General features: G+C 37.3%; 2 protein-coding genes and 1 pseudogene across 2 annotated transcripts; 2 read left to right on the plus strand and 1 right to left on the minus strand.

Moving 5' to 3' along the window:
* The first annotated feature begins 13,156 nt into the window (after positions 1-13,156).
* On the plus strand, positions 13,157-26,153 carry LOC133832442 (uncharacterized; annotated as a pseudogene).
* A 990-nt stretch (positions 26,154-27,143) lies between these two features.
* On the plus strand, positions 27,144-27,571 carry LOC133829093 (probable diphthine methyl ester synthase). Its single transcript, XM_062259022.1, has 2 exons — positions 27,144-27,205; positions 27,330-27,571. The coding sequence occupies exons 1-2, from the start codon at positions 27,145-27,147 to the stop codon at positions 27,545-27,547; spliced, it is 279 nt and encodes a 92-aa protein (XP_062115006.1). The 5' UTR covers position 27,144; the 3' UTR covers positions 27,548-27,571.
* A 3,227-nt stretch (positions 27,572-30,798) lies between these two features.
* On the minus strand, positions 30,799-38,113 carry LOC133832443 (uncharacterized). The gene is made up of 8 exons (XM_062262787.1): positions 37,935-38,113; positions 37,607-37,802; positions 36,724-37,465; positions 36,493-36,597; positions 35,866-36,219; positions 35,716-35,772; positions 35,413-35,591; positions 30,799-30,921 (listed from the first exon to the last, which is right to left on the minus strand). Exons 1-8 carry the CDS (start codon positions 38,111-38,113, stop codon positions 30,799-30,801), a joined length of 1,935 nt encoding a protein of 644 aa, XP_062118771.1.
* Between the last annotated feature and the right edge of the window lie 33,976 nt (positions 38,114-72,089).

Here is a 72,089-nt window from a genome sequence, read left to right on the forward strand (position 1 = left end):
CTCCTAAGCCAGACACCCAGCCATTCCTTGCCATTTTTCACTTCTATTGCCACATCATTGTTTTCAAATTTTGGGGATAACACACACATACATTATATATATACACACACATAAATATTTATATCAAAGAAAAACACAACCCTAGAAAAAAAATTAAATCAATTATAGATAAAAAAAATATACATATTTTAACAATAAGAGACTAAAAATATACCTCAAACATAAATGTGGTGGCCGGAAATTACTCATTCAACAGAGAGAGAGAAAGAAATCATGGAGGGAGCGATTTAGGGCTTTCATAGAGATAAAGAAAAGATAAAAAAAAAAACAAATTAAAGCGTAGGGAGGCTAAGGGAAGGGTCGAGGACACTTAGGGACGTCGAGCCTCTGTTGGGGGAGTTCTGAGGAGGTGGGGAAGGGACTTCGATTTTGCTGGAGGTGAAAATTGTAGAGGATGAAATGAAGTAGATGACTCTGCGATCTGGTATATATGCCATTATTAGGGGCGACACTTATCGCCCCTAATATAACCACAAGTCGCCTCTAATAATGAGAACGATGTCGTTTCCATTTCAAAAATTAAAAACCCTAAAAACATTAGGGGCGACTAGTATTCTAAAAAAAATCAGTGGGAAAATTTCCCATATTTTTTTCACTCGAAATTTCAGAAACATTAAGTGCGACATATCGCCCCCGATATAATATTTTGTTGCCCCTAATAATATTTTTCAAATTAGAAAATGATCTCACTTAATATTAGGGGCGACTTTTTATGTCACCCCTAATAATGCAAGTATTAGCGGCGACATGATGTCGCCCCTAAAAAGTATTTTTCTTGTAGTGTTTTATTTTAGTTTATGAACATGTAGTGTGGATATTTTATGATGGATATCATGAACTAAATTAGTTTTCTAAGATGTTGATGAAACAATCTTGATATTATGAATTGAAGTTCTTATTTTATTCCCATGAGATTTTCTATCATTTGTTTATGCTTTCTTGTTGTTAATGCTTTTCATTGCTTGATCACCACTAAAATGATTTAAAATTTAGGATTCACACTTGAGAGTGGTAATCCTAGATTAGACATAGAATTGGATGAGATAAGGAGAGTGTGATATTGAGAGACTCCATAATTCTTATAAAGTTGTAAAAAAAACCATGGATATTAATAAATTCTTGTTTATTTGATATTGAATAGAGATACTGTATCATTAGATTAAGAATAAATTCGTTGACACTTGAGAAAGGGCGTAGAATTAAATTAGGGTTATTCACTCAAAAATTAAAGAAAATTGATTGGAAATTAGGGATCTTGTTTAGCTGTAGAATTTTCTTTAATTTAATTAATTGTTTTCATCACTTTACATATTTGATTTTTCCAAATAAAATTATAGACTTAGAATTATAATAATTGGTAAAGTTAAAATTCAATCTCTCTAGGTTCAACATCCTTGATTTATCATATCTATACTAAAACTTGACACCATTAACTGGCGGTAATTTTCTTGCGTCATATATAAATGGTATAATTGTGATAGTAAATAATTATGTTATTTTCTATTTTATTTTCAAATTATATGCTATTTTATTTATGGAGTTATTTGCAAAATATCCATACTTTTTTCTTATTGCTTAATATAGTCATCGCCTTATATTATCTTATTTTTAAAGCTCAAGTGGATATGTATTTTATTTCTACTCTCCTTTTTACATATTTGTCCATCTTTTTTTTCTTTCTTGTTCTCAGCCAATTGCTCATTATATATATGCAGCGATCTTATTCATATCTGAGTATTTATAACATAACAATTTATCTTCAATTGGTTTTTCTTGTGATATCGCTCACCCATGATCATGTAGGTGATCAATTACATTTATTAATTCTAACAATAAGTTAATTCAATACGTTTTCATTCTATTTGTATTCTTTGTTTAATTCTTCTTATGAGATCTCTTATCGACAATCAATTTAGTGATTGCTCATATTTGAGAATTCTAACTTAATAAGAAAATCTAACACTTTTAATTAAATCTTCCTTTGAGTTTATCATTCTCACTTTATTATTGTCATAAAATCTCTCTTCCATCACTATATTAAAAAAAACTAGTCTATCTCAATACTCTATCTTGGTGAGCCTGTGTTCAGCCATTAAGACAGATGTGAGAGGCTTATCTTGGCGGGTCTACAAAGTCTGTCAAGATAAGAGTAAAAGAAAAACTACCCTATCTAGCAGGCTTATGTAGTTCATCAAAATTGGCTAGTTAAATACAAGTAAGCTAGCATGGAATACAAATCCCACCAATAGTCAACCTTTTTTCCTCAATATCTATCACCATTTCGTCCATTTTTGCAACCAATTTTTGTTTTTTTGGCTCTACTTCATCATCATCATCATAAAAATAGGTTTACAAGGGTGATCCCTCATAATGGTAGGTATATTTCAAGTTTTGTGCCCTAATTTTTAAGTTTCTTTAGCTTGGTCATAACTTGATATTGTATGTTTTAGGTTGAAAATTTATTGGGCAATGTTCATACAAAACTAATATGAGCTTGGAAGATTGACATTTTTAGGTAATTTTCCATTTTTGTTTGAGGAATTTTTACAATGTAGGTTCTTTTTTTTTGTATGTTGTTCAAAATACAATGAGTAATACTCATAAACACTAATTTGATATTTTAAGATTGATTTAGAACATTATCGTTTAATTTTTCTTTTTTTTTTGTATATTTCTTTTAAAAAAATTGGCAGAAATTAGTGTTATAATGTAGTTTTTTAATTTTTTCTATTATATATTATGTTAATTAAACTTTGTTGTTGAAATTTATGTATACATATAAATTGGTTCTTTTGCCCTAATTTTCTTTTTAAAAGTTTGTATTTTGTTAATAATGATTTTGGAAATGATATTTAATCAATTGTTTAGTTAAAATTTCTAGAAAAATTAATATTTATTTGGGATGTGTCATCACTTGTTGAGGTTGAATTTGTGCATCTTCTAAAATTTCAAAATGTATTGTATAATATCTAAAATTCTGTATTTTATAATTACCAACTTATTATTTAATTAAATGCAGAATAATTAAGTTGGTACTGAAACAGATATTTTGTAGCTACAGAACAGGGTGTTGTAACTACATACTAGAAAACTAGAAAAGAACTAAATTGTAGAAAATAAAAACACACAAGGTTTTATCCTTGCAGATTGCTACTAGTCCACGGTGTAATGACCCACTACTCTAGACTTTGGACTATTAACGAAACTATACATACAAATCCTTAATAAAACTTACAATTGCAAAAATACCATAACTTTATTAGGTAACTTGTAAAAATAAGAGTTACTTTCTTAAAATAAGTAGGATATGGGATCCCATTGTCTTAAAAACAAAACATAATTAAAAAAAAAAAGAGTTACATAGAAAGTGCGGAAAAATACATGTAAAACCATAAAAAAGGTAAAACAAGACTACATCCTCGAAAATCGAACTCTCGACTCCTTGACTCCATTCACCACCAATACACATTCTCCCAAGCATCCATGAATCTTACCGCCACTATAGCTATTTTCCTGCACATATAAACAAAAAGGAATGAGCCTAATGCCCAGCAAGGAAAATCTAACACATAGTTCATATACATAATTTCATAAGAAACATAAAAAAACTTAACATAACACTTTATCATACACATACTATAATGGCCATTATTACTTGGGGTCCCATAGACTAAACAAGTCATATGCCCATGAGATTAGTGGGGTCCTACTAGCTAAGTAGGTCATATGCCCATAATCTATTTGGGGTCTTGTTAGTCATATGGGTCATATGCGCAAGCCTACAAACATACATATCATAATATTTATCATAACATAAGAAACATAAGATAACATATAAAACATATAACATATGAATTTCTATCCTATTTTCCTTACCAAAGTTACCGGGATAAGAGGACAGCGTTGGGACTTTTGGAACACTCCTAAAACCATGTATAACAGGGTGAGTAGATTGAAGAAAAAGTAATGAAAAGAATGGAAGGAATGGAATGACTAAACCTTTGAGAAACATACTTACCAAAAACTTATGAGCAAGTTCTTAGATTTCCTAACCAAAATAAGAATGAGGTTAGAAGACTGAGTAGAAGACTATGAGAAAGAAAATAACATAAAACCAATGAACTAGAGTGTGGAAATACCTTGAAGACTTGTAGACCAATCTAAACCTCGAACCGAAATAATATAGAACCTTACTTCCCAAAGTGTTTGATAAGCTTATGATGATCAAGCTTATGATTCCCCAACCCAGGTGTTTACACTCTCACACTCACTAAGCACTTGCAGCCTCTGAACTTAGAGCAAAAGGTGAATAATGGCTGGGTACTAGGTCCTATTTATAGAGTTTAGGACTGAAAGGATCTAAATTTTACTTGAATAAAAATAATAGCTTTTTAGGTGAAAATAATTTGAAACATCGTTCAGCAGAGGCTGAAGACTCGTTCAAAAAGGTGCTGGACTTATCAAGAGGTTGAATGGCTGAAAGGAAAAAGAATTAAAAAACTTTTGAAATATACTGAAGGAGGTGATATATCGCCCCCTGTAGGCAATATATCGCCTGGGCCAGTATGCCCGAGGCTTTCGTGCATTGTCTCGTGTTTTCCGTATCTACGTGCTGCGATATATCGGCACACGCTGATTAATTAAACACGAAATTACACATTTTTAGCTAAGTTTGAATGGAGTAAACAGCCTTGACTAAGCCCTCAACGTATTCAAAGCTGCTGACTGACCTTATAGTATTCAAACTTTTACCCTTATTAAATTTAATCCTCAAAATACTTAATCCTTAATCATCCATACATAACATGTGCTTAAAATCCTATTGGTCCGTATCTAAACCTTATAGTATAATAAATATTATCCTTAATATCAGTCATATAATCAAACCTTAGGTTAACATTAATATTCTTAAACTATAGGTTAAACTTAGAAAATCTACAAGTACTACTATGAGTGTCCAAATAATTCCCGGTCTGAACCAAAAATCCACAGTTACAAAGATAATACTATAAATACTATAATACTACTATCTAACTAGCTAAGTAAAGTTCTTGGACTCTACACACGGGGCCACGCCTAGAGATAAGATTCATTAGTAAGATCTCAAAAATACAAAGTTTTTTACTTATGCATAAATAGACTCCCTCTTATTATATGTCGCAAGCTTGATGTATTCCACCTTGACAAATGGACCTTCCTAACCCTTCAAGAATACAAACTCCCTCGATCTGCTTGAAGTCTGCTTGCTTCCTCCCAAAGCAAGACTTGAACCACCTTCTCCCAAAGGCTTGAAGAACCTTCTCTCGAAGGTTTGCACTTTTTTCTCCTCCTTTGCAGAACTGTTTGAAGACTCAAAACAATTACAAGGACACTGATCAACAGAGGTAGATTCAAACTCACTCAACTCTACATAACAAAGACTCTCAATTACAAATAAGAATGAAATACAAAAAGAGGTAACTAAAACCTAGCAGCCAATATGAGTATTTATTGTCACTCTACTCATATTGGGAAACTAATACACAGTCTAAACCGACATAAGCCCACAAGGAGACTTTCCTAAAGGAATTCTTCAATTAGACAGGATTTCCTGATTCTGTAGCTACATAATTGTGAGCTATATTTGGTAACAATCCATCCTTTGATGTAGGAATCAAGACTTCCCTTTTATAACCTGATCATTCAACAAAACTCAATTATATGGTCAGATATAATGAGGTAATCGGCTGGAAAAAGATAGCTCAAAAAGATTTATTTTTATAATAATAAAGTCACACTATTTCTGGCAAACTTTCCTAATATAGAAAAGATTGTCATTAATTATACCTTTATTATTTAAAACAAATAAAACATATATCAATGATATATATATAGATACAGCTAAATATAATAAGAAAATACAAAATATTTTTGTCAAATTAAATATGCTAACAATCTCCCCCTTTGGCACTTTGATTGACAAAATATTTTGAAGAAAACCAACAAGGATGAATCTGCAAAACAAAGTGTTAGAACAAAAAATGAGAGTATAAAAATACTCCCCCTGCATGAAAGCTTACTAACACATATAACAAAAAACATGATAACTTTTTAAATGGAAAAAGTTCAACGAAACCACAAACAAACAACTCCCCCTGAAAATAGGGTCTAGAGTTGTAATCCAAAAAATAATACTACTCCCCCTTTTTGTCTATCAAAGGAGCCAAAAACCACAAAAGACAATAAAAAATGACATGAAAGTTCAACATAAACATTCATTCAACCAACCATCCTAGCCACTTTGAAAGTACTTCACGATGTTGTCCATCTTCCTTAGAAGTTGTCCTTGACTATTCTCCATCCTAGACAAATGAGTATTGATTTCCGCCAGTTCTGTAGGTGCAAAAGTTGAAGCTGGGATAGCAGGTGAAGCATCTGGTACTCCAGGACAAGCAGAACGACTCGATTTCTTGGAAGACTTTCGTTGAGAGGGTTTTTCTGAGATTTTGAATGTCTGACCAACAGTGGGAGGCTCAATTGATTCATTGTCAAGAATCAATTCCCTTTGAGCAGATAAGATCTTATAGATCAAATTGGGAAACACAAGGTTAAGTTTGGGCTTTTTACCCTTTCTAAAAGACATAATTTGTTCCCAAATAAGATCATCCAAATGAACTTGAGCACCAGTAGTGATTTTGTATAATAGAAAGGCAAGGTCATAGAAACATTTACCAAATTGGAGCAAGGAAACCAATTAGACAAAGCAAACCTTATAAGCAATGCATGTTGATAAGTGAGTTGAGAGATGTGCATAACATCGGTGAGCTCGACATCCTTGTCTCCAGTGAGTTTAGAAAATACTTCATAACGCTCAAACATGACATCAGATGGCTTCACCCCGATTGGTAATTGAAGAGCTTCAGCCACATCATTCATTGTAAAGGGATACCAGTAACCACGCACATACACTTTGCCAAACATGAAGGAGTTTTCATCTAGGCACTCATCGGTGATGTTGGCATAGAATTCCTTCACAACTCGATCCACATAGCCAGTAAAACCAATCAAAGTGTCCATCCACTGCCTTTCTTTTAACAAACTAACAACTCCACATTATAATTCTTTTCAACAATAAAGTTTCTTGCCTCATAAAATTTCATATCTCTCTCATGATCATTATAACAAAAATAATGTGAATGAGGTTTGAAGTTTTCAAGAGAGATACCAAATGGTCTTTTCTTTTTCTGAGGAGGAGCAGACTTTGGAGGAGCCAAGGGACGTTTTCCTTTGCTTTTGTCTTGAGCAGCAGGTTTCGTAACACCAGCAACAGGTTCTATAACAGCAAGTTCCTCTTCTGATGCAGCACTTTCAAAACCAGAATCTCCCAAAGATTTTTCTTTTTCTTGAAATTCTGCACTAGGATCAGATTCAGCCTCTGATTCTTGTTCCAAATTCTCAGTTTCTTCTTCTGAATCTAAAGAAGATGCAAAAGGGGGGTGATTTTTGAAAATTTTCACCCGAGAGGAAGAACCAACTTCCTTGACTTTGGGAACACCATGGGGACGAATCACCTCAGTTTGCTTCTTAGTGGGGGTCCAAGAACGTGTTCAAGAACTCACCATTGGCACAAGAACAATGGCCCTTTCAGAGATTGTTCTTGAGGAACCTCCCTTTTGAGAAGAAGAGGACTTGGAAAAAGATTTTCCAGATGAAAGAATTTCATCCTGACCACTGAGACCAGGGGTGGTTGAGGCGATTGGAGAAGTTATCACAGGTGGGGAATTTGGAGTGAATGTCTTCTTTCTCGCCTGGGTTTTTGATTTCCCAGAATGTTTTGTAGGAGGAGAAGCCTGCGTTGGAGTTTCGGTTGCTGGAGCAGGAGGAGAAGCTGGGACAGATGGGGAACCACGAACATGCCTCTTTGAAACACCTCAGGCATTCTTGGTTTTTACCATTGAAAAGCTTGAAACTTTGAAAACCCCCGATTTTTAATGATCTTTTAAACTTATGCATGTTTTTTTTTGTTTTTTAATTAAGAAAAAAACGAAACAGGAAAAAAATAAAGACAAAACACTAAGAAACACAAGACAAACAACCAACACTTTTAGAGAAATTTTTTTTGTCTAATAATATAATTAAAACAAGACAAACAGACAAATATTTTTAGTGAAGCTCAACATGAAAATCAGTCACAAATTATTATTTTATTTTTTTAACAAAATAAATCAAACCTTGATATTTTTGCCAACAATATGAAACACCATGTTTGCTTTGCTTTTGTTCCTGATGAAAAAATCAAACTCGAAAGAATGTACAGATATTATTTTACCAAGCTAATTTCGTATTGCAATAAGACCATACAAGTTACGCAGGAAAGGAATTTTCTCAGTCACCAAAAATATTTTAAGAAATTCATTTAGTATGTAACAACTTTTTAAGACCATTTTTTATTTTAATTCAAATTTTTTTCTCAAAAAAAATGTGTCAAGCATTTGTGTGTGAAAGTGTAAGCAGGGAACATTGCCCAATTTGTCAAATAGACTTTTTTTTGAGTATTTGTAACCAAAGGAGACGCTGTCACACTACCTCAATGGTAGCCATTTTCAATGGTAGCGTATCCTCTACATAACTCCTAATTACATAGTACCAACTTACTCAGTGACGGCTTTCGCACATTTAGATAAGTAGCTCTATTCTTCCAATGGAGCTTGAACACACATTTTTTATCTCTATTTTTTTTTTAAATGGTAGCACACACATAACACTGATTGAATGACCCAAATATTTCTAGGAGTGAAAATCTTTTCCTGAACTAAACCTGTATGAAAGCATTGCACCAAAAAATTAGCAATAAAAATAATAATCAGCAATTCTCTTGAGTTTGAAACTTTCTTCCGGAACTTTCTCTTAAGATTGTTTCCAAGATAGAAACATCCACCACTAGTACTTTTTCTATCATTTGCATTTCTTGCCCAATCAACATCACTAAAACACACCAAATTAGAGTTAGTGCCTTTTGAAAACCAAATCCCAAAATCAACAGTGTTATTGACATAGCGAATGATTATTTTCACAGCAGAAATATGAGATTCCCTGGGATTTCCCTGATAACGAGCACAAACACCAAAACTATAACATATATCAGGTCGACTAGCAGCAAGATAAAGTAAACTACCAATCATGCTTCGATACAAAGTAGGATCTACCTTCACTCCTTGTTCATCTTTGGATAATTTCAAAGTTGTGCTCATAGGAGTATTAGTATGTTTGGCGTTTTCAAGCCCAAACTTCTTCACCAAGTTTTTTGCATACTTACTTTGTGAAACAAATGTACCATCATCAGATTGTTTCACCTAAAGACCCAAAAAATAGGTGAGTTCACCTACCATGCTCATTTCAAATTCTTGATGCATTTGTTGGACAAATACCTGCACTTTAGAGATAGAAGTAGATCCAAACACAATATCATCAAAATATATTTGAGCAACAATAACATCAGATTTAATGTTTTTGATAAACAGTGTTTTATGTACATTTCCTCTTCTATAACCATGAGAGATTAAAAATTCAGTTAGACGTTCATACCAAGCACGAGGGGCTTCTTTCAAACCATATAACGCCTTGTCTAACCTATAAACATGATCAGGAAAATGTGGATCCTCAAATCCTTTGGGTTTCTCAACAAAAGATTCTTCTTTCAAAAAACCATTCAAAAAAGCAGATTTAACATCCATTTGGTACAATTTAAAACCAATAATACAAGCAATAGAAAGAAGTAACCTGATTGACTCAAGTCTTGCTACTGGAGCAAAAGTTTCATCAAAATCAATACCCTCAACTTGAGTATAACCTTGAGCAACCAATCTTGCCTTGTTTCGAATGATGGTACCAAATTCATCACTTTTGTTTTTGAAAATCCACTTTGTTCCTATGACATTGGCACAAGTCAATCTTGGAACAAGTGTCCATACTTTATTGTGAATGAATTGATCCAGTTCTTCTTGCATTGCTCGAATCCATGCTTCATCCATCAAGGCTTCCTTCACAATTTTAGGCTCTAAAGAAGAGACAAAACACACAAATTGAATCAAATTAGCATACATTTTTCTAGTAACCATGCTCTCATCCATGTTCCCAAGTATGAGATCGGTAGGATGATTCTTCTTGACTCTGGAGGATGGTTCTCTTTGAATTGGATCAGTGATTATGTTTAGTGGTTGCTCACTTTCTTTCTCCGTTGAAGTTTCTGGAAAATCATCAGTTGTAGCTACAGAATTTTGAAGTGTAGCCTCAGATGAAGATTCTGCGATCACAGCCAAATCTTGTGCCAGTTCAGGAGACTTTTCCAACAAACCTTCAATTTGTTCTTCTGTGGAAGACTCAGAGAAATCTCTCAGATCATCAAAAACAACATTAGCAGATTCCAACACCGTTTGGGTCTCATATAATAAACACGATAAGCCCTACTATTAATAATGTTTACCGAGTTTTTCGGAAACGAATAACTAACGGAATAATAAAAAGATAAGAACTGTAGAAATGCTGAAATGTAACTAAACAAACAGCGTTTTTACGTGGTTCAGGCGTTAACAAGCCCTAGTCCACGAGTCGATGTTATTATACTTGGAAAAGGTTACAGTAAGATGGCTGGTGCACAAGAACTTCACACACTCACAGTGTTTCTCTCGGGTTCTCTTGAAGAAGATGAAGCTAGAGAGATTTTAGTAGAGTTTTTGCTATATGATTTGTTCGTCCCCCTTCTTGTAAAATGAAGGGGTCTTTATAGCTAGGGTTTTGGATTAGGGTTTTTCTCTACGTACATGAGTCTTAATTACACCAGCCATAAATAGGGATACAATTACTGTAGTAGCATGGCTACAAGACTCTATGTGGGTATATTTACGTGAAAGTATGGGGAACACACAAAGTCAGCCGTCTTTTCCAAGTTGTCAGCGGAACAGTAGGCGAAAAGGTACCCTTAGGCGTGCTGGGATGTGTGCTGCTTTGACCTGACGGGCGTGTCAGGCGGGATCCTGTGTCAGGCGGATATCATTCCAAATATGCCTCTTCCAGGACTCGACCGTTTGGCTTTGTTCCGTGCGAGGCACGGAACTGCTTCCGCGGAGACCACTCGAAGAGCTTCTCCTGGAAGGAGCTTCCCCAAAGGATACCCCTTCGGGAGTCCGGGAGAGTTGACGAGTTTCCGTATTGTGCTTGCTTGAAAGAGTAATCCGGACACCAAGCGGGAGAGGTGAAGCCTTTTTGTTCATCCGCGAGCTCTGGTCACCTACCGTGAAAGACATCGATAATTCTGCTTCCCCGAGGCCATCAATCTAAACGCTATCCGGAAATCTGGATAACAAATAAAATATCCTATAAATACACCAACATCACTTTTTGCATCAAATTTACGAGTATGATCACGATCCCTTAAAATATAACAAGCACTGCCAAAAACATGAAAATGACTCACATTTGGTTTCTTACTGTAACGCCTTGGATAGCCAAGACCATACACTGTATGTTTATAAAAGTGCAAGACTTGCTAATCAAGTCATTTATTTGAAAACGTGTTACTGAAACTATAATTGGGCTAGGGTTAAAAGATTTTGGTCACAAAAGTTGCTTTCCATATATTTTAACATTTTAGTACATGGGATCCCAAAAGTAATAATGTTTAAAAGACAGCTTACAAAAATTCAGAACAAAAGTACAGCTACTAGCCACTCTAACGGCAAAATAGACATTTAGGCTTTTCCTGTCCTGTATCACTCCTCGACCGTGGCGGCCAATCAGCTGACTATGTACATTCAACCTTAAAGTTCTCCAACTCAGGACTGGTCCACCTTGCCCTTGCCTTTACCTGCACCACGTAGCACCCGTGAGCCAAGGCCCAGCAAGAAACCAGATAACAAAGCACAACCATTAAGTAGTCAATTTAGAAATAAACAAACAAACAACTCATAAGCATAACCACACACTCAACAAACCACAACAGTTATATAATTAGGCATTCAACATACCAAGTTCATCATTTAACATCAGTAATCAATTCACATATTAATTAGGGTCGACACCCTTAGGTCGCACCCCCTATTTATCCCACTGACTCTGGCTTGCTTCAACCGAGCTCAGTGAATATTAAGCTGTCCTCAGCTACCAGTGGCCGAGCCGCACCCTATGCGCAAATATTGATTCTGGCACTCTTAGGCCGTTTATCACATGTCCCATGGCATAATACCATCTATGACATTATACAGATATAAGGAGCTCTTACTCCCGTCATTACAACATAACCGGGTGCAGTTTCTTACCTTTGATTTCGCTAGCTTTGTTCAATGAAGTCAACTCTCAAGCACGATCCTGTCCGAGCCCTGTCATACACCTAGTCACAGCCACAAATTAGAACCATCACTAAACTTCAATATCAAAACCTAACCTCGAAAACCCTAAGAAATAACCCAAAAACCCACTTCTGGAAACAGGGTAGCGCTACAGCACCACAAAGTAGGCGCTCTAGCACTACAAGCAGAACCAAAAGTGCCAGGAAACACAAGCCTAGCACTGTAGCACCCAAAGGCTAGCATTACAGCGCTAGTCACAGACCAGCAACACCTTGTTTTTCTTCCTTCGATTTTCCTTGAATCGAAACCCCTTGGAACCCTTCCAAACCTCAACTACACACCAAATTGAGTCTACCATCACCTATATCTCACCCCACACAACCCAATAACACAAGACTTAACCACATGCGTCATCAAACTAAGAAAACAAACATTGAACTCAAGAACTCAAGAATTCAACCAGAAACTCAGAAACTTAGAACTTCAAAGCCAGAATTTCTTACCTTCTATGGAGAATTTCGACCTTGGGTTATCTCTATTATCCTTCTAGCCTCAAGCCCTTCAACTCCTCAAGATTATTTCCTTTAATTCCATCCAAAACTCAAGCTTAGAAATTACCTCAATAAAACTCAGAAAAAAACTCATCAGAAATCTTGAAACTTACCTCAATTGAGTAGCTAATCTCTGCTAACTCTTTTAGCTTCACCAAGGTCTTTAGCCCGAAGTTCCAGCCTGAGCTTACTGTGAGATTCTAGCCCCAAAACTCACAGAGAATGGTGAAGAGTAGAGCAAGCCGAATGGAGAAGAAAGAGTCCATGTTTTTCTTCTTTCTTTCCTTCTCTTTTCTTTCCTTTAACTTCTGAAACTTTCTATAGCCTCCACTAAAACTAAAAAGGCAATATAACACTTATCTCTTTTCAGTCAAATGACCATTTTTCCCTACCATTAAATCCTAAGCCTTAAAGCATACCAAGGGTATTTTAGTCATTTGCTTCCAATTCCTGCTAATTCCTCGAGTGTCCCTAATAATTACTGCTTACATCCCGACACCTAACTAATCACCAATTATTTTCCTCAGTATCAAATAATCCCCAATATACTTCTCAAATTCCCTGAAATACCCCCAGACTCCCACGAGCCGGCTATAAATCCCCGTCGTGACTTTTCTGCTAAACCGCTCGCTAGGATCGCCTTGAGTCACAAGCTACAAATATATCCACATAATAATGTGGTCTCAACCACTACACCAAATACCCATTTCCATAACACATGAATATAATACTAATAAAAAAGTATTATGAAAAAGTATTATATTGGGAACTTAATGAAAAAAAGGGCGGTAATTTATTTAGCCATCCCGCCACTTAGCTTTTTTTTTCATTTCCTTCAACAAAGAACAGAGACCCATTTCCTTCAACATTTTGACACAAAGAAGAGACCCATTTCTTCGGCTTGGTACGGTATTCGAACTCCTCACTCTCTCAAATGTCCTCTCTCTCTCTCTCGTCTTTCTCTTTCTCTCTGTCAACCTGTTTCCAGTCGTTGGGCTTCTCGGATTCGTTCTTCTCTTCGATCTTGGCAAGCCAGGTAAGTATTTAGTTGTAGATGTTAGATTTATCAACTTGAATGATAGATTTGTTTGCACATCTGACATCCCAGGTATGGAAACAAGATCCTTGTCACCGATGAATTGCCAGATGGCCAGATGGTGGACCAATGGGAACCGGTGTCTCATGATTTTGTGAAGACACCACTAGAGGTATTTCTACTTGATTTTATTCATACGAAGGGGTCAAGAAAAAAAATTAGTTTGTTTTGATAACTCAACTTATTTTCTTTCCTTTAGGTGTACAAGGAATTACAAGTAGAAAGATACCTTGTTAACTATGAGTGTGTTCCTATAACTGATGAAAAATCACCCAAGGAGTTGGATTTTGATATTTTGGTGAGTTAAAATGGGAAGAATTCTCTTGTTAGCTTGCCTAAGTGTTCTGTAGTAGACAATGGTTACCTACAGGTCATGTAAAAAATGTTCAATACTCTTAGTTTGTACTCAAATAAGAAGAAATAGATAATATGAATGGGTTTCTACGAGCAGACTGCATTTTGTCATGTCAAACACTTCTTTCAAGTCATTCTGTGATAATATATTTACTGCTATCTCTAATTTTCACTCTTTATTCTTAGGTTCATAAAATTTCTCAAGCTGATATAAATACAAATATTATATTTAACTGTCAAATGGGACGTGGGCGGACCACAACTGGGATGGTGATTGCAACTTTAGTTTATCTCAACAGAATAGGATCATCTGGTAGCATTCCTGCTTTCTGTACTCTTTTTTACTTTCATTGTTTGGAATAATCATTATTCATCGATATAATGAACACTATGACTTTAATTATTGTATTTACATTATTTGACATCATGTTACAAATATCTTGTCTTGTTAACCTGGTTATTCTCTTTGTCACTTTCAATAATCTGTTAATTTTCACCCTTTGCTATTCTAATAATATTAATTCGACAACATGTAACATTAGAGCTGAAGAAAAGGTATTGCTGGTAGAGGTCTATGCATTGCAGAATATTGATACTAAGAGTCTAAGAAAATGAAGGGCAGGGAAATTGCTTGTTCCATTTAGTTTATTTGTTAATTGTTCAATCATTATTACGAAATAGATCTTAGTGATTAGTGGGTTAAGGGTCCTTTATTTGAAGTATCGATATAACAACAGGAGGGAGAATAGTGTAATATATATATCAATGAAAGAGTGGTTATCCAAATAGAAAAAGTAGAGAGTGATGTACATCTTGAGGAAAGTTTGAGAAATGCTGAGATGACATTAGGAGTCAAATTAGATTAGAGCAAGGCCAAATAGTTCCTAGGTCACATCACAAGTAGTTTAGTATTGGATCAATATCTAAGCTACATAATCGTGAAGAATAAAATCCTTTTTGAAAGGTTTTTAACATGCCATAATTAGCATTTTATGTGGCATATTGAAATTTCGTATCTATATGTTTCTTAGATCAGTGTTGTGGAGGAAGAAATATCTAAAATACCAGACCATTCTACCATTGTTTTGCCTAATAATCTCTTCCATCACGTATGTAATTAGGAATGAAGGAGTTGATTGGTAGTCTTCCCAGACTTTGAGTGTAATTGTATCCCAAATAAGCCTTTTGCTTTAATTTTCTTCCAAAAGAATTCCTGTTTAATATTTCTGAAAAAGCTAGGACAAAGCTGAGGGTTGATTTTCAAGCTCTAAACGAGAGTTTCCTTTTTGATCAATAATAGTAGTAATGTGACGGCTTGGAGAGAAAAATTTCAAACATGTTTACATTCAGTAAAAGTTACTAGATCTTCTTTGAAAAGATAATAGGCCAACAACAAATGTCTTACTGATATTATTGCTAATTTTTGCTGGATCACTTGTACTATTTTTTAATTTTAAAATATTGTATCCTTTTTTCTGCCTCTTTCCCCTGTTGTTATCTGCACAACACACTAGTCAGTCTTTGACGATGTTGGCTTCTCATTCTTAGTCTTTTTGCATAAATAGGTATTCCAAGATCCAATTCAATCGGAAGAGTTTCAGACGCTGCTACTATTGCCACTGACAACTTTCCAAACACAGAAGAAGCACTTCATAGAGGAGAATATGGCGTCATAAGAAGCCTAGTTTGGGTATTAGAGGTACATTAAATCATCTCTTTTTTTTCAAAAGAAAAACTGAAAAACTAGTTCTTTTTAAAATTTTCATTATTAAATTTATGTTTTAGGGTGGCCTTGAAGGCAAAAGGCACGTAGATAAAGTCATCGAAAAGTGTGCCTCCATGTAGGTATAACTTTTCAATCTTATGTTGCACCTTTTGACTTCAGTTTTCTTTCTAAACATCTATTTAATAAGAGATCATCTAAAATTATCTGTTTTTTCCAGAAAATCTCTTTCAACCATTTCTTGCTTTTTCTTGGCATTTTAAAAAAAATCTTTTTAAAATGAAAAGTTTGTTGAACTCATGAAACCATTTGTTGAAATTTTACAGAACTTACGTGAGGCAATTGCCACTTCTCGCAGTAGCATTTTACGTCAACCAGATGAAATGAAAAGGGAGGCGTTGCTTTCATTTTTTGTGGAGTATCTTGAGAGATACTACTTTCTTATATGCTTTGTTGTCTACATTCATTCAAAGAAATCAGCCCTTCAATCTAAATCTGTTGGTAATAGCAGTTTTGCTGACTGGATGAGAGCGAGCAGAACTCTACAACATTCTTCGCAGGAATTAACAAGTGTTTATCATATCTAGTTAAATAAATTTGAAAAAATTGATAATATGGCAAACATTGAATGTGATCCCAACTTGTTTGGTTGATTATTGTTTTTTCTTTTACTTCTATGATTGATCCCAACTGACTGTTTTGAGTCATCAGACTCATCACCATAGAGAAATTATGAGCAATGTGTATTATTTGTTAAAAAAAACTCCAATAATGTTAAGGTATATGACTAATGTTGAGGTTAGATAAGCCAAGGGTTCTTAGGATTTATGGTTATTCTTTTCTACAGGCATTTGATGCTAAGTTGAGACTCAAAATAATGTTATAAATTTGCATTTCTAGAACAACTTTTACACATTGCAATCTTTCGACTTAAAAAGTGGATTGTATCTAATTTTGAGAAAGGGGAATAGGAAGGACAAAATGTATATGGGGATTATTTAGTGGATTTCCATATGTGATGTTGCCTTTTTTTTTCCTCTCCCAATTCATGATGAACTAGGTCATATCTTAGGCATTCTTATTGTTGGAATTTTTTGGTCACTAATAATATTTCTGCAATATCGTGCTCTTTTAGACTACTTAGGAGAGATCCAATGGGTGCACTTGGCTATGCAAGTTTGAAGCCATCCCTCATGAAGATTGTTGAATCTACTGATGGTCGTCCTTCTGAGATGGGTATAGTTGCTGCATCAAGAAATGGTGAGGTTTTAGGCAGCCAAACTGTTCTGAATAGTGATCACTGCCCAGGTTGTCAAAACCAAAACTTACCTGAAAGAGTGGGGGGTGCCCTTAATTTTCGGGAAGTTCCTGGTTTTCCAGTTTATGGAGTGGAAAATCCAACTATTGATGGAATACGATCTATGATACAAAGAATTAGTGGCTCAAAAAGCGGTCGTCCAGTTCTTTGGCACAATATGAGAGAGGAACCTGTTATTTACATAAATGGAAAACCATTTGTGCTCCGCGAGGTTGAAAGACCGTACAAAAACATGCTTGAATACTCGGTAAATTTTCATTTATGTCATACATTAAAATGAAATAAATAATCCAAACTTGTAATGTAGATTATTGTTGTTAGTCTAGAATGTGCATGTGTTCGAGTTCCTTGTTAAAATAGTCAAAATATGGTCCAACTATTTCACTGCAGTCATGGGAACAATAGCTAACCGCAGTATTTATCAATTCTTAATACATGAACTTTAGTCTTTGGCACAAAGAGCAATCGAGATATATCATCATGAAGGATTTTAGTACTGATGTTTCTCACTTTTTTTTAATATTTAGCTTCAATGGACAGAGAGATGTTGTTCTTTCCTTTCATGTTTCCCCTGCCTATTTAAAACCATGGAGTTGGAAAATTACATAGGATCTGTTTTTTGTTAGGACCATGTACACTACAACAACACTTCATTGAAGCACTACTATTTCTTTTATCTTGCAGCTTTTGGGGATACTTCTTCCCTAACTGTCTCTGTCCATTTTTGGGGAAAGTATAATTAGGATGTCTTCTTTCAGGGCATTGATCGTGAAAGAGTGGAAAGAATGGAAGCTCGACTGAAAGAAGATATCCTGAGAGAAGCTGAATGTTATGGAGGTGCCATAATGGTTATTCATGAAACAAATGATGGGCAAATATTTGATGCTTGGAAACATGTAAATTTTGATGTTATTCAGACTCCGCTTGAGGTTTTTAAATGCTTAGAGGCTGATGGTTTTCCTATTAAATATGCACGTGTACCTATAACTGATGGTAAAGCTCCAAAAAGTTCAGACTTTGACATGTTGGCAATGAAAATTACTTTTGCAGCATACTTGGGCAATGAAGCATTTGATGGATTTTCTGGACAAGGGGAATCCATGATGACATTTAAGGAGTGGTTGCATCAAAGATCAGAGGTTCAAGCAATGAAATGGAGCATAAGATTAAGGCCTGGAATATTTTTCACATTTCCTGTAAGATTGGAGGCTTTTTTATTTCCTTCTTTCTTAGACTAGGAAACTTGAGACTTTTCTACAGTTTTTCTTCACTTACAATTTGTCCTCTTATTGGCATGGATATCTAAACCTTCATTTGTTTTTTAATTTAGGAGGAACTGAGAGCACCGTATGAGTCCCAAAATGGTGATGCAGTTATGGAGGCAATTGTAAAGACGCGTAATGGTTCGGTTTTGGGGAAAGGCTCTATACTTAAAATGTATTTCTTTCCTGGTCAGAGAACTTCTAGCAACATACAAATTCATGGCGCACCACATGTTTACAAGGTAAGTTTACATGCATGTGTTTCAAAAATCTTATGATTAATATGCTTCCATGTATTATGGCAATGCCATAGTACCATCTCTTAAGTCAATACAGTGAAATATCTTTAGTCATTATGTTGCAGGATTAGACAAGTAGAAAAGTACAGGACAACTTTATTATTTACAATGAAATGGGGAAGGAAAATTCAGGAAATTTGATTTGGAATGTATAAAAATTCTATATTGACTTACATCTCCGTTCAAAAATTATAATGTGGTTGAAATTTTTCCAGATGTCTGTTGGTGTAGAAAGAAATTATTATGAAGGCAAAGCATGTTATTAATACTTATATCTTTACATTTAAGGAATATTGACTGAATGTGGCCCCCATAAATTGAGATTTTAGTTGAGTTATGACCTCATGACTATACGTTTAATAGGCTCTCTCTTATGCATTTCAGAAATAGTGACTTTTGGCAGTTTGTAACGACCCACTATTCTAGACTTTGGACCATCACTAATTACTATACTAATCTTAAGAAAATGTACATATGAAATAACAATAACTTTATTTCAAAACTGTAAGGTAAAGGTTCAAAAGTATATAAAATTCATAAGTAGGACATTGGGATCCCATTGTTGAAACAAAACATAACTTTGACATAATGAAAACTTAATTAAAGCTTATTACAAACCAAATGCGGAAAAATACATAGAAAACCATAATTAAAAAGGAGTAATGATATGTGCACCCAAAATATACACCCAAACATTACACACAGTGACGTGTCACTGCTTTTTAAAACAGTGGGTCCCAGTTTTAATAAATGTGATTGGCTAGACTAAACTGCCACATCACTGTGTGTAATGTTTTGGTGTATTTTTTAGGTGCACATATCATTCATCAATTAAAAAAACGTCATCCTCGAATCGAACGCTCGGTCCTTCGATTCCAGTATGCCTCAATACACATCCCTAAGCTTCCAAGAACCTTTCCCGCCACCAAAGCTATTTTCCTGCACATATAAACATAAAGGAGTGAGCTTAATGCCCAGCAAGGAAAATCTAACACATAAATCATATACATAAAATTCATATCAACATACACTAAAACATATCATAACATATGTCACATATACTATAATGGCCATTATTACTTGGGGTCCCATAAACTAAACAAGCATATGCCCATGAGATTTGTGGGGCTTGCTGGCTAAGCAGGTCATATGCCCAAGTCTACAAACATACATATCACACAAATCATAAGTTAACATAACACATAAATCATAAGATAACATATGGCATAACACATAATATCCTATCCTATTTTCCTTACCAAAAGTACCGGGATATGAGAACAGATTTGGGACATTGGAACACTCTTATAAACCATCAAAGAAAGGTGAGTATACTAAAGAGAAAGGAATGAAAGAATTATACCATCGAAAATATACTTACCAAGAATCTTATGTTCAAGATCTTAGATTTTCTAACCAAGAATAAAGAAAAAAGTTAGGATGCTGAGTAGAAAACTATAAGAACTTAAGGAAAACAATACCAAAATGAACTAGAATTAGGAATACCTTGAATGCTTCTATGACCGAACTATACCTCGAAACCGAAATACACTATAACCTTACTTCCCAAGTGTTTATTAAGCTTATAATGATTAAGCTTATAACCCCAATCCAAGTATTTATCACTCTATAGTCTCACTAGCACTTGGAAGGCTCTGATCAATGCTTGAAGAATAAATGAAAAGGCTTGGTGCTAGGTCCTATTTATAGAGTTCTAGGAATAAAAATCTTCTTTTTGGCTTTGAATAAAAATAATGAATTTAATTGAAAATATTTGAATATTCTTCAGCCAAAGGCTTAGGACTTTGTCAAATTGTTCAGAGAGAGAGAGGTTTAAGGAGTTAAAGCTTGATTTATAAAACAAAAATAATAAAAAAAAATAGAATCCTAACTTCTAACTCCCTAAATCTCGTAACTCTAAACTTACCTGCAGTAAAATCAATATATCTGGAGCTGTAGGACTCCGATTTAGACTGTCTTTATACTGTTAGAAACCTAATTCAATTATCTACAACTTTATAGAAATACTATTTTTCGAAATTCATAACATAACTAGGTCAAAAATATGTTGGAAGTTACAGTACCCTAAAGTTACGAAAAATTTATTTACAACCTAATCCACAAATAAATAAAATTGTGACAAATGTCATGCTCCTAACAGATTCTGGTGAATGCTAAGTCTTATATTTCCCTTATTTTATCATTAAAATAATAAGTCCTTAATAATCATGCATATGACAAATGTCATAATCCTATTGGCTCTATCTAAACCTTAGGAATAACCATGCTCATGACAAGTGTCATATTCTTATTGACTCTATCTAAACCTTAGGTTATAATAATTGTCATATTAATAATCAGAATATTAATCAAACCTTATGTTATAATTAATATTCTTAAACTATAGGTTAAACTTATAAAATCTACAAGTGTTACTACGAGTGTCCAACTAAGTCCCGGTCTGAACCAAAATCCACAGTCATAAAAATGCTATAACTATTATTATTGTTACTACTATCTAACTAGCTAAATAAAGTTATTGGACTCTACACAGTCTAAACTATTGCTTGGAATATCAAACTTCTTCTGATGTGGCCCCCAGGTTAGCAAGAATATATACAGAAAATTCAGATTGTATTTTACTGTTCAGAACATATATATTTCACATGGAAAAAGTGAACTATTTCTTACTTTTGAACTTGGGAGTGGTACAAAAATACACACATATGTTTAGACAGTTTAGAACATATATATTTCACACAAAAATAGATAATATGATTTTGTGATTTCTTATATTCATGATTTTAGATTACTACTCCAGACCTCTTTGATTTGATTAAGTCTTTCTCATTAATATTGCATTCCAAATCCTTAAACTTTTTCTTCGATAGTGAATTACAAGAGGTATATATACACATAAAGAGGCTGATAATAGTGAATCATTCTCTTCTGCTGTTGCTGCTTCTTCTGGTTTGAGCTAGAATTACAAGAGGTATATATACACATAAAGAGGCTGATAAAGAGGCTTATTTTTATTACTACTTTGTAGGTTTTTGCTGTTTAGTTCTGTTGATGCTTAGCTCTCTGTTCGAGCTATGACTTTCATAAATCTTGTTCTCCTGTTGAGTTTTGCAGTACGTACTGTTTTGGAATTAGAAGAGGGGAAGGAATGCATAGTTGTTGGAACCTTGTAGAAGCACATGATTGTGCCTCATAAGATATAATAGCTAATTATGTATTAAATGCCAAGTAAGATCAAAGGTATTTAAGATAACCTCTTACCCCATTTCACGTTTCCTTGTCTTGTGCCTAATAATTGTCATATATATAGTGTCTTCAATTCTATTATTTGAAAATTAGATTAGCTAAATTTTATACAATTTTTGTTGTATTACTAAAAGGGGATCTATTGAGAAAACAATATTCCCATGTCAGAGAGTTGAGGGCAAAGGTGTGGCAAGTAGAACAATTCAATATTTACAGTAAGTTAAAGTCACTAATTCTTATTGCAGAGTTAAAACAATGACATTATTTTGGACCTTTATAGTCTGTTTAATAAAGTATGTAATTGTTTGTTCAGTGATCCTCCCCCCTCTAAAAAAAATAGAACTCTGAATGAATAAAGTCTGTCTAGTCAACTTATTTGGTTTAAGTGTGAAAGTGTATCTGTTAGTATTATTTTTTTTATTTTTATCAATGCTTTATTTGTGCTATTTATTTTCTCTTACAGCTTGGTGGAGGTTATCTATTTGGGTTGCCTTTGGGGTTCGTTGCTGATTCTATTGGTACAAAAATTGGTGCTACATCTGCATTTATTCTTGGTAGAACAGTGAGTATTGTAGACCATAGTTTTCTTTAAGGACAATTAATTTTTTACTTTTCTTTAACTAATAAAATCGGTGGCCAATTGGAACTCTTGTTCCTTTTATATTAAGCCATATAATATTTTTTTTGTATTGACTTCTGTAATTTATATTTGCTTTCTCACTTCACCATTCTATATCTTTTGCTGATTTACTTCAATTATTTATCTTTTCTTGTTTTTTCTACTCCACATTTGACCTAATGTTTCTATTATATTTTTATTCTTATATATTGCCAAGGGAGCCTAGATTTAAGATGCTTTCAAGTTGAAAGTGCTTGTCATATATTAGACCATATTTTCCCTCATTTATTGTGTTTAGTTTTAATATTTGATTATAGATGCTTGCCTTATATTGAGCTCTAATTTCAGAAAATAAGAGATCTTCACTGGTTCTATAACGTCCTACTTCCTTAGAGCCGTTACTAAGTGAGTTTTAAGACAAGACAGGGTGCAATGAACTCGCTAACCGAGGTTTTGAAACAAAAGTGTGACTAATTAAAATTTAAGGCTGTAATCTTTGAAAATGCGCCGTTTCATTTAAAACTTCTAGTATTAAACATTTGGGATCCCAAAATAAGGTTTGAAAACTATTTACATCTTGAAATAAGTTTACAGTTGATAAATCATAAAATCATAGATTATTACAGCCATTTTCGAATAAACCCCCAACCAAAGCAGTCGGGCAGGCCAAACATGTACGCGTCACTTCACGCTCTCCGTACTCATGGTTGGTTGACTCAGTCATTGCCCTTACCTACAACACGGAGCACCCGTGAGCCGAAGCCCAACAAGAAAACTCATGCAGAACATAACATATGCAATTTATACAGTTTATCATAACAGATAATCCACATAAAAACAAGTCAACCATTAGACTAAGCAAACACGGCCATGCCGCCCCCGAAACCTTACCGAAGCCTGGGGTCTCGGTCCTCACCGTAGGGATATCACCCGTATCCCCTGGGTCCTACCCTGACCATAAGCATCCCATGTGCTAGGTGTTACTTCCGGCCCCGCTGCCGTTCTCGGCCTTGCCGCCCTCAGCCATAGCTGTTCAATTCACTATAATCATATATAGCATAAATCAAACAACATTCAAACAAATATCAATTCATTTAAATCTGCACCCTAACATGTAATGCAATATAGGGTCGCACCCTGCAATCATCAAATCATGCAACATGAAACATAGGGCCGCGCCCCGCAATCATACTATGGGCCCATGCCCTCTCCTACGGGTGTTATAGTTTTCTTGCCTGTATTCCGAGCCTCCTGATGCACTCAAGCCGCGAGCACGGTCCTCTAGCACGAGCCTCTCCAATAGCCTAGTCACAACACACATAAAACAGTTTTTAATACTAACCAACCCAAAACCACATCCCGGGACCAATCCCACACTCTCGGAACTCCCAAATTCCTAAAACAATCCATCGGAAACATCCCCCGAGCCCCTGGAACAAAGGCCTAAAATTGCCAAAAATGATATCCTGAAATTGGCCTTGTGCCACGGGACAACTTTCTTGTGCCGCGGCACCCAGCAAGTTAGGGGCTCCACGCCGCGGCACGCAAAAACTGTGTCGCGGCACGCCTTCGCAGGCCCAGAAATTCTGGGTTTTCCTTCGCGTTTTCACCGAGTTAAAACCTTCCCAAATCATACCAAACAAATACCTCAACCCCAAAATCAAATCAAAACCTTATATAAACCATCTAACAACCCATAAACTCTAGATTCAAGCTCAAAACACAAACATACTCAAAATCCACCCATTTGATCTCAACTTAAGAAATCTAAACCCAAAACCTTGAAAAGCTTAACTCAAGCATTAAATTCCTCAAATCAACACAGAAAACAAACTTAAGTGTGTATAAAATCCATACCTCAAGTGAAGAATCCTCCCAACAAGCTTCCTTGATCTCCTCCTAAGCTCCCAAATCAGCCCTTCTACCCTTCTTCTTCTTTTCTTTTTACTTGCCCTAGCTCTTCTTTCTCCTCCTCTTTCTTCTCTTCAATTTCTATCAAAGCATCAAGTGACCCCAAATGCCCAAACCATGTACCCCTAAAACCCAGCTGAAAATTGTATATTACCCTTGCCAAATGACCATGCTACCCCTCCAAATAATCCTTTCCCAACTAAGTCCTCAAGGGCACTCTAGTCCTTTCACTAATATTGCAATTCTACCATTTCTTTCACCTAAATTGTTACTCTCAGCAGTAACTAATGGTTACCCAGGTTACTCAATCACCAAAAACCATTACCCGCTAAATCTCAACTTAGCCATAAAATTCCCGAGGTACCCCTAGGCTCCTCCCGAGCCGGCTATAGAATTCCCGTTGTGACTCTTAAGTTAAATTTGCTCTCTAGGACCATCTCGGCACGTGCATCACAATAATAACACCAAACTCACATGGTACAATTCACAGAATGCAAATATCACATATATGCCCTCAGCGGCTAAAATTACAATTAGGCCCTTCTAACACGATCCGGGCCTACATGCATACTAATATACGTAGTCATGCATCTCAGATAAACAAATAGTCATATAACATGCTTTAAATCATAATCATGCATTAAACTCATAAAATCACACATAAATTCCATTATGCCCTCCAAGCACACTAATCAAGGCCCTTGAGCCTTATTAGCGATTTTGGGTCGTTACAAGTTCTATAGCAGGATTTTACATGACCTTTCTGCATCTTCTTTGCCATGCCACTTAGTCTCAAATTTGGGTTTGTTGAATTGGTTGTACTGTCTTTTATAAGGTTATGTATATTCCTCTCCATGCCATATATGATATCATGGTTTGTTTGGATTGAGTCATGTTTCTTTCTTTTTCATTTTATTTGGTTGTTAGTTGTATTATTGTTTTGCATTAGTGACCCAGATTCACATTTCTTTCAAAAATAGCTTTGAAAATATATGTTATATCAACTCCAAAAATTAATGAGTTATATTTATATATATTTTCTTGTTTATGATGAATTGTTTGCAGTGGATCAATGGAGTTTGTTGTTCCCCCAACAAACTCATCTGTATTGGTCATCTGGAGTTTTGGTCATTTGTTTCAATGTTTTCTGCTTTTGCAGTAGCAATTGAATCTTGCGGTTCTATGCTTTTTATGTGTTGATAATTAAGTAACACTTTTATTTTTTGAACAGGTCAGTACGTCAGAGCTGTCTTTCTACATTTATGCTTCGTACTTCCTAGAAATTTCATGATCTTCCTATGCATGCAGGTTCTGAGTTTTTCTCTGTTTGTGGCTTCCTAGGATTGGATCTTTACATTAATGCTCTTTAAATTAATGTGTTTACCGAGATTTTCGGAAAATATACTAATGAATATTAGATAAGACTAATGATATGGAATTTAGAAGATAAAAACAGGATTTTTACGTGGTTGGGGCATTAATGAGCCGTAGTCCATGAGTTAGTTGTATTAGAGCTTGGAAAGTCTTTTACAATGGAGTTTCTCCCTATGTTTTGACAGAGTAACTGTATACAAGTCAAAGAGAGATCCTTTCTCCATTGCTCTATTGCCTGTATTTATAGGCTCATAGGAACACTGGGTCTGGGCCAGGTATGACCCAAGCCCATCAAAGATGTGGATACTCTTGGCTTCTCTGGCAGAAGCCCAATACAAAAGATAAAATACATAGGTCCAAGAATAATTAAGGCCCAATGGGGCGGCCCAAGAACCATATTTCGCCCGAAAAAATGGTGCTTTTGGTCTGGGCACTCCGAGTTACGAGGCAGATTCAGGGGACAAAGCCAGTCAATGTACTGGCAGCGCAGGTCTGAACTAACGGTGTGCAATCCTGAGGTGGCCTTTTTCGCAGGTGAAAAGTGGGGACAACCCCCACGCATCGTGGGGCAGCTTCAGGGTCACGAATGCTTTTTCTTGCCAACCGGGAGAACTTTACCCGGGTTCGTTTACCTCTATCCCTCTTCATTTACCACAGGCCCGGACCACTTACCAGGCTCTGGGATCGCTTCGCATACACTTCGACCGTAATCTCGATTGACCATACGTCTCCTAGGCGACTATCCTGGATCACCTTCCCGGGCACCATCCGGATCCAGAACCACACTTGGGCCGTAGTCCTTGGTTACTCCCGTACTAAGCGGGCCTGGGCTGGGCCCATATCCAATCACCCAGACCATGGGCCTGGACCATCGTCCCGGGCCCACGACAGGAAATGGGGATAACATAATGCATGCATGTTTTGAGTTTTTCTCTGTATTTCATGTTTAATTTTAGAGGGAAGAAGTAGTATGAACCACGTAGGTACATGACAATAAAGACTGCCATTGAGCAGCTCCTGGAAGTTGTGCAAGCAAAAGTAGAATCTGGTAATGATAACTACTACTATTACTCTATAACTCACTCATGTCTTAACTTTGAATTTCAAAGAACTAAATCAGACTTAGTTTATCAATTTAACATTGAATGTTGTTGTATTATGTTGCGTTGCAGTCTGCAATGAAGACACGGAGTGTGTTGGTTTTGCTAGAATTGGAAGTGAAGATCAGATCATTGTGGCTGGTACAATGAAGCAAGTTCAATTGCATGTTTTTTTCCTATCAAATAGTACTGTAGGAGTGTGCAACTACTCAAATTTTGACATGTTATTATGTAAAAAATTAAACTCTTCGATATTTTGTGCTGAAAGTAGTAACTTTTCAATATGTTGAATATTTAAGACTACTTGAATACTTAAAGAACATTTTGTTGTTGATGACAGAGTTGAATATTTTAAACTAATTTGTGGATTTTTAATACAATGTTGAATGCTTTTTACTTTTTGTTATTTGAAAATCAAGTTCATTTGATGATGCTAGTATATATTAGAAAGCTAATTTTAATTATATAAATAAAAAATAAAAATATAATAGAATAAATTAGTGTTATATAAATGAATATATAATGAGAATTTATACTTATCTAAATATTAAAATAATACGAAAAATGTGTTATAATATCTATTACAATAACACTTTTTATAAGTAAAGAATTATGTTATGCAAACTTCATTATATAACACAAAAAATGTGTTATACTAAAGTGTAGTATAACACAAATTTATAAGTGTTGAAATGTGTTATATAATCGACTATAAATAATATAATTAAACACTTATCTATTTATTAAAATTACAAAGAAAGTGTGTTATCGTTGACAGTATAATAACACATCTGTATAACAATGATAAAGTGTTATGTAAAGTACCCTGACCTACGATAACATAGTCGGTCTTAACACATCAAAAAGTGTTACGGTATGTTTTGATAACACATTTTTGGTGTTATTAAAAGCATTTTTTCTTGTAGTGAACAATTTATCACAAATATTTACATTTATTCCCTCAACGGGCCAAAATTACAAATATACCCTTATACCCTAATCAAGGCCTACATGCATACTAATACACATAGATATGCATCAAATTTATCCAAATAATCATATAAGCATGCTTTTCACCATTAATTCACGTAACTTCCTATTGTTCCCTCCCGGCACACTAATCAAGGCCCTTAAGCCTTATTAGTAATTTTGGGCCGTTACAACTATCCCCTCCTTATAATAATTTCATCCTCAAAATTTATTCAAACACATCAGATAGTAAACCTCGTACCTTTGATCATAAATCCCAAGGTCCAACGCTTTTAATTTTACTCCTCGATACACTCTTACGAGAGTAACAATCTTGTTCCACAAGATCTTGTCTAATAGTCATACTTTCGTTAACCCCCGCTTGAATCACAAACCTACTGAAACTTCTGGGTCTGCTTAGTTCACAACGATCACTTCATTGTCTTATTCTTGATACCAAAAATACCTAGGAGTCATCACCCCTACCAGGGTGAGATTAGTTATAGACCCCTAGCCTAACCATTGGTACAACTTTAGAATTTTTGCCGAGTCGGCAGTCAGTGCTTCTCCCTTTCTTTCTCTGAATATAATACTTTTCCTTTTCCACACTTACTTGGAGAGATACAAATCTCTCATCTCAGAACTTTGTATTCCAAAATTAACAATTTACAAGTTCTTATGTCCTTTCAGATAGGCAGACACTCCTGCCTTAAGAAGTCTAACAACCTCTTTGGTTTTCCTCCCTGAACCAATACTAAACCGTAGTATCCACTATCCTTCACTTCTTTACTTCGCATAGTACTCCTTGCTTTTTATCTTACCATTTCCTATACCGTGTCACCTTAGTTGTACGCCAGTATTCGTCACCATGACTAACTCATCAAGGATTAAACTTTCCTTAATATCTCAAGTATTCGCATACTCAACGCTTAATTCCTTAAGATAACTGTTAAATTTTCAGATTGTTATTCCGTCTGCAATCAACCGATAATTCCAGGTTTCCACTCTATTCTCTCTGTTCTCTAGTTCCTTTCCAAAACATGGAAAACTATAGGGTCCCAACTCAGCAGCATCAATGATCTGCCCATTACTAGTTCCCCTGAACCAATTTCATTAACCCATTCAGTTGAGCCATAACTTTCCCTGTCCAACCACCTTACTTATAATTTAATGTGGTCCATTCCTATGATCCACCACCATATCACTTTATCTTTCAATATCCAAGTATACTAGATTCTGTCATCCGCTTAAATTTACCGATACAACATACCCTAGGAGATGGAACGATATCCATTTAGAATTACCATCTCCAAGCCAAATTTTTGTCGGATCTCTCATCCTATCCTTGTGCCCTAACTTGTATTACCTTGACAAGGCTCTTTCCTGTCTCCACCAATACCAACACTTTGGATTCCATTGTCCAAAGAATACGTACCTGTTCATCACCACATACTAACGCTATAACAATCTCAGTTGTTACCTTGTCCACTCCATTACAATCTATGGTGTTCTTTTAATTGACACACACCTCTCAAGTAAGAGTTCTACCTCCATTTATATATTTTCCTCGCATAGTCGAGGATCTTTAACACCAACCATCCATCCATCCATTACGTTTCACTAAATCTTGGTCTCAAGGTTATCTTTCTTACAAATGATCAAACGCTCAAATACCTTACACTATGCATACATTGCCAACCCAACGTACTATGTGTATCGACCATGGTCCAATTCTATCACCGCCCGCGAGGCTCGAACCATTCTCTTGTCAGTCTGTGCTTGGGCGTGCCCCAACCTGTGGTGCAACCTTCACAGTTTCATGTCTTTATCAAAAGTTAGGTCCTTTATGCCACCCTTCTGTATTCAACCATACACGCATGTACCTACCTCACCAAGCGCTAATCAATTCTTACTCTGTCTTCTGAACTTCCGATCTGACACTCCATTCGGTTTAACTTCAAGTTTTATTGTCTTTCTAATCTCTGGTGTAGCTGCCTGCAAAAATACTTATGTAGTAGATGACACGTTTACCGGTCCTGTTGTGCTCCCTATCCTTCAGACGTTCTTCAGTAGCTTCTCTGTTGCTTCATATCAAACCTCTTCATACCTGTTCCCTATTCTTCTTGTAGCATTATTCGGAATACCCCTGACGAGACCACACTGACACTTCATGGAGCTTTTCATGTAACCCTGCTTCCTCAGTACTAACATCATTAGCATGTTAGTTGTTCGCATTCCACTTCTAACTGGAGAGTAGCCTAGTATACCGCCAATAAATCCTGAAGGAGACTTGTTCATACTGTTCCTATATTTTTTGCTTCTAGAGCTTACCTGAGTTGCTAGCGCTTGAACCAATTAAGAACCTTTGTTGCCAATTCTTCACACCCTTCTCGGTACAAGTTGTGATTCCTGAAATGTCTCTTTCCTTGATCCTCAGCGGGTAATAACCAGATCGTAGATCAATTCCTGAAGACATTGTCTTGTCTTGTAATCGGGCATTTAAACTCTTTATCCTTAACAGACGATGCTAACAATTCCCGCAATATGATGCTCTATCTGATCCACCCCGAGGTCAAACTTCTTCAACAACTTCAGCAATTCTTCCTGTCAAACCATTATCACCTTCCATAATGTCCCTGATACTGAACTTATCTGTACCCGAGTTCTGAAGCGTACCCAATCCTTCCTTGTATACCTATCTGAATCCCTACTAGTCAGCTTAGTTTCCATTCAGTACAACTAAAGTACTCCAAATGATATTCCCTACTATCCATGGTTGTTTCTTAACAAATTAACTCTCACTCTGACCCATGTCAAGGCTTCCATATGACGAGCTCTATTGCTTTCACCACGAACCTCTCTTTTACTTGTGTCCCAATTCCTCTCCCAAAAGTTTCTAATTCCTCTTAGTGTTTCCAGCCCCTCGCAAGGTACTTTGAGGCATATTCTCTATGTCTGAATCTTTCTTGGGACATTCTCAACATCGAACTCTTCCAGCTCGTTATATAACCAAAAACATAAACTATCCAGTTAACTGATCAACTCTGAGGAACTAGCCTCGGCTTCAAATGTAACAAGGCATTCCAGTCTTCCATCCCCTATCCATGGGAATCCATCCTAACATATCGAATCATTCCATGTAGAAGTCGTGCCCTCACCTGACATCCTTCTAGGTGGCATCTCCTGCCTCTGGTGCATAATAAATAACCTCACTGGTTCCCATCACTATCCCGACAACTCTCTTGCAAATCAGATTTCCCCATCCTGACAAAACCAGAAGCCATAGAACTGTCCGGGGTTCTTCTGCTTCGACTACCGAGAATCTGTTCTTACTAAACTCCACCAATGAAAACACTGCCATTTGCATCTCTGGCACTCATGCTCTATACCTCATTTCACAGATCTCAAATAACATGGTCCTCTCTGCTACCTAAATACAAAAGATAATTTCTTACATCGAAGCGGCCCAAATGCTCTGGACTATTCCGAAGTTTAATCCTTAAATGAGTCATCATTTCCAATGACTTCCGCCTGTATCAATTTCCCAAAATTAATTACCCAACTCACAAAACTCATTGACATACACTGTTATTACCTTATCATTCCAAATCAAGCTTATAAGCCTACCAGTCTCCGTAGCTCAAACCATGTCTTTATAACCTCTTTTATCAATTCACCATCTGAGTTCTTTCCAACCCATCATACCAATGTCTCGGCTCGAGTATCATTTCCAGGCATCCTTCTGCCACAAATACTTAACACAACCCCTTAGTCATGACCTCTCATCTTCATATAACCAAGGATGGAATTAACTTTGCCCACCCTCTGACCAATTCTTAGGCAACCCAAACTTTCCTCAAAAACAGAGGATAACGCCGTTTAGGCCTTCCATATAATACCATTATCTATCCTTACCCTCACATTAAACCAACAGTGGTAACCTCGCTATCAAAGCATCTAGGCTCAACTATTAAACCCCACAACTTACTCATATACTAGCGAACATCTGCTGCGGCTTTCAGGAGCAGATGGAGGTTTCCAACTCCAACTATCATCTGCAATCCCCCTATAACGCAACACCAAGTCCACTTAACCATTCTAGGCACAAACAATTTGAGTTCATTCATCACTGCTGACTAAACTCCTCAGCCCTGAGGTTCATACTCCGAACCACTCCACCGCCAGGTCCAAATAACCACAGTTATTATGCACACATAAAGCATATTAAACACGAATCCACAATACTATACATTTAGCTACCAAATTTTTATTACAACCAAGTATACTCACACTTTATCATGCTTCCTACAAGCCCATAAATAGATACGACATATGAATTCAATTCATGCAGTAAACCACATACACTCAGTATGCAAACCATTATCCAAATATTCATTCACATGCAATAGCAATGCTAATCAGAACACTTTAATCTCATCATGCAATAGTCAAGGGCCAGGCCCTATCAGTATCTCATGCTTCCTATTAATCATACAGATATCAGCATTCATATTCCTTTCCAATCATTTAAGCATATAATCATGTATACACAATTACCAAACCCTGAGTCGAGCTTGTCTTCCGCGGCGAATGTACATGTCCAGCCATTCTTTAGGAACCCTTAAACCTAGGACGCTCTGATACCAAGTAGTAACGCCCTAGATAGCCAAGACCGTTACACTGTATGTTTATAAAGGTGCAAAACTTGCTAATCAAGTCATTTAGTTAAAAATGTGTTACTGAAACTATAATTGAGCTAGGGTTAAAAGATTTTGGTCAAAAAAGTTGCTTTCCATATATTTAAACATTTTGGTACATGTGATCCCAAAAGTAATAACGTTTAAATGACAACTTACAAAAATTCGGAACAAAAGTACAACTACTAGCCACGTTAAGGGCAAAACAGACATTTAGGCTTTTCCCGTACTGTATCACTCTTCGGCCGTGGCGGCCAATCAGCTGACTATGTACATTCAACCTTAAATCTCTCTAACTCAGGACTGGTCCACCTTGCCCTTGCCTTTACCTGCACCACGTAGCACCCGTGAGCCAAGGCCCAGCAAGAAACCAGATAACAAAGCATAACCATTAAGTAGTCAATTTAGAAATAAACAAACAAACAACTCATAAGCATAACCACACACTCAACAATCCACAACAGTTATATAATTAGGCATTCAACATACCAAGTTCATGATTTAACATCAGTAATCAATTCACATATTAATTAGGGTCGACACCCTTAGGTCGCATCCCCTATTTATCCCACTGACTCCGGCCTGCTTAAACCGAGCTCAGTGAATATTAAGCTGTCCTCAGCTACCAGTGGCCGAGCCGCGCCCTATGCGCAAATATTGATTCTGGCACTCTTAGACCATTTATCACATGTCCCATGGCATAATACCATCTATGACATTATATAGATATAGGGAGCTCTTACTCCCATCATTACAACATAACCGGGTGCAGTTTCTTACCTTTGATTCCACTAGCTTTGTTCAATGAAGTCAACTCTCAATCACGATCCTGTCCGAGCCCTGTCATACAACTAGTCACAGCCACAAATTAGATCCATCACTAAACTTCAATAACAAAACCTAACCTCGAGACCAATCCCGAGCCCTCGAGAAGCCCTAATTCCACCAAACGGGGTGGTGGAATCAAACCCCGAGCCCCCGGGCGAAAACCCTAAGAAATAACCCGAAAACCCACTTCTGGAAACAGGGTAGCACTACAACGCCACAAAGTAGGCGCTATAGCACTACAAGTAGAACCAAAAGCGCCAGGAAACACAAGCCTAGTGTTGTAGTGCCCAACGGCTAGCGCTACAGCGCTAGTCACAGACCAGCAACACCTTGTTTTTCTTCCTTCGATTTTCCTCGAACTGAAACCCCATGGAACCCTTCCAAACCTCAACTACACACCAAATTAAGTCTACCATCACCTATATCTCACCCCCACACAACCCAATAACACAAGACTTAACCACATGCATCATCAAACTAAGAAAACAAACATTGAACTCAAGAACTCAAGAATTCAACCAGAAACTCAGAAACTTAGAACTTCAAAGCCAGAATTTCTTACCTTCTATGGAGAATTTCGACCTTGGGTTATCTCTAGTATCCTTCCAGCCTCAAGCCCTTCAACTCCTCAAGCTTATTTCCTTTAATTCCATCCAAAACTCAAGCTTAGAAATTACCTCAATAAAACTCAGAAAAAAACTCATCAGAAATCTTGAAACTTACCTCAATTGAGTAGCTAATCTCTGCTAACTCTTTTAGCTTCACCAAGGTCTTTAGCCCTAAGTTCCAGCCTGAGCTTACTGTGAGATTCCAGCCCCAATACTCACAGAGAATGGTGAAGAGTAGAGCAAGCCGAATGGAGAAGAAAGAGTCCATGTTTTTCTTCTTTCTTTCCTTCTCTTTTCTTTCCTTTAACTTCTGAAACTTTCTACAGCCTCCACTAAAACTAAAAAGGAAATATAACACTTATCTCTTTTCAGTCAAATGACCATTTTTCCCTCCCATTAAATCCTAAGCCTTAAAGCATACTAAGGGCATTTTAGTCATTTGCTCACAATTCCTGCTAATTACTCGAGTGTCCCTAATAATTACCGCTTACATCCCGACACCTAACTAATCAAAAATTATTTTCCTCAGTATCAAATAATCCTTAATATACTTCTCAAATTCCCAGAAATACCCCTGGACTCCCACGAGCCGACTATAAATCCCCGCCGTGACTTTTCCGCTAAACCGCTCACTAGGATCGCCTCGAGTCACAAGCTACAAATATATCCACATAATAATGTGGTCTCAACAATTTATCACAAATATTTACATTTATGCCCTCAACGGTCCAAAATTACAAATATACCCTTATACCCTAATTAGGGCCTACATGCATACTAATACACATAGTCATGCATCACATTTATCCAAATAAGCATATAAGCATGCTTTTCACCATTAATTCATGTAACTTCGAATTGCGCCCTCCCAGCACACTAATCAAGGCCCATAAGCCTTATTAGTAATTTTGGGTCGTTACATTTACCTTTCCAGATCTCATAAGGGGTCTTATGAGTACCTGGTCGTAAAAACACCATGTTGATGATGTGGCAAGCAGTGTTAATTGCTTGAGCCCATAGACGCTTGGTAAGTTTCTTGCTGTTTAACATTACCCTAGCCATCTCTATCAAAGTTCGATTCTTTCTTTCAACAACTCCATTTTGTTGAGGAGTTTTTGGAGCAGAAAATTCATGAGAAATACCTTTAGATTTACAAAACTCATCATAAACAGTGTTTTCAAATTCTTTTCCATGATCACTCCTAATCCAAACAATCTTTCCAATATTAAAATCTTTTTCCACACAAAATTTCAAACAAAGATTTAAAAGCATCAAATGTATCATATTTTTCTCTCAAAAAATCTACCCATGAAAACCGAGAGAAATCATCAACACACACAAAAATGTATTTCTTACCATTCAAACTTTCAACTTGAATTGGACCCATTAGATCCATATGAAGAAGTTCAAGAACTTTGGAAGTATTCACATCAGGAATACTTTTGTGAGAAATTTTCAGTTTCTTACCAAATTGACATGGTTCGCATTTTCCCACAGATTATTTACCCAGTTTTTGTAATCCTCGAACAATTCCTGCATTTGACAGTTTTTTCAAAATTTTGAAATGAATGTGTTCAAGCTTTTCATGCCATAAATCAGTAGAGCTATCTATGGCAGAGTGATAAGTAGCATAGGTAGTGAGAGTGTAACAATTATCATTAGGTCTAAACCCTTGCAAAATAATTTCATCTTGGTCATTAACAACGTAGCAACGATTACTATCAAAATTAACAGTGTAACCTTGATCACAAATTTGATTAACGCTAAGAAGATTAGCTCTTAGTCCTTCAACCAAAACTATATTCTTAAGCCTGGGTAGACCTTCAAAATTAAGAGTTCCCATCCCTATGACATTTCTAGCTAGACCATTACCAAAAGTAACTTATCCACATTGCATTAGTCTAATGTTGACAAGAAAATCTTTATCACCTGTCATGTGCTTGGAACTACCACTGTCAAAATACCACATTTGAGACGCAGCAGTTTTAAAACAAGAGATACCAGCAAGACATTTATTTTTAACAACCCATTTTTGTTTTTGAAAAACATGTTTATTTTGAAACACTTGAAAATTTCCAAAAAATTTAGAACTAAACATGTTCTGCAAAGTAAGGCATCTAGGTCGAATGTGACCTTTTACTCCACAAAAATGACAAGAGGGAATGAAACATTTCTTTTTCCCATGAGAATTTTCACGTTTTCCTGACTGCTTCATTTCTGTAGAAACAGAACCTTCTGCTATAAAAACAAAACCCTAAAAAGTTGAATCAGAATATCTAGAGGACATATTTTCAGATTTAACAAATTTAGTATTCATTTTCGATTGAGTTTCAACAAAAGCCAATCTAGCATGACTCAGTTGACCTGAATTCTGAATCTCCTCAAAAATGTTAGAACCTGGATTTAGCATTTTAAAATTTCTTTTCAATTTGTCAAGTTCTTTTGTCAAAAATACAATTTCAGAAATTTTCGAACACAACTCAAATTCACAACATTTATTATTTTCTTCAAGATCTTTGATGTTGTGAGACAATTCTTTATTCATTTTAACCAAGGAACGATTTTCAGTATAAACTTGTAACCATATACCATACATTACCTTGTATGATTCAACCAATGATTCTTCATTGAGTTCTGACTCGTCTGAATCCGAGTCAATTTCCTTTTTATCAACATCAATCAAGGTATTTTTTAAACACAAAATTTTTCCTCTTTCCTGAAAAGCACTTGACAAAACATTGGTTAAAGCAACTTTCTCATTAACCTCATCACTACTTTCAGAATCATCATCACTCCAAGTAACATTAAAACCTTTTTTATTCTTTTTCAATGTGTTGGCACATTTAGATTGTATATGACCATAACCATCACATTCTCGACATTGAATGCCCTTTTTATTGTTAGAAACAAAAGGTTTAGAAGAGGTGTTACCTTTTGGAGCTTTTGAAAAATTATTTTTATTTCCAACCTTTTTCATGAACTTTTGAAAATTTCTTGTTAACAAGGCCATTTCATCATCTTTCTCATCATCAGAAACATCTTTTTTCATCAACTTTAAATGCAATACCTTTGTTTTTTCAATTGAAGGATTCGGCTTACCCTTTTTCTTTATTTTTTGATTTAGCTCAAATGTTCATAACGAACCCATAAGCTCCTCAACCTTCATTTTGCCAAAATCCTTAGCTTCCTCCATTGCTAGCAATTTCATGTCAAACCTGTCTGGAAGCACACGAACTATTTTTCAAACCAACACAGATTCATCTAGTTTTTCTCCCAAGGCAAAAAACTCATTAGCAATATCAGACAACTTTTCATAAAACTCAGATAAATTTTCAGTTTCCCACATTCTTAATTCATCAAATCTAGTTTGCAACATGGTAAAACGTGATCTCTTTATATCAACGGTACCTTCAAAACTGAGTTTGAGGGATTTTCCACGCCTCCTTTGCATATTCACAAGATGATATCAATTTTATAAAGCCTTCACCAACACCATTAAAAATTGCATGCAAAGCATTATAATTATAACCAAATAATTTTTCATCTTCAATGGATCACTCAAGTTCAGATTTTACCTTTGAATTACCTTCATCATCTTTTTCAATCGGTGGAGTCCAACCCGAGAGTATAGATCTCCAAGCCTTCTCACTTGTGACTTGATGAATGCCCTCATCCTGACCTTCCAGTACGGATAATTAGTATCATTTAATAGAGGTGGCCGAGTGATGGAGTTTCCTTCTGCAAAGAAGGACATCTCACACAAAAAAAAATTAAACGGAATAATATAACTGTAATGCCCTGAATTCTTCGATATGGTTTAATGGCGGGATTAGTAGGCCGGGAGGGCCATACTTGTTTAATTATGCCATTAAATGATATTATGCATGTATATGTGAATTATATTATGATATGATGTTATATGCGTGCATGCGGGTCCACATTTGAATAATTATGTTGTTTTGATAATTTGGCCTATTGAGGGTGAATATGTGTATTTGGGTGCATAATGTGATTGGTGAATGAGATTCCATTATTATGGAGATATATAAGAGCTATTCGGCATGAGATGGCCATATATAATGGATTAGTGATTTTGTCATAACGGGGTCAATTTTGGGGTAATAGAAATGTTTATTTGATGATAAATTGGGAATATTTGAGATCAGGGTGAAATTCTGGAGGTTTTGACTATAATGTCTCCGGGGGTATTTTTGGGACCCCGAGCACTAGGTTTTACTTGAGGTTACTTAAGCTTGAAGTAGCTGTCAAATAGAACGTACGATTAGAAAACCTCTCGTTCTCCCTTTCGATAGACCGTTTTACCGTTTGAGCATTTTCGAAGATATCTCGAGTTCTAGGAGTCAGAATCAAGCGAGGATCGAGGCATAGCGATCCTAGGAAAGATTAGAAGCTTCTTAACTGAAGGATTTGACAGAAAACAAACCAATCAAAGGTAATCTACGTTTTGAGTTTTCCGAGTTTCTAAGCTTTGAATTGGACTTTGTGAATTGTTGAGTTTTTGGTGGGTTTGAACCTTGGGTTTTGGTGTTTTGGGAAGCTTGGGAACTTTGTTTTGATGATTGGGGATGGTTAGGTATGATTTTGGAAGCTTGGAAAAGTTGAAAACACGTTTGGGTATGGCCCAGGGTTAGGGGTTGCGGCCCTGTTCTTGGGCGCCGCGTCCCTGGCTCGATGAGGAAGAAAGGGAGGTTCTGTTTTGGCTGGGTGCCGCGGCGCTTGTTTCAGGAATTTCTGGGGGCCGCGGCCCATGGGGCCAGGGCCACAGCTGTTTCCCTGTTTTGACCCCGTTTGCTTGTTTTGACCTCGAGAACTTAGCTATAGGCCTCGGGAGTGTCCCTACTACTTGGATTGGTTGGGATTGATCTTCCGGAGGCTAGATATTGGTGTGGAAACCTATGTTGACCATTAATGTTAATGATGTCCCGTGTTTGGTTATGATTAGGAGACCGCTAAAGGACTAAAGGTTGATCGTTCTCACGGGTCGTTCTTTTAATCTTTCTAGCTCGAATCTGAGGTAAGAAAACTGCACCCTGTGTATATATGACATGCGTGATTATTATTGAGTCATGTTGATTGATAACTGTGGACATGGATTGCCTATTAAATGCTAGCAAATGTTGAATACTTGTATATGTACTGACTAGTCAGGGACACTGACCTAAAGAGTCAGAAATGGCATAGAATCAAGAACGCCGAGTCAAATGAAGATTATATCTAATCGATATCAGCGTTGAATGACTCATATGGGGTGTTAATGCTGGACCGACCCTAAGGTCGATGAACTTATAAGTGCTTGTCTGGTCTAAGACCAGTTATTCAGAGCCAGGGCATATGGCCCCGGTGACTGTTTGTCACATGGCTAGGGAACGCTGCTCCAGGGTTATGACTGTAAATCATGGGGAAGGTTATGTTGGTGACTAATCACCATACACCTATCCTGTTCAAACTTATGAAAAGTTCTCTTATCAGTTAAGCCCGAGTGACCCTAACGTCACATGGATAGAGGGGGTTGTACCCACTTTTGTGACTGCTGCGACTGTCACCTATTTGTTTGGACTGATGGTCCTGAATGATTATTATGATCATTGTTGATATTATATCATGCTTTATTGTGTTTTCTTGCTGGGCCTTGGCTTATGGGTGCTATGTGGTGCAGGTAAAGGGAAAGAAAAGCTCGCCCAGCCTTGAGTGGAGAGCTTAGGTGGTGATGTGTACATATGTGGCCGCTTGACCACCACGGCCAAGGCGTTCTCAGAGGAACTAGGGGGTTTACCCTATTTTTTCTGCTTAGGTCGGCGAGATTGTAAATTTGAAACTGTAATGACCGTTTTGTACTAAGAACAACTTGTAAATGTTTTGATTAGCTCTGTAGAGCAGTTTGTAATGAAATTATCCATTCCTTTTTATTAGTTTTTCCACCTTAACCTGTTAATTATACTTAGAGCACGTTTTTGACCAAAGGACTCGGGTAACGGGTCAAATTTCTGGTCCACCGTTCACCGTAACTGTTCTGGGGTAACCAGGGCGTTACAATAACCTCAAGATCTCAGTAAGAGTTTAGTGACTTGCTTTGATACCAATTGCAATTCCGTATTTTATAATTATCAACTTATTATTTAATTAATCAATTAATTAAATGCAGAATAATTAAGTCGGTACTGAAACAGATATTCTATAGCTACAGACCAGGGTGCTGTAACTAAATACCAGAAAACCAAAAAAGAACTAAAATGCAGAAAATAAAAACACACAAGGTTTTTCTACGTGGTATCAGAAATCCTTGTAGATTGCTACTAGTCCACAGGGCCACGCCTAGAGATAAGATTCATTAGTAAGATCTCAAAAATACAAAGTTTTTGACTTATGCATAACTAGACTCCCTCTTATTATATGCTGCATGCTTGATGTATTCCACCTTGACAAATGAACCTTGTTGACCCTTCAAGAATACGAACTCCCGCGATCTGCTTGAAGTGTGCTTGCTTTCTCCCAAAGTAAGACTTGAACCACCTTCTCCCGAAGGTTTGCACTTTGTTCTCCTCCTTTGCAGAATTTTTTGAAGACTCAAAACAATTACAAGGACACTGATAAACAGAGGTAGAGTTGAACTTACCACCTCTACATAACAAAGACTCTCTTTAACAAATAAGAATGAAAAACAAAAAGAGGTAACTAAAACCTAGCAGCCAATATGAGTATTGATAGTCATTATACTCATATTGGGCAACTAATACACAGTCTAAACCGACATAAGCCCACAAGGAGACTTTCCTAAAATAATTCTTCAATTAGACAGGATTTCCTGATTCTGTAGCTACAGAATTGTGAGCTATATTTGGTAACAATCTACCCTTTGATATAGGAATCAAGACTTCCCTTTTATAACCTGATCATGCAATAAAACTCAATTATATGGTCAGTTATAATGAGGTAATCGGCTGGAAAAAGACAGCTAAAAAAGATTTATTTTTATAATAATAAAGCCATACTATTTTTGGAAAACTTTCCAAATATAGAAAAGTTTGTTATTAATTATACATTTATTATTTAAAACAAATAAAACGTATATCAATAATATATATTTAGATACAGCCGAATATAATAAGAAAATACAAAATATTTTTGTCAAATTAAATATGCCAAAAATGGAATTAACAATATCGTTTGATTATTTTGTTGTGATATTTGATGGGAATTAAAATTGTAGACAGTTCGTAGAAACAAAGAAATTATGCTCAATAAATATATATATATATTTCTATATAACTTTTTTTCTATGATATGTAAGAATTTAGCTTAATTGAAAAATATAATTTACTTTATGATTTAGTTACTTATGAAAATGAGTAATAAATTTAGAATTTAAGTTATTATAATTATACACTAATTTATTTTAGTATTACATTGTTTTAAATATATATTTTGAGATAAATAGAGATTGAATAAAAAGAAAATTATCAAAAGAATAAAATGAGTTGAATATTTCATATAGTTTGCAATAAAGATGGGAGATGATCCTAATCTATATATTTATATAAATGAGAGTTATATGGAAGTGATGTGACTTCCTAGAATAAATAATATATGATTTATTTATTTTCTCATAATTTGTGATTGTTCAAATTTTTTTATTTAACAAATAAATTAATTAACAATTTCAAAAATCTCTATAATCCCATATGATTTACAAATTATTGTGGGGTTATACTTTTAGGATATAAATAAACCATTCATTTACTTTGATTTGTAATTTGTTAAAATATTAATATTTTTTTCTTATAATGATTGATTTAACTCAATCTTGCCTAATAATTATATTTTTTTAGTTTATTAAATTTATATTATATATATAATTTTGGGTGAATTATACAAACATATATAACATTAAATAAAAGTTGAAGAATTACTAAGTGTATACAAAAGTTATAATTTTCTATCATTGTAAAAGAAATTATAATTTCCTTACTCATATTGTATTCTTTTTTTAATATTATAAATATATATTTATATAAAGGAGAGCCCCAAGGGGATGATGTGTTTTCTTAGTTTTTCTATTTTTTTAAATATTATAAATCTATTTTTTATATAAAAACACTCTAAAATTGTTCTAAATCACTCTATCTATTTTCTTAGTTTTTCTCATTTTTTATTCTATTTTTTCTAAAAGCAATATATTTTTATTCTATTTTTTTAAAATATTAATAATAATAATAATAGTTAACTCACTTTTATTTTATTTTACTTTCTATATATAATAATAAATTAATTACTATTAACTCTATTTTTTTTATGTTAGTTTCTAAATATCTATCTATATATATAATGATAAATTAATTAACTAATTTGAATAGAGTTATTTAAATATCTTTTTAAATGAGATATTTTTTATAAAAAAATATTATAATTATAATGAAACGATCATGCATATATAAATATATATATATATATTTAAGTGATATAAAAATTAAACTACAACACAATTATATAAAAGAAAATATATTCTGATTTACTCTATTTTAGTCAAATATTTTTCTGAAAATTCAATACGAACTCTTTGTTCGATAAATTTTTAATAATTTTGTACGCCCTAAATATCCACGCATTATTGACGAGCTAGAAAAGAGCTTAATTCGATTTGCCACGTGTAAATCGTCCACCCGAAGCTGTTTTGTTACGGGCCTCCATCTGTCCAGCCCGAGCTGATTAGACAGTTAACTGCTACTCGGAGGCATCGTGTCAACAGTATGGGTGTCACGAACTGGCGCCACCTTAAGCTCGTGATGCGGTAGAGATCTGACACCCGAATCCTCGTAAAGTCAACCACGCAATATAAACGTGCATATATCAAACATCACATGTCTGTTTTATTCCTGATTTCTCAGATACACAGTATAAACGTGCGCATTCAGACATCCCGTATCTGATTTGGACCAGGCAGCCCATTACCCATCCTTACCTGTTGATTAGACCTCGCTGTTGGGAAAATATAAATTGCCTCAATGGAAATGGTAAGAAAATGTTACAACTCTATGCAAAATATTACAATAGACAAGGATTGATTATATAAAGTGTTACAACTCTATAATTGAAAATACAAATAAAACAAAGGTAATGAAGAAGAAGAGAATAGTAAAATACAACTATAAGCAAAAGGTTACAAATAAAGTAAAGCGTTTGAAACAAAAGAAAAGAAAATATTACAACTCTTGAACAAGAAATACAAGTAAAATATACAAGAGAATAAGAAGAAAACAATACAATAGAAAGGAGAACAGAAATACAAGAAACTCTCACTTACACAACCTAAGTGAAGAGGGTTGGGGATCACCAACTTGAACAAGGTTTAAAACCTTTGTCCAAAAGCTTATTTCCCCCTAACTCCAGCACTAAGGGATCTCTCTCAGATATTGGAAAAGCTTTCTGGAATTATCAAGCCTGAAGGTGTTTCCAGCCAAGTGCTGTAATGGATAGAAATGTTGTGTCTTTCAAGTGAGCTATAGGCTCTTATTTATAGAGTTTAGAGACACCCTTTGAATTTCAAACTCCACCAACCCCCATGGTTGTTACCAATGTTTAATTGGATTAATATGGAATTAAAAATGAGATTTGGGAGTTATTTGGATTTTTTGAGACGTTCAACAAAGATTGAAAAAACTGAAAAATTGGTCAGTTTTAGCCTGTGGCCGCGGCCAGAGACATTAGTGGCCATGGCCACTAGCCTCTGTCCCACAGGCTGCGGCCACTGAATGTTGGTGGCCTCGGCCACCGACCAATTTCAGCACAAAAAATGTGTTATTTTTCCAAACGATTCCAAACCCTCCCAAATGATTTTGCAACTCCCAAAACACAACATTGGGGGTTAAAATCATATCTCTAACAGCCATATCACATATGGCTTTATGAAATTAATATCAATATTGTGTAATAACAATTTTACACAATAAAGGGTAATATTTGGAAGTTACAAATTTGTAACACCAAATATGTTACATTATTTGGATATATCTCATATATCTAAATATTGTAATTCTCTATTATATATTACAATATTTGACACACTTTGTCACATTTATTTAATCTAAAACATTATATTATAATATAATATAATATTACATTATATTATAAAATAATATAACATTCCCCCACTAGATTAAATAGTTATCTATTGTAACACTTATTTAATCAATCATTATATTTTGAAATATAACATATCCCCCACTTGATTAAATAAGAACTCTCTCTTATAGGAGTCATTGCATTAGTGCATAAAGCAAAGTGTTTTTCAACTTGAACTTTACTATAGTGTAATTATCACAAAATTTTCCGAAAATTAGGTTGCACTAGGCATTGAACCATCTTTTCATGATGACAAATCGGTGATAACACAAAGACCTTTACGATGTTCACTTGAGACCTCTATGTCTTGCTTTGCATCGTTAATGGCCATGTGCACTTTCCATTCATGGATGTTCTTGAGAATACTCCCAATTCTCATGAGACGCGGCACCACCCCTAGGTCCATATATGTAGAATTCTTACAGTATTTCTTTACCAAAAATACTTGTATTTACAAGACTGAATTCTAATAAAAAACCTTTCGGGTTTAACCCTCCACTTGGTAACACACAAGTACTCAATATCTCAGATGGGACTTGTTTTGAGTACAACTAATATTCACTTGATTGACTTGTTGTTACCTATTGAACCTAACACTAGTTGAATAACTAGTGTTAAGATAGGTTACCATAAATCGTGAATCTCTTTAGGGAGTTTAAGTCCCATCTCTCGAAAAGATGCAGCCACTAAATCCCTCATTAGTGGCTTAGTGAAATGATCCCCCAGATTTCACTTGTTCTCATATAGGATATTGAGATGACTCCTCTTTGAATCAATTCTCTTACATATCCATGTCTTAGACTAATATGTCTAGACTTCCCATTATACACTCCGCTGTATGCTCTAGCCAATGTCGCTTGGCTATCACAATGTATCGATATAGTAGATACATTATCTTTGATTAGGGGAATCTCTATCAACAGATCCCTTAACCATTCGGCCTCTTTGCCGGTAGTAGCTAGAGCTATGAACTCTGCTTCCATAGTGGAATGAGATATACAGGTTTGTTTCTTGGAACCCTAAGAAATTTCACCTCCACCAAGTGTAAATACCACACCAGTTGTGGACAAGTTGTCCCCAAGATTGGATATCCAACTTGCATCTGTATATCCATCTAATATCGAAGGAAATTTGGAGAAATGAAGGCTTAGTCCTTTGGTTTTCTTGAGATAACCTAGGACTCTTCCAATTGCCTTCCAGTGATCCACACTTGGATTACGTGTAAACCTACTAAGTTTACTTACCGCAAATGCTATATCAGGTCTAGTACACTGGGCCGCGTACATTAGACTCCCTATAGCACTAGCATACTCCAATTGAGCCATCGCTCTTCCTTCATTGTTCTCTAGTTTTACACTATGATCGAATGGAGTATTGGCATCTTTAACCTTGAGATGGTCAAATTTGTTCAATACTTTCTCAACATAGTGGGCTTGCCCTAACGCAAAACCCCCACTATGTTTCTTTACTTTGATACCGAGTATGGTATCAACTTCTCCAAGATCTTTCATCTTGAAGGCTGATGATAGAAACCTCTTCGTTTCTTCTATCCCTGTCATGCTATTACTTAGAATAAGCATGTCATCAACATATAAGCAAACAATGACCACATATCCCTTACAAGTTTTGGAGTACAAACACTTGTCTCCATTGTTATGTCTAAACCCATTACACATGATGGCTTGATCAAATTTCTCATGCCATTGCTTAGGAGCTTGTTTCAATCCATATAAGGATTTTACAAGTCTACAAACTTTATGTCAATATTTTGGTAGGATAAACCCTTCGGGTTGTTCCATATAGACCTCCTCATTGAGGTCACCATTAAGGAATGCTGTTTTGACATCCATTTGATGAACATACAAGTTGTGTATAGAAGCTAAAGCGAACAAAATTGTTATAGAAGTTGTTCTTGCAACGGGCGCATAGGTATTGAAATAATTGATACCCTCTTTTTGCCTAAACCCTTTAGCTACTAATCTAGCTTTAAAGGTTTGGATAGTGTCGTCAGTGTGGTATTTTCTCCTAAATACCCACTTACACCCAATTGGCTTAGACCCCGGTGGGAGGTCTACCAATTCCCAAGTGTTATTGGAAAGAATGGAATCCATCTCATCATTGATGGCTTCTTTCCAAAATGCACTATCTCTCAATTGCATAGCTTCTCTATAAGTCTTATGATCATCCTCAACGAGAAGTACAATAGGAATTTTCCTAATGACTTCCTCTCTATTTCCTTCTACCATGTAGAATGAAATTTGTTGAGAATCTATCTCAGCCACTACTAGACTTTTATGATTTTTAAGCCTTTGACTTCTTCTAGGTTCAAAGGGTTACTTTACATCCTTTTGAGAATTCTCCTCTTGAGAATCAATTTTGGATGTAGAAGCTTGAGAATGGTTCTCATATAACAAATTCTCCGTTAGAGATGTTGAAGCTTGAGAATTGTTGTCACATAATATATTCTACAAGAATTCAACTTCTCTAGATTCAATCATAATATTAGACTCTAAGTCTAATAGCCTATAAGCTTTGCTATTGTTGGCATAACCAATAAAAGCACACTTTATGGCTCTTGAACCTAACTTTGTTCTATTAGGTTCATTTTTCTTGCAATATGCAAGACAACCCCACACTTTGAAGTACCCTATGTTGGGTTTTCTTCCTTTCCATAACTCATATGGAGATATCTAATTTTTCTTCATCCGTATTCGTTTAAGAATGTGACAAGCGGTTAAAAGCGCTTCACCCCATAAGTTGAAGTTCAACTTAGAAAACACCAACATAGAATTTATCATCTCTAGATAAGTCCTATTTTTCCTTTCGGCAACACCATTGTGTTGTGGTGTATAAGGTGCAGTGCACTCATGAATTATACCATTTTCTTCACAAAATGTATTGAATTCATTAGAGAAGTACTCTCCTCCTCTATCACTTCTTAGCACCTTAATCTTTTTATTTAGTTGATTTTCAACTTCTAATTTATACAATTTAAAAGCATCAAAAGTTTCATCTTTATGCTTTAAAAGAAACACATAGGTATATCTACTAAAATCATCTATAAAAGCAAGAAAATACCTTTTACCACCTTGTAACGCCCTGGCTACCCCAGAACAGTTACGGTGAACGGTGGACCGGAAATTTGACTCACTACCTGAGTCCTTTGGTCAAAAACGTGCTATAAGTGTAATTAACAGGTTAAGGTATAAAACCAATAAAAAGGAAATGGATATTTTTATTACAAACTGCTCTGCAGAGCTAAACAAAATATTTACAAGTGATTCTCAGTTCAAAATGGTCATTATCGTTTAAGATTTACAATCCTGCCGACCTAAGCGGCAAAAATAGGGTAAACCCCCTAGGTCCTCTGAGAACTCCTTGGCCGTGATGGTCAAGCGGCCGCATATGTACACATCACCACATCAGCTCTCCACTCAAGGCTAGGTGAGCTTTTCTTTACCTTTACCTGCACCACATAGCACCCATGAGCCAAAGCCCAGCAAGAAAACATAATACTTTTCATAAACATTATCAAATGATTATCATTATAATCACACTGAACGTAAAGCTTCCCAACAAGCAAGTGAACATCACACGTTCTAGCGGGGGAGAGTGGCTGCTAGTTAAGCCACTAGCCTCCAAGAGCTTATTTCATTCATCGACCCTCGGGGTCGGTCTGGCATTAATGCTCTTTGATCCATTCAATGCTAATGGTCGATTAGATCTAATCCTTGTTGGCTTGCATGATCCACGCTATGGCCATCCTGACTAATGAGTCAGCGCTATGTGACCAGTGTCCAGTATCACTGCCGAACACCTTTGGGTCTCTGATGAACACCTTTCTGAGGACCAAATCTCCGACCTGGAACTTTCGATCTCTAACTTTGGAATTAAAATAGCGGGCCACCTTTTGCTGATGAGCAGCAACTATCAAGTTTGCTTTTTCTCGTCTCTCTTCAAGAAAATCTAAAGATTTAACTAGCAACTGGTGATTCTCCTCCTGGTCATACATGGTTCTTCGATGAGATGGTGGGTCTACTTCAACAGGAAACATGGCTTCATATCCATATGCCAAGGAAAAAGGGGTATGGCCTGTTGCTGTCCGGGCAGTAGTCCTGTATGACCAAAGCACTTCTGGTAATTCTTCCGCCCAAGCACCCTTAGCTCACTCTAGACACTTTTTTAAAGTATCCTTCAAAGTCTTATTCACGGCTTCAACTTTCCCATTGGCTTGCGAATGAGCTACCGAGGAGAAACTTTTCGTAATGCCATGCCTAGTGCAGAAATCGGTAAATAAGTCACTATCGAACTGAGTGTCGTTGTCAGAGACTATCTTCTTGGGCATACCATAGCGACATATTATATTCTTAACCGCAAAATCTAACACTTTCTTCGAGGTGATCATTGCTAGTGGTTCGGCTTCGGCCCACTTGGTGAAATAATCCACAGCAACTACTGCAAACTGCACTCCTCCTTTTTCTTTGGGTAGTTTTTTGATCAGATCAATGCCCCATACTGCAAAAGGCCACAGGCTCTGCATTTGCTTCAAGACATTTGGAGGTGCCCTGGGTACTTTAGAAAATCTCTAGCATTTATCACACTTCTTTACATACTCCATGGAATCTTCATTCATTGTAGGCCAGAAAAACCCTTGCCGCAAAATCTTTTTAGATAGACTCTTCCCCCCAGCATGATCTCCACAGTACCCCTCATGCACTTCAGCCAATAAGTTTTTGACTGGTCGGGTGCTATGCACCTTACTAGCGACAAAGAGTACCCTCTTCTATACAACACCCCATCCATTATAATATACCTAGCAGCTTGCCTCATAACTTTCTTAGCTTCATTACGATTATCTGGGAGATTCCTTGCTCAAGGTAAGTAATGATGGGTGTCATCCAAGTGTCAACTATTGTGATGGGCATGGCTTCTTGTTCATTAATGCTCGACTCCGCCAAGTATTCCACTGGTACTATATTCAAAGTTTCAGCATCTTTTGCACTAGTTAATTTTTCTAGAGCGTCTGCGTTAGAGTTCTGCTCCCGTTGTACCAGCTTAATAGTATACTCTTCGAATTGTGCTAGCAGATCCTTGGTCTTATTCAAGTACGCCATCATGCGTAGGCCCTTTGCTTGATATTCCCCTAGGACTTGGTAGACTACCAATTGGGAATCACTGTTTACTTCAACTGACCGGGCACGAACATCTTTAGCCAAGCGCAAGCCTGCTAGGAGGGCTTCATACTCTGCCTCATTATTAGAAGCATTAAATATGAACCTCAACGCACAATGCATTCGGTGCTTCTCCGGGGTGACTAATATAATTCCTGCTCCTGAATGATGTTTGTTTGACGACCCATTAACAAAAGTTGCCAAGTAGGAAGATCCTCTCTCTGCCCAGTCACACGCTCTTGCTGGTCGGAAATATCAGCAATCCTAGTACATTCAGCAATAAAATCCGCCAAAGCCTGTCCCTTAATAGCAGACCTCAGTTGGTATTTGATTTCGAATTGGCCCAAATCAACCGCCCATTTAAGTAGACGATCAGATGACTCTGGGTTCTGCAAGACTTGACGTAGAGGCTGGTCGGTAAGGACTTTAATGGGATGTGCTTGGAAGTACGGCCATAGTTTTTGAGATGCAAGTACCAAGCAATAGGCCAACTTCTCGATCACGGGATACCTGGACTCTGCTCCTATCAGTCGCTTGCTAGCGTAGTACATCGGACGCTGCACTTTATCTTCCTCTCGCACTAGAGCAGTACTAACATCATGCTCTGTGACTGCTAGGTAAACAAAGAGGTCTTCCCCATCAACTAGCTGTGAAAAGACAGGAGGTTGAGCCAAGTGTTCCTTTATGGCTTGAAAAGCTTCCTCACATTCTTCCGTCCAGTCAAACTTCTTGCTTCCTCTAAGAAAGTTAAAAAACGGGACACATTTGTCCGTTGATTTAGAGATGAACCTGCTCAGAGCAGCAATCCACCCAGTCAAGCTTTGCACATCCTTAATTCTGGTTGGAGACTTCATTTCTGTGAGCGCCCTTATCTTCTCTGGATTTTCTTCTATTCCTCGCGAGTTAACAATGAACCCAAGAAATTTTCCCGAACTTATTCTAAACGAGCATTTGAGGGGATTCAACTTCATGTCGTACTTTCTCAGTACTACAAAGCATTCCTCCAAATCTCGTACATGTCCTTCAGCTTCCTTTGATTTCACCAGCATATCGTCTACATACACCTCCATGTTCTTGCCGATTAAGTCACGTAACATGCCATTCACTAAACGCTAGTATGTGGCTCCCGCGTTCTTCAAGCCGAATGGCATGACCTTATAACAGTACATGTTAGTAAAATATATATTGCCTCAATGGAAATGGTAAGAAAATACAACTCTATGCAATATATTACAAATAAATAATGATTGATTAAATAAGGTTACAACTCTGTAACTGAAAGTACAAATAAACAAAATAGAAGAAGAAGAAGAGAAGAATAATGGAATAGTGAAAAATACAACTCTAAGCAAAAGATACAAATAAAGTAAAAGTGTTTGGAACAAAAGAAAAGATGATTACAACTCTAAACAAAATTACAAGTAAATAAAATAAGAGGAATGAGAAGAAAAGCAATAGAAGAAATTGTATGAAAAAAACAAAGAAAACTCTCACTTACACAACCTAAGTGAAGAGTGTTGGGGATCACCAAATTGAACAAAGTTTAAAACCTTTGTCCAAAAGCTTATTTCCCCCTAACTCAAGCACTAAGGGATCTCTCTCAGATATTGGAAATGCTTTATGGAATTATCAAGCCTCAAGGTGTTTCTAGCCAAGTGTCTAATGGATAGAAATGTTGTGTCTTACAAGTGAGCTATAGGCTCCTATTTATAGAGTTTAGAGACACCCTTTGAATTTCAAATTCCACCAACCCCCATGGCTGTTACCAATGTTTAATTGGATTAATATGAAATTAAAAAGGAGATTTGGGAGTTATTTGGGTTTTTTGAGCCATTCAACAAAGATTGAAAAAACTGAAAAAATTGGTCAGTTTTTGGCCTGTGGCCGCGGCCACTGGTCTCTGTCCCACAGACCGCGGCCACCAACATTCAGTGGCCACGGCCACCGACCAATTTCAGCACTTAAAAATGTGCTATTCCAAACTGTTCCAAACCCTCCCAAATGATTTTGTAACTCCCAAAACACATTATTGGTGTTAAAATCATATCTCTAACAGCCATATCACATATGGCTTTATGAAATTCATCTCAATATTGTGTAACAACAAATTTACACAATAAAGGGTAATATTTTGAAGTAACATAAAGTTACAAATTTGTAACACCAAATATGTTACATTATTTGGATATGTCTCATATATCTAAATATTGTAACTCTCTATTATATGTTACAATATGTGACACTCTTTGTCACATTTATTTAATCTAAAACATTATATTATAATATAATATAATATTACATTATAATATAAAAAAATATAACATTCCCCCACTAGATTAAATAGTAATCTATTGTAACACTTATTTAATCAATCATTATATTTTAAAATATAACATATCCCTTACTTGATTAAATAAGAACTCTCTCTTATAGGAGTCATTACATTATTGCATAAAGCAAAGTGTTTTTCAACTTGAACTTTACTATAGTGTAATTATCACAAAATTTGTCGAAAATTAGGTTGCACTAGGCATTGAACCATCTTTTCATGATGACAAATCGATGATAACACACACACCTTTGCGATGTTCACTTGAGACCTCTATGTCTCGCTTTGCACCGTTAATGGCCATGTGCACTTTCCATTCATGGACGTTCTTGAGAATACTCCCAATTCTCATGAGTGGCGGCACCACCCCTAGGTCCATATAGGTAGAATTCTTACAGTATTTCGTTACCAAAAATACTTGTATTTACAAGACTGAATTCTAATAAAAAACCTTTCGGGTTTAACCCTCCACTTGGTAACACACAAATACTCAATATCTCAGATGGGACTTGTTTTGAGTACAACTAATATTCACTTGATTGACTTGTTGTTACCTATTGAACCTAACACTAGTTGAATAACTAGTGTTAAGATAGGTTACCATAAATCGTGAATCTCTTTAGGGAGTTTAAGTCCCATCTCTCGAAAAGATGCAGCCACTAAATCCCTCATTAGTGGCTTAGTGAAATGATCCCCCAGATTTCACTTGTTCTCATATAGGATATTGAGATGACTCCTCTTTGAATCAATTCTCTTACATATCCATGTCTTAGACTAATATGTCTAGACTTCCCATTATACACTCCGCTGTATGCTCTAGCCAATGTCGCTTGGCTATCACAATGTATCGATATAGTAGATACATTATCTTTGATTAGGGGAATCTCTATCAACAGATCCCTTAACCATTCGGCCTCTTTGCCGGTAGTAGCTAGAGCTATGAACTCTGCTTCCATAGTGGAATGAGATATACAGGTTTGTTTCTTGGAACACCAAGAAATTGCACCTCCACCAAGTGTAAATACCCCACCAGTTGTGGACAAGTTGTCCCCAAGATTGGATATCCAACTTGCATCTGTATATCCATCTAATATCGAAGGAAATTTGGAGAAATGAAGGCTTAGTCCTTTGGTTTTCTTGAGATAACCTAGGACTCTTCCAATTGCCTTCCAGTGATCCACACTTAGATTACTTATAAACCTACTAAGTTTACTTACCGCAAATGCTATGTCAGGTCTAGCACACTGGGCCGCGTACATTAGACTCACTATAGCACTAGCACACTCCAATTGAGCCACCGTTCTTCCTTCATTCTTCTCTAGTTTTACACTATGATCGAATGGAGTATTGGCATCTTTAACCTTGAGATGTTTAAATTTGTTCAATACTTTCTCAACATAGTGGGCTTGCCCTAACGCAAAACCCCCACTATGTTTATTTACTTTGATACCGAGTATGGTATCAACTTCTCCAAGATCTTTCATCTTGAAGGCTGATGATAGAAACCTCTTCGTTTCTTCTATCCCTTTCATGCTATTACTTAGAATAAGCGTGTCATCCACCTATAAGCAAAAAATGATCACATATCCCTTACAAGTTTTGGAATACAAACACTTGTCTCCATTGTTATGTCTAAACCCATTACTCATGATGGCTTGATCAAATTTCTCATGCCATTGCTTAGGAGCTTGTTTCAATCCATATAAGGATTTTACAAGTCTACAAACTTTATGTTCATATTTTGGTAGGACAAACCCTTCGGGTTGTTCCATATAAACCTCCTCATTGAGGTCACCATTAAGGAATGCCGTTTTGACATCCATTTGATGAACATAAAAGTTGTGTATAGAAGCTAAAGCGAACAAAATTCTTGTAGAAGTTGTTCTTGCAACAGGTGCATAGGTATCGAAATAATCGATACCCTCTTTTTGCCTAAACCCTTTAGCTACTAATCTAGCTTTAAAGGTTTGGATAGTGCCGTCAGTGTGGTATTTTCTCCTAAATACCCACTTACACTCAATTGGCTTAGACCCCGGTGGGAGGTCTACCAATTCCCAAGTGTTATTGGAAAGAATGGAATCCATCTCTTCATCGATGGCTTCTTTCCAAAATGCACTGTCTCTCGATTGCATAGCTTCTCTATAAGTCTTAGGATCATCCTCAACAAGAAGTACAATAGGAATTTTCCCAATGACTTCCTCTCTATTTCCTTCTACCATGTAGAATGAAATTCGTTGAGAATCTATCTCTTCCGCTACTAGACTTTTATGATCTTTAAGCCTTTGACTTCTTCTAGGTTCAAAGGGTTACTTTACATCCTTTTGAGAATTCTCCTCTTGAGAATAAACTTTGGATGTAGAAGCTTGAGAATTGTTGTCATATAAAAAATTCTCCTTTAGAGATGTTGAAGCTTGAGAATTGTTGTCACATAACATATTCTTAAAAAATTCAACTTCTCTAGATTCAATCACAATATTAGACTCTAAGTCTAATAGCCTATAAGCTTTACTATTGTTGGTGTAACCAATAAAAGCACATTTTATGGCTCTTGAACCTAACTTTGTTCTATTAGGTTCGTTTTTCTTGCAATATGCAAGACACCCCCACACTTTGAAGTACCCTATGTTGGGTTTTCTTCCTTTCCATAACTCATATGGAGATATCTCATTTTTCTTCATCAGTATTCGATTAAGAATGTGACAAGCGGTTAAAAGCGCTTCACCCCATAAGTTGAAGTTCAACTTAGAAAACACCAACATCGAATTTATCATCTCTAGATAAGTCCTATTTTTCCTTTCGGCAACACCATTGTGTTGTGGTGTATAAGGTGCAGTGCACTCATGAATTATACCATTTTCTTCACAAAATGTATTGAATTCATTAGAGAAGTACTCTCCTCCTCTATCACTTCTTAGCACCTTAATCTTTTTATTTAGTTGATTTTCAACTTCTAATTTATACAATTTAAAAGCATCAAAAGTTTCATCTTTATGCTTTAAAAGAAACACATAGGTATATCTACTAAAATCATCTATAAAAGTAAGAAAATACCTTTTACCACCTTGTAACGCCCTGGCTACCCCAGAACAGTTACGGTGAACGGTGGACCGGAAATTTGACTCATTACTTGAGTCCTTTGGTCAAAAACGTGCTCTAAGTGTAATCAACAGGTTAAGGTATAAAACCAATAAAAAGGAAATGGATATTTTTATTACAAACTGCTCTGCAGAGCTAAACAAAATATTTACAAGTGATTCTCAGTTCAAAATGGTCATTATCGTTTAAGATTTACAATCCTGCCGACCTAAGCGGCAAAAATAGGGTAAACCCCCTAGGTCCTCTGAGAATTCCTTGGCCGTGGTGGTCAAGCGGCCGCATATGTACACATCACCACATCAGCTCTCCACTCAAGGCTAGGTGAGCTTTTCTTTACCTTTACCTGCACCACATAGCACCCATGAGCCAAAGCCCAGCAAGAAAACATAATACTTTTCATAAACATTATCAAATGATTATCATTATAATCATACTGAACGTAAAGCTTCCCAACAAGCAAGTGAACATCACACGTTCTAGCGGGGGAGAGTGGCTGCTAGGTAAGCCACTAGCCTCCAAGAGCTTATTTCATTCATCGACCCTCGGGGTCGGTCTGGCATTAATGCTCTTTGATCCATTCAATGCTAATGGTCGATTAGATCTAATCCTTGTTGGCTTGCATGATCCACGCTATGGCCGTCCTGACTAATGAGTCAGCGCTATGTGACCAGTGTCCAGTATCACTGCCGAACCTGACTAATAAGTCACAGCCTCACAGCTGATACTAACACCTTTGCCAATTCTGACTGATGAGTCAGTGCAACGTGACTAGTGCCCAGTACCACTGCCGAACCTGACTATTCAGTCACAGCTTCACAGTTGATACTAGCACCTTTGCCAAACCTGACTAATAAGTCAGTGCTATGCACAAGTGAACAACATATGCCAAGCATTCCATGTTCAATCCATGTCCATATTACACAATCAACATGCCTTACAAATATCCATGCATGTCACACTCGGGGTGCAGTTTTCTTACCTCGGGTTCCGAGCTAGAACAAATAAAAGAGTGACCCTGAGAACGATCGACCTTTTGGTCCTTTAGCGGTTACCTGGTCATAACCAAATTATGGGATTCCATCAATAAAATGAATAATAAAAGGTTCCCAAACCAAAATCTAACCTCCGGGACATCAAATACTACCCAACCGGGTAGTAGGTTAATCCCGAGGCCTTAGGTTTGAATCCCCATGCTAAAAGCTCCACTTTGGCCAAAAATGCCTTAAGGGCCACGGCCCTCCTTGGCCATGCCGCGGCCCGCCCCTCAAACAGAGGCGCCTAAACCCAGCAGCCCCCAAGGGCCGCGGCACACCCTGGCCATGCCGCGGCACAACGCCCATTTCAGCCAAAACCCCTGTTTTTCTTCCCTTGCGTTTTCCCTTGAACCAACCCTTCAAACCCAATTTAAACACCACCTAAACCTCTTTCAAATACCCATTTAAACCTCCAAACATCACCCATAACTCTCCCTCATCATAACCCAAGTAAAACACCACAAGAACTCCCCTTGATTCCAACTTCCACACCAAAATCAAGAGCTGAAAACTATCTTTAAAACATGGCAAAACCAGAAAAAATAATGGTCAAAGCTTACCTCAAACTTGGTATTGAACCCTCTTCAATGGCTGAGCTATGCCTACAACCTCAACCCCTTGATTTCCTAGCTTAGTTCCACACCTTGAGCTCAAAACTCCAAAGGGGAAGAAGAGAGAGATGAACGTACGGAAAGGATGAAGCAAACTCTGTTTTTGGTTCTGTATTACAGCCATCTAAACATCATATATATCCAAATCCCAAATGACCAATATACCCCTAGGTCTAATAAAGCTTCTAAACCCAACTCAAGGGTAATTTTGACACTTTCCACCTACACCGTTAATCATAATTAACGCTTCCCAATTCCCGCTAATCTCAAAATTCTCAAACACCAGTAATTCACCTCCCGTTACCCTTTAATGCCCGGTAACACTCTAATCATTAATAGCACCCCGAGACTCACCCCGAGCCCCGAGCTTAAGCCCGTTATGACCAAACCGATATTTAACATTCCTTGATTGTCTCATGCCAAATAGCTCGAACAAACCCACATCATAATGTGGTCTCAAATTATATCACCAACATGCGAACAAATACTCAATTTACCCTCAACGGGCCAAATTACCATCACACCCCCGTGGATAGAAGTATGGACTCACATGCATGCATTTCACATCATATCATAATATAATCAACATATACATGCATTTTATCAATTAATAACATAATTAAGCAAGTATGGCCCTCCCGGCCTACTGTTCATGCCGTTAAACACAACGAAGAATTCGGGGCATTACAACCTCTAGTTAAAACACCATTTAATTCACAAAGATCACTATGGATTAAATCTAGTAAATTAGAGAATGGTTTCTTAATCATTTTAGCCTTAACACATGTTTCACATTTACTATAGTTTTTAATATTGCATGCAATCATACCACATTTTACTACTCTTTTCACGGTTGAAAAACCTATATGTGATAGTCTAAGATGCCACAAAAATAAAGAATCATACTCAACAATATAGGCGGAATTAGCATTTTTATTGATAACATTGAAAGTTACATCGTTGGTGCACAATTTAACCATACCCTCACAAGAGTACCCCTTTCCCAAAAATACATTTGATTTGCTAAGTATTATTTTACTGAACTCAAAAACGGCTTTAATGTCGGGCTTGCCAAGCAAATCACCACTTACCAAGTTTCTACTCATTTCGGAAACATAAAGTACATTCACTAATTAACTTTCTTGCCGGAGGTGAAAAAGACTTCAATGGTACATTTGCCAAGTACCTTGGATTTGCCCTCATTGCCGATTTGTGTCTCATGGTTGCCCTTTGACTCTTCAAAGGTCTTGAACAATGATTTGTCATAGGTGACATGGACGGCGGCACATGTATCATACCACCACCCTTTCACCTTGCCTTGGACCGCATTCACCTCACTAAGGGTAGCAACTATGTTTTCCTTTAGAGTTGCATTCACCTTAGGTCTTTGTTGGTCTTTTCTATGCCTACACTCTCTAGCATAGTGACCCTTTTTCCCACACACAAAGCAAGGACCTTTCTCGCCTTTAAACTTGTCTGGGTTTGTTTTTGGACCCAAAGGTTTCTCATTACCCTTTTTCCCTTTGTTTTTGGGATGTTTTGGTTGTGACACCGCATTTGCTTTGGAAGTCTCTCCATTAGACCCCTCCACAAGTTTATCTCTACATATCGATTCCTCTTCGATTCGAATATGTTTTTGGATTTCCTCCAAAGAATAATCCTCATTTTTATGAAGGATTCTTTTCCTATAGCTCTTCCAAGTTGGTGGTAATTTAGCCACTATAGCACCAACTTGAAAGGCCTTGGGAAACTCAATCTTTAGCACTTTCAATTTGTTAACAATTATTTGCAATTCATGAATTTGAGGAAGAATAGGTTTATCACCAAAAATTTTGAAATCGAAGGATTGAGAAATCAAAAACTTTTTGGTACCTTCCTCTTCCGCCTTAAACTTTTTCTCAAGTGCATCCCATATCTCCTTGGCCGATTTGGTCTCAATGTAGAGGTCATAGAGACTATCGGATAGGGCGTTGAGGATATGACCCCTACAAAGAAGGTTGTCCTCCTCCCTCTTCCTTCTCTTCTCCACCTCCTCGGGAGTGTCTTTGTCGGATGGCTTGGCTAGAGGTGCCAAGGATGACTCAAGGATGTAGGCGATTTTGAGAGTGGTTAAAAGAAACCTCACCTTGTCTTGCCACCTAGTAAAATTGGATCCATCAAATCTATCCAATCTCACTAAGTATTGGTTCATGATCTTGATTGTCTCCCCTTCCATTGAAACAAAAAGGGATAAGCTTTTGAATGTTGGGAAAATATAAATTGCCTCAATGGAAATGGTAAGAAAATGTTACAACTCTATGCAAAATATTACAATAGACAAGGATTGATTAAATAAAGTGTTACAACTCTATAACTGAAAATACAAATAAAACAAAGGTAATGAAGAAGATGATGAAGAAGAAGAGAATAGTAAAATACAACTCTAAGCAAAAGGTTACAAATAAAGTAAAGCGTTTAAAACAAAAGAAAAGAAAGATTACAACTCTTGAACAAGAAATACAAGTAAAAGGAACAAGAGAATAAGAAGAAAACAATACAATAGAAAGGAGAACAAAAATACAAGATACTCTCACTTACACAACCTAAGTGAAGAGGGTTGGGGATCACCAACATGAACAAGGTTCAAAACCTTTGTCCAAAAGCTTATTTCCCCCTAACTCAAGCACTAAGGGATCTTTCTCAGATATTGGAAAAGCTTTATGGAATTATCAAGCCTCATGGTGTTTCTAACCAAGTGCTCTAATGGATAGAAATGTTGTGTCTTTCTAGTGAGCTACAGGCTCCTATTTATAGAGTTTAGAGACACCCTTTGAATTTCAAATTCCACCAACCCCCATGGCTGTTACCAATGTTTAATTGGATTAATATGGAGTTAAAAAATGAGATTTGGGAGTTATTTGGGTTTTTTGAGCCGTTCAACAAAGATTGAAAAAACTTAAAAATTGGTCAGTTTTGGCCTGTGGTCGCGGCCAAAGACATTAGTTCCCGCGGCCACTGGTCTCTGTCCCACAGGCCGCGGCCACCAACCAATTTCAGCACAAAAAATGTGCTGTTTTTCCAAACGGTTCCAAACCCTCCCAAATGATTTTATAACTCCCAAAACACAACATTAGGGTTTAAATAATATCTCTAACAGCCATATCACATATGGCTTTATGAAATTCATCTCAATATGATGTAACAACAATTTTACACAATAAAGGGTAATATTTGGAAGTTACAAATTTGTAACACCAAATATGTTACATTATTTGGATATATCTCATATATCTAAATATTGTAATTCTCTATTATATGTTACAATATGCGACACACTTTGTCACATTTATTTAATCTAAAACATTATATTATAATACAATATAATATTACATTATATTATAAAATAATATAACACTCACTTCCCTGTAAGGTTTAGGAATTAATCATCAGTGTCACAGAGATGACGTGAAGGATAAAGAGATCACGGGATGACCACATTGCCAACCCAGATGTCTTCTTCCTATAAATACCAAGACCCTGGGTAGTGCAAGGGGTTGGCATATTTTTGTAAAGAAGCACTCTGTAAGAAATAGTCAAGAGATATCAATAATATCGACTGGTGGACAAGAGAGATTTTAACCTTCGAACCACCTAAAAAGAAAGGAGTGACCATCTTCCCATGCTATTAGTTTCTCAAATCCAGAATATAATTATTTTCATATTACGGTTCACCAATTGCACTAATCCATCCTATTTACTCGTATAATTACCTGTTGGCGAAGAACCGCGTCAACAAATTTATTTTACCATTTTAAAAATAAAGGGTCCAAATAAGTAATCGATCAAAATACATATGGTTCAAATAATCTATCTATATTTATATTTTTGTTCTTAATGTTTTGACAAAATACGAGGTCTAAGAGTTGATTTTTTTTAAAATAAAAGGTCCAATTGGGTAATCGACTAAAAATGAAGGTTCAAAATGGTGTGAACCCTTACACAAAACATATTATATATAATTTACTTTTTATAAAGAATTTTGAACCTTTAGAATACATACATGATCCAAAGGTTAATTTTAAAAAATAAAAGTTCAAAGGTTAATCGGTCAAAATAGGGTGTTCAAATAATCGGTCAAAATAGGGTGTTCAAATAATCGATCTATCTATTTATATTTTTAACATTTTGACAAAAAACGAGGTGTAAAAATTAATTTTTTAAAATGAAGGGAATCGGCCAAAATAACCATTGCACAAAACATAAATTTCTTTATACATAATTTAGACTTTTTATAAAAAAAATTATGCAAAATGTATAATAATAAATATATGAATAAAATTACGCGTACAACAAGCTGTTTGAACTTTGTTTTCAGCATTTTAATTATTTGTTATACAATGAGCACAATCATAAAAAAATAAAAAAAAAAATTGGGTCAAGACGCATCCACATGTCCATATAATGAACATGTTGTACGGGTAGGGTGAAAAAAATTATTTACCACACAATCTTTCCAATAAAATTTTTAATCATTACAAAAACTACGCAAAGTGCGTTATGTTTTCTTGTTATATGATATCATGCGAATTTTGGCAATTAAATGCAACAAATTTGATTGTCATACTTATCTAATTGTAAAAATGATATCATAATTATATGATATCATGCCAAAGATGGCGTATCTACTGTTGATGCGGCTCCTTAGTCTAATATTTTTGGCACGGTGGGTGTTGCTTTGCTACCTCACCAGAGAAATGAATTTTTTCAGTTGAAATGCTAGGAGTTTAGGGAGTCCTTGAGAATTTCGTTAACTTTTTTTAATAGTAGGCAACATAATCATTTATTTTTGTTTATAATGGAAACTAAAATGCCTAAAGGGTCTCTTTGATGGTGGAATTAAAGTTCCTAGGAAGAACTTAGGGGTGGGTAGTTTCTTTTTTGGAAAAATAATGTAAATATATCTTTGCTTAAAGCGTTATGTGCGTACATTTTATAAACATTAAATATAAAACATGTCTTTAAAATAAATTTAAAACTTTATTGAAAATAAAATAACCAATAACCCTTAAAAAGAAAAGAGACTCCGGAATCTCATAATTTTAAAGAAAATAAAATAGCTCGACAATATTAACAAAAAAAACTAATCGAACATCCTTCGTAACTAAAAAAAACAGTAATAAAGTGTTTCAATTAGGCCTAACCCCTAAGGTCATTAAATCCTAAACATGTATTCCCTCTGCCAAAATTCTCCAACTTATTATTGTGAAACCAACTATTTACCTTTACTTTCAACACATAGTACTCGTGATCAACGTCCAGCAAGAAGAGCTATGTAGAACACAACCCTCTAACACAGACTAAACATACATAATATCATCATAAATAACATAATCATAAACAACTTCATTCATATTTAACATAGTATAATTATTACATATATTACCAATGTTGTTCTGGCTAGTTGGCAAGCGAGCGCTAATTAATGTAAGCATGCAATAATCATAAAGCATGCCAAACATATATCCAACGTAAAAGATAACACAACATAATCATGCACAACATTCATAACATGTAACATACTATCATACACAATACAATTATACTTAAGTACGTCAAGCATACACCCTGTGTGCAGGTGTCCACTCTTCCTACCTTAGGTCCAAGCAACAACAACAATTCACATTCCATTTAAATTTCCTAACCGAACCCTAAGTCACATCATACATTATCACAAATCTTAATTCTTTGTCAACCTAATAACATGTTGTGAATTCACCTATGCCCTTCCAAAGATTGATTCATACTCAAAATGCTCATAAGAAAGCCCTAAAACTATTATACATAAAACCCCTAACCCGAAATACCAAAAACATTATTGAAATGATGTAACAAGACAAAATCTTATTTTTCAGGGTGAGAAACACAGTCACGCTAGGGCTTGGGCGTGGTCAAGCTCGTTGAGAACCTAAAAATCGCAACCTGTAATCTCTCCTCGAGTTTTTTCCCATTAATACAATCCAAAACAACAATAAATCAAAATTTAAACATATAATTTATTCGATATTAAATACATAACACTCACAAACATATTTGATCATCAATTTATCACTAATTCATCATTAATGCATGCATTTACTAAAAAATTCTCATAAATGCATGGTTAGGAATCATGAACACTAACTTCATCTTCAACCTCTGGACACCTTAAAATGTAACCAATCCTTAATCAATTACCATAGATCATTTCCTAGCATGTTTCTAACATTAAATCATATTCATAAACACCCTAGCTTGCAATTCTAACAATTAATTTATATCATCTACCCTTAAATCCTATGAACAACCATAAACATGACCTAGATTCTAAATAGTAATAAGATCTTACCAAAATTGTTCTCTATTCCTCCAAGCCTTTCCTAGATATGAATGAGAGAGAGAATGATCTAATTGTGTTGCATGAGAGAAGCAAAAATAATGAGATTTCCTTATCCCTAATCTCATTTTATTCTATTTACACTAACCCTTTCAAACCAAAAGACTAATTTGCTTTAAATCCTAGTTCTATCATTATTAGGATCAAGTCTTTTTGGTAATTTCCCACTAAACTAATTGTTTTCAAATCTCTTATAAGTCTACCAATTTATACTATGACCCCTAAATACATAATTTGTGATCTTTTGCCCTTACTACTTGAAGGAATTATTGTTGTTGCTCATAAACATTCTCAAATTCAACAAATGCTCACTTATAAATTTATTAATCATAAACATAGTCAAGTAGACACATAAACATGTAATCATACAAAATTACAAAATTAACCCTACATGATACTAAATTACAAAAATACATTTTTTGAGAAAATGGACAATGATTGCTCACGAGGTTATGCATGCTATTATTATTCATAAGTATGGTAAGATTGACTAGTGTACTATTAAATTAGATATGATTAAATCTTTTAATAGAGTGGAATGAGAGTTTATTTATATAGTCATGTTACATATGAATTTTGCTTCTCTTTTGTTAATATTATTATGAAGGGTTTAAATTTAGATTTCGTTTGTTTTCTATTAATGGTATTGTTTGTGGTCATATTTCTCCTTCTAGAGGTATTAGGCAATGTGATCCTTTCTCTTATTTTCTTTGAAGATCTTTCCTCGATTCTTAGGAAAATGGAGAGTTTTCTAAGGTTAAAAGGTATCAAGATTTCTAGAAATGATCCTCTTGTTTCTCATTTTATTTTTGGTGATGATGGTATTTCGTTTTGTAATTCTGATTGAGGTCCTTGTTTAGTGATTAAGGAAGCTTTGGATATAAACAGTAGGGCTTCAGGTCAACTTGTTAATTTTTCCAAGTCTTCTATTTTGTTTTCTTCTAACACTTCTCAAGATGATAAGGATCTTCTCGATAGTACTTTTGCAATTGATGATAAGTCTTTTCAGTTTAAATATTTAGGTCTCCTTCTATGTTCTGATTGTTCAAAAAAGCTCTTGTTTTATTATATTAAGGATAGAATTTGGCGAATTCTTGGAATGAGACATTCTTTTATACAAGTGGAAAAGAGGTACTGATTAAAGGATCAATACCTTCTCCTCTGGTTTTTTATACTCAATGTGGATGTTACAACTTCATATTTTGCAGAGAAAATGGGAGTTCATGTTGTGGTTAGGGATTGTAGGGGTTTTATGATTGACAGTTTGGCTTTGCCTTTACAAGGGTTATTCTCTTCTGAATTTATAGAGGTCTAGGGTGTTTTGTTAGCTTTCCTACAAGAATTAGAAATAATGGCTACTTTTTATTGAATAAAGATGATGGATATATACACGTACAATATGAGATTAGATTGATTTTCCAATCAAATATTAATAATCAATCAAATATTCTAAAGCTAGCCAATTGCCTAATTTGAGGGATTTGAAGTTAATTCAAAATATTACAGAAAGTAGTTATCTAATTAAAAAATGTAGAGAATTAAATATATAATAATTAATTCCTCTAATATTCCCTCCTCAAGATGGAACTCTTGGTGAGAGTCCAGTCTCGGCTTTAAAAAGTTCAAAGCGAGCGCATGTGAGAGGCTTAGCCAAGATATCAGCTAATTGATCTTTTAGGGGCACATAGGTGACACAAAACTCCACTTTGTACTTGGTCCATAACAAAATGATAATCGATTGCAATATGCTTCATGCGTGAATGAAAGACATGATTGGACCAAAAATGAGTGGCACCAACATTGTCACAATAAATAACTGAAACAGTAAGAATACAAATACCAAGCTCACTTAAAAGATAACAAACCCATCGTATCACAGCAACTATAGCTGAAACAAAATGATATTCTGCTTCAATTGAAGAGTGTACAACTGTGCGTTGTTTCTTAGAGGACAAGGATATTAGATTAAAACAGAGATAGACAATATAAGCACGGGTGGAAGTGTAATTATCTTTATTGTCAGCCTAGTTAGCATATGAAAATACATGAAGAGATAAAAAAAATGTCTGATGGTACACGACAAGACCATGATGAGTAGTGTTGTACCCAAAAATACGAGTTGATACGTGTGTTCAGATCAGGGTACAGAATGGCATCCGTGATGCGTTAAGTCCACTTGATACAGGATCAGGGCAATCAAACAAGATCAGACATGAACTGGATATGAACTCCAGTGGCTATTGCATAATCATCTTAACTAAGCTTGGGGCATAGCATCATGGTATTTAGCTCACCTTACTCGATTAATCAGTTCAAGTCATCAAAGCTTAACAACAACTCAAGAAAGATGGAGCGTGAAGAATGCACAGGCACATCCCTTAGTATTCGAGATTTATTAGTTAATAAGGAAATATTTTGATTCACGTATTAATTGTAATTAATTAGCAATTAATAGAATATATTGTAATAATTGGTAGTTACCCAATTTTGTATGTTACTCAAACTTGTTCATCCCCTCCTATAAATAAAGATTGAATGGACAGGAAATGGGAAAATTATTTTTAAATACCAAAACTCTAGAGAAATTGTATAAGGCAATTCTCTCGAGAAAAATTCATAAATAATATTGACTCGTGGACTAGGTGGATTAAAACACTGAACCACATAAAAATTGTGGTGTTCGTACTTTCTAATTTAAGGTTTATTCAAGCTTAAAACTCTTATTTTTTTTATTCATAATTCTTAGTTGACAAAAAACTGTGTCATCAAATAGTACCCAAAAGATAACAAAGTCAGCTCTTGACAATACTCTAGTGATTAGTAGTAGGTGGATGCATAAATTATGACAACTTATCACGACATATGTAATATCAAAGCAATTAAGGCATAAGTATTGAAGGTTACCAGCGACCATTCTATATTTAAAATTATCTAGCAATGTAGTTCCTAATAGAATTGTAAGTGTTGGCTCGATAGCAAGAGGAGTGGTGATAGGTTTCACACCAATCATATTGTTGACGGTGAGAACTCGTCAACGAAGTTAACTTGGAAAAATTATCAAATCAAGATCACTGATCGGAAAACTGTAAAAACTTGAACAATAACTCAAGAACAATGATAGAACAGTAATGGAGAATTCAGTCTTTCATTCACACTCAAACCTCTGCTACAGTCAAATTTCCAACCCCCTTTCAGGTGGTTTTAGAGTTCATCTTATAGTAGGCTCTAATGGCCTTAGGTACATAGTGGTCCAGGGGACCAAGTGGTACATACGTACTGTGTCAGGGGAGTGGCTCCAGAGCCTGTGGTCGTACACCCCGTACAGGAGCAGGTGTCAGGAGGATGTCTCCACTACTTGTCTGTATCCATGTCTGATGCGTGGTGGCAGGCATAGTGGCGCAGGAGGTAGTGGTGTCGGCTCTGACCTATGGCCGTAGACGTACGGACCATAACTCCTATCCTTGCATACTCACTCCTGGCATTCCCACTACTTGTCTGGTAGGGGTACTATATCCGTACTCTGACTTCTTTAGGTTTGTAGGCACATTCCATATTCATGCATGTACATTGCCCCTTGTGAGTATTCTCACCTCCAAGGCCATGGGCACGGGACCGTGGGTGAGGCCATGGGCGAAGCCATGGACAAGGCCATGGGCGGGACCATGGACGAGGCCATGGGCGGGGCCATGGACGAGGCCATGGGCGGGGCCATGGGCGAGGCCATGGGCGGGGCCATGGGCGAGGCCATGGGCGGGGCCATGGGCGAGGCCATGGGCGGGGCCATGGGCGAAGCCATGGGCGAGGCCATGGGCGAAACCATGGAGGAGGCCATGGGCGAGGCCATGGACGAGGCCATGGGCGAAGCCATGGACGAGGCCATGGGTGAGGCCATGGCAAGGCCATGGGCGAAACCATGGAGGAGGCCATGGGCGAAGCCATGGACGAGGCCATGGGCGAGGCCATGGGCGAAACCATGGACGCATCTTGCGAGGCCACTTCGGAGGTGTGGCCTAGGCATCTCGCGAGGCCCTTTGGGAGGTGTGGCCTAGGCATCTCGCGAGGCCACATGGGTGGCGTGGCCTAGGCGTCTCGCGAGGCCATGGGCGAGGCCATGGGCGAGGCCATGGGCGAGGCCATGGGCGAAGCCATGGACGAGGCCATGGGTGAGGCCATGGGCATGGCCATGGGCGAAACCATGGAGGAGGCCATGGGCGTGGTCATGGACGAGGCCATGGGCGAGGCCATGGGCGAAACCATGGACGCATCTTGCGAGGCCACTTGGGAGGTGTGGCCTCGGCATCTCGCGAGGCCATGGGCGAAACCATGGACGCATCTTGCGAGGCCACTTGGGAGGTGTGGCCTCGGCATCTCGCGAGGCCCTTTGGGAGGTGTGGCCTAGGCATCTCGCAAGGCCACATGGGTGGCGTGGCCTAGGCATCTCGCGAGGCCACTTGGGAGGCGCGGCCTAGGCGTCTCGCGAGGCCACTTGGGTGGCGTGGCCTAGGCATCTCGCGAGGCCACTTGGGAGGTGTGGCCTAGGCATCTCGCGAGGCCACTTGGGAGGTGTGGCCTAGGCATCTCGTGAGGCCCTTTGGGTGGCGCGGCCTAGGCGTCTTGCGAGGCCACTTAGGTGGCGTGGGCTGGCGAGGCCAAGTGAGGCCATGTCGCCTCGTGCCTAAGCATCCGAGCGGGGCCGTGCGAGGCCATGACATCTTAGCACCCACACCTTGTAAACCGCGTGTTTTCCCTTGATGAGATTTTGAGCATCAACACTTGCCCCCCTAGTCTAGGAGAGGACCTTTAGGTGCTCTTGTAGACTATTCATCTTGGTTCTTATAAACAGGTTTTCATGCATGGCTTAATATTTGCACCTTACTTCATTATTAGTATTACTTCTCTTTTGGTAACTCTTGTATTGTCTCAAGAACTCCCTTTTTCCTTTAAGGCATAAATACATATGTTGCTTGTTTATTTCTTGTTCTATTGCTTTTGAGGCCCTTTTTAAGCCTGTGTGAAGGGGTTTAGTTGGTTCCCCTCTTTTTTCTATCAGGCTGGAGGTCCTTTGGAGCCCATGTGAAAGGGTTCACTGGGACCTCTTTTGGTGCCTCTTGGTTGCTTTTATAAGGATATTTTGACCCCTTGGGTCTTCGTTATCCTTTTATGTTTTTCTTGCGCGCGCTTATTATTTCTTTGCGAGAAGCGTCCCTCTCGTCATTATGCATAGTACTATTTCTGCAAGGGTCTCTTTTAGGACCCTTTTTGGCTAGACGGCTTGGTGGCCGCTCTAGACTTATTAGTGTTGTCACTATATATATGTATATTTTTTTGGTAAGGCCTTTTGGCCTCCTTGATGTTCGCAAGGGTAGCTAATCCTTGTAAACCCAGGGGACGCCTTGCAAGGTCTTTTTATTGTTTCTTGTGTTTAGGGACTTCGCCTAGGGCCCCGATATAAGGGGTCCTTCTAGGACCTCCCATTAAACAGTCCTTTCTAGGGCCATGGTCCCTCTCGGGTCCTCCTGATGCATAGGATCCTTTTTAGGATCCTGGTGCAAGGGGTCCTTCCTTGGATTCTCCTGCTTGTTGCTTGCTTCGTCTCCACGGGCCACTTCCTCTTGATGGAGGGCCCTTTTTAGGATCCTCCTGATAGGGGGTCATTTTTAGGTTACTCCTAATTGAGGGCCCTTTTTAAGATCCCTTGTTAAAGGGTCTTTTTTTAGGAGCCTCTTTTTTAGAAGTCTCCTTTTTAGGAGGGCGAGGGGTCCTTTCTAAGATCCATCGTTATCGGGCCCTTTTTAGGTTCCCCTTGCTAGCTGCATGTTATTGCCTCCTATCCTGCCCCCCCAAGCGCTTGGTGAAATTTATTTCGGCAGGCACTTTGGCTGATGCTTGTGCGGCGAAGGAAGTAAACACGGGAAGTAGCAAACAGTTTCATTTATAGCACGCGGTTTACATAGAACTTTGTAAATAAAAAAGAAAAAGGTTACATATAACTAGGAGGCTACCTAGGGTAGTCTCTTTGATTCTTACTTAAGCTAAAATAACGAAGAACGAGCTAAACATAGGTTTTTTTTTGCACTAAGAGCCGAAGTCTTGCTGGTTGCACTTCTCAAGAGGCTCCGTAACCTGCGGGTCCAATCTTGCATGGGTCTAACTTGTGCAGGTCACTCCTTCATGTACAGCCATCGCCATTGGCACGGACGGTTTGGTGGCTGCGCGGAGGGACAAGTTATAGCATTCCCTCGCTTCCTTCTGCTCCCCTCTCACACATGCTACTCCCCCAGGGGTGGGGAATTTCATGGCCAGGTGATATACGGAAGTTATTGCCTTCAATTCTCTCAGAGAGGGTCTCCCTAACACCACGTTGAAGGCTGAGGTGCAATCTACCACGACGAAGTTGGCCATTACGGTGGCTTGCCTGGGTTTCTCCCCCATGGTGAGGGTTAATTCGATCGTCCCCAGGGGTCGCATCGAATCTCCCGTAAACCCATACAAGGTCGTGGTGCAAGGCTTTAGGTGACGGAGGCTCAACCCCATCCTTTCCAGCGCCTGTCGATACAAGATGTCCACAGAGCTCCCGTTATCCACCATGACCCGATGTACCCTCATATTGGCTAGTTGGGCGGTTAGCACCAGGGGGTCGTTATGAGGAAAGTGCACCCCCTGCGCATCTTCTTCAGTGAAAGTTATTGAGTCATTCTCGCCCTTGAAGCTCTTCGGGGGGCGTTGCTCCAAACTCAAAACGCAACGTGGTGGACTTTGCCGGGCCTCCCTGGCATACCTGTCTCGTCCTTTCCTTGAATCGCCTCCGAATCCTGGTCCTCCAAAGATGGTCCTAACCTCCCCCTGCACTTCCGGGGCCATCTCACGTGCCCGCGGGGGGGGGGGGGGGGGGGGGGGGGGCACTCCCCCTTTTGGCCTCTGGTTATCCTTGCGCACATACTTGTCCAAATGTCCCCTGCGGATGAGTTCCTCAATTTCTTCCTTCAAATGGATACACTCTGCCGTGGTGTGACCGGTATCCTTGTGGTACTGACAGTATTTACCAGGGTCTCTCTTGGACCGGTCCTTTCTCATTGGTGGGGGTCTTTTGAAAGGAACTTGATCTTCATTGGTGAGGTAAATGTGCTCCCTGGTGTCTGTGAGGTCTGTGTAGTAAGTGTAAGTCGCTTGCCTGCGATCATTCCCATGTTGGGTTTTCCTCTGGTGGTCATCTCTTGATCCATCGTATGCCCTTTTCTTCTTTGCTACATTCGACCCGTCGTTAGCTGGGGGCTTCGCGGGGGGCTCCTCCTTTCCTGCCTTCAGGTTTGCATGGCCATCCTCCACGCGGATGTACTTCTGCGCTCTCTCATAGAATTCGTCTAAGTCGGCGACTTCCCTCTTCAACATGTTGTCCCACAACTTGCTTCCTGGGAGCACTCCGGCGGTAATGGCCATTTTTAACTCTCGGCGCGTTAGGTTCCCCACTTTCGCGGCCTCCATATTGAACCGGTGAATGTAGCTCTTCAGGCTCTCATTCTCCCCTTGCTTCACGTTGGCCAGGCTGGTACCTGGCATCGTGTAGTCTCGCACGGCATGGTGCTGTTGGAGGAATTCGTCAGAGAATTGTTGCCAGGACCTGATGGACCCCGGCCTTAGTCTTTTGAACCATTTGTAGGCGGGTCCTCTCAGAGTAACAGTGAAACAATGGCACCTGGCACCACTTCCGATCCCCCTCAGTTTCATCAGATCATTAAACGTGTCCAGGTGGTACTTTGGATCCGTGCTCCCTTCGTAGGGGGTCATATTGGGCTCCTTAAAGTTGGCAGGAAGTCGGATGGCCTGAATCTCCCTCACGAAGGGCGACTCATGGTCGAATTCTTCCTCATAGATCGGGCCGCCTGATGCGGTGACGATCTTGCTTCGCAGGCTCTTCATCTCCGTGTCCAAGTCCTGCCTCCTCTTGCTTAGAGAGTCTTTCAAAGCGGACGGGCTAAGACCTGCCTTTCCCTTGCCCTCTCGAGGCGCTATAGGGGGTGTAGTGCCTTTGTCCGCCCTCTTTTTATTGAGCTCCTCTCGTAAGTCTGAGGGGGATTTTTTAGAGGTGACCTCGTCCTCATTGTGAGGGGCAGCGTTGGCCCTCAGCGCTGGTTTCTGGGCCTGCTTAGGCGGTTCGGGGTGATCACGTTGCTTCGTTCGGGGGGTATTACTGGTTGAATGTCGGGTTCTCCCATCATCTACCGGTACAGTGGTCTCCACCCCATCCTTGCCCTTCTACTTCCTCTTAGGCACGGTTATGCTGGACTTACCCTGCAGCAGGCCATTAAGGACCTCTTGCATGTTTTCTAAGGTGGTTTCTAATCTTTGGTTTTTACGGTGGAGCTCACGTATCTCCTCTTCGTAGAACCGGGATTTCGAACTCGAGCTCACGGAGTGGACCCGGGGATGCTTATCATGCCTACGGGCAGAAGGGCCCGGGTCTTGCCGGCCAGAGTTCCATGCCTGCGGCGATTTTGGAGGAGGGAACTCGTCAGCGTTTACCGGTGGTGCTCTTGGAGGACTTCCTCCAGGTGGAACGGCTGGTGATGAGGCCACCCTATCGCCTCCGTGAACCTCAGGGTCTTCCGGGGGCTCCACGTCTCTTGGTGGAGGAGCGTCCTTCATGGAGGCCTTCAGTTGGGCTCCGCTCAGGTGAACCTCTACCTCTCGTGGCTCCCTCAGCCGCTTTGAGCGTCTTGGCATCTTCTTATTGCCAGAAACAATGGTGGAACAATAGCATGAAATTAACGTTCCCACAGACGGCGCCAAACTGTTGACGGTGAGAACTCGTCAACGAAGTTAAGTTGGAAAAATTATCAAATCAAGATCACTGATCTGAAAACTGTAAAAACTTGAACAATAACTCAAGAACAATGATAGAACAGTAATGGAGAATTCAGTCTTTCATTCACACTCAAACCT

Source organism: Humulus lupulus, chromosome 4 (assembly GCF_963169125.1).
Source record: "Humulus lupulus chromosome 4, drHumLupu1.1, whole genome shotgun sequence".
Lineage (NCBI taxonomy): Eukaryota > Viridiplantae > Streptophyta > Magnoliopsida > Rosales > Cannabaceae > Humulus > Humulus lupulus.

Excerpts from the sequence above, each read along its gene's own strand:
- LOC133829093 (XM_062259022.1), top strand. The coding sequence starts at position 27,145 with ATGACAATAAAGACTGCCATTGAGCAGCTCCTGGAAGTTGTGCAAGCA. Across the intron at positions 27,206-27,329 it reads GCAAGCAAAAGTAGAATCTG|TCTGCAATGAAGACACGGAG; the intron begins GTAATGATAACT and ends GTTGCGTTGCAG.
- LOC133832443 (XM_062262787.1), bottom strand. The coding sequence starts at position 38,113 with ATGTCCTTCTTTGCAGAAGGAAACTCCATCACTCGGCCACCTCTATTA. Across the intron at positions 37,803-37,934 it reads ATGATGAAGGTAATTCAAAG|GAGGCGTGGAAAATCCCTCA; the intron begins GTAAAATCTGAA and ends GAATATGCAAAG. Across the intron at positions 36,598-36,723 it reads TGAGGAGATTCAGAATTCAG|CAGAAGGTTCTGTTTCTACA; the intron begins GTCAACTGAGTC and ends TTGTTTTTATAG.